This window comes from Lathyrus oleraceus, chromosome 2, assembly GCF_024323335.1.
Source record: "Lathyrus oleraceus cultivar Zhongwan6 chromosome 2, CAAS_Psat_ZW6_1.0, whole genome shotgun sequence".
Taxonomy (NCBI): Eukaryota; Viridiplantae; Streptophyta; class Magnoliopsida; order Fabales; family Fabaceae; genus Lathyrus; species Lathyrus oleraceus.
Window position 1 is genome coordinate 370,730,325 of NC_066580.1, and position 72,089 is coordinate 370,802,413.

The window sequence follows — 72,089 nt, forward strand, 5'->3', positions numbered from 1 at the left end:
AGATCCAAATGGGTCGTACGTTAGACCGTATTGGAGTTGTAGAATGAGCCGTACGTTAGGTTGTATCTGAGAAAAGGGTCAGAATGGATCGTACGTTAGATCGTATCTGAGTTGCAGAATGAGCCGTACGTCAGGCTGTATCTGAAGAAAGTAGTCGTACGCTAGACTTCACCTCGGAATGTACCGTACGCTAGGCAGTATCTGAGGAATGAAGATCCAAATGGGTCGTACGTTAGACCGTATTGGAGTTGCAGAATGAGCCGTACGTTAGGCTGTATCTGAGAAAAGGGTCAGAATGGATCGTACGTTAGATCGTATCTGAGTTGCAGAATGAGCCATACGTTAGGCTGTATCTGAAGAAAGTAGTCGTACGCTAGACTACACCTCGGAATGTACCATACGCTAGGTAGTATCTGAGGAATGAAGATCCAACTGGGTCGTACGTTAGACCGTATTGGAGTTGCAGAATGAGCCGTACGTTAGGCTGTATCTGACGAAATAAGGATCAGAATGGATCGTACGTTAGATCGTATCTGAGTTGCAGAATGAGCCGTACGTTAGGTTGTATCTGAAGAAACTAGTCGTACGCTAGACTACACCTCGGAATGTACCGTACGCTAGGTAGTATCTGAGGAATGTATTTGAATCTTGAACGTAATCGATAAAGATATCCATCTGAATTGGGTCTTTATTTTGACTGTATCAGGAGGATAATTAACCTGAAAAATAAAGTTAGCTTCATGCCATGTCATGATGCATGAGATGTTTTATGCTTTCGAAAATAAACGCGAACATTGTATGCATGCGTATGCTGTGAAATGATGTAATGAATGAATTATGCGTCTGAGAAGTTCTGCCAGGGGAAAATAAATCCCGAGATTCCGGTCGGAGACATTTGTGTTGATGACCCTTTCTCAGCTGGGGGTATTTGATTTCTGTCTGATGGTAGAAATATTCACCAGAAGCCTGGCTGGGGATAGAAGAGATGACCAGTCTGTCTAGTAATGCCGATTTTTTCTGGGGAATAACTGGCTTTGCTGGGGAGTAGAATTGGCAACGGATTCATTGGAAAGCATGGTTAGACCTTTCCTCGATCCTGAAGTCTTGTAGTAATCGCTATTTTTATTTTATGCATGCATTTTGGTAAACATCGATCATATTCAAATACATATATTAATTCAAATTAAATCAATGGACGTTTATGCAAACAAAACAGAAAAAGTAAAACAAAAGCATCTTTTTGGAAATAACATTGTATTGATTTTGAAAGAGGGCCTATAAACAGGCAATTTGAGCACAAGGAGACAGAAATCCTAGTAAGAGGAAATCGTCGAGACAACAAAGAAAAGCTATGAAGAAAAAGTCCTATTGATTTTAATTCTGCCACTGTCATTATATCTTCAAGCATCTCATCTCCTGCTGTCGGATAGAAGTGATTGGCTTGTTCAGTCCCTTTGACATAGGTGAAGGCTGACTGAGAACGGGACATAGTCATACGCGTTAATCCCTAATTTTTGCCTGGACCGCCCTTTCAGGTTTTCAGTCCACCAGGATACCCTTTTTTGCCCAAGCCGCCTTTTCAGGTTTTCGACTTGTCGGGTGTACATTTTTTTATGTTTATCCCTAATTTTTGCCCGAACCCTTTTGGTTCGCCGGGATGCCCTTACTTTTGCCTAGATACATCGACCTAGCGGGTCTCTTTTATGCGTAGTATTTTTTGACTATGTCTGCGTTCACGGGATGTGGGAAGTCTTCGCCATCCATTGTAGCGAGTATCATGGCTCCACCAGAGAATACTTTCTTAACTACAAATGGCCCTTCGTATGTGGGAGTCCATTTGCTCTGGGGTCACCTTGTGGTAGAATGATACGCTTGATCACCAAGTCGCCAATTTGATACACTTGTCTCTTGACCCTTTTGTTAAATGCCTGGGTCATGCGCTTCTGATATATCTGCCCATGACAAACAGCCGCGAGTCTCTTCTCATCAATCAAATTTATCTGATCGAGTCGAGTCTGAATCCATTCATCCTCATCTAAGTCTGCCTCTTTCATGATTCTTAGAGAGGGAATCTGAACTTCCACTGGTAAAACGGCTTCCATTCCGTAGACTAAAGAGAAAGGAGTTGCCCCGGTCGAAGTGCGTACTGAAGTGCGATAACCATGAAGAGCAAACGGTAACATCTCATGCCAGTCTTTTTATGTTACTGTCATCTTTTGTATAATCTTTTTAATATTCTTATTAGCAGCTTCTACGACGCCATTCATCTTTGGCCGGTACGGATAAGAGTTATGGTGTTTTATTTTGAACCGCGTGCAGAGTTCAGTAATCATCTTGTTGTTCAAATTGGTACCATTATCAGTGGTAACTCTTGCTATTCTTCCGGAGAGAGCAGGTTTCTCCAATATATATTTGATAGGATCCATCTTAGAAATCAATGAAGTGGTATGATTCAACATATACTGTCTTAGTCGGCGAGCAATCCAAGCCAAAGCACAGTAAGTCTTCTCAAGCAGTGAATATTTTGTTTCACAGTCGGTACACTTTTTGCTAAGGTGGTATATTGCATGCTCTTTTCGACCAGACTCGTCATGTTGCCCCAACACACACCCCATTGAACTTTCTAACACGGTCAAATACATGATTAGAGGTCTTCCTTCAACTGGGGGCATCAAAATCGGAGGTTCTTGGAGATACTTCTTGATTTTGTCAAAAGCTTCTTGACATTCATCATTCCATATCATCTCTTGATTCTTTCTCAGTAATTTGAAGAGGGGTTTGCAGGTAGCAGTCAAATGGGAGATAAATCGGGCAATGTAATTCAAACGTCCCAAGAAACCTCTGACTTCTTTATCTGTACGAGGAACTGGCATTTCTCGAATAGCTCTCACCTTGGCCGGGACAACCTCTATTTCTTTACCACTGACAATAAAGCCCAAGAGTTTACCGGATCTTACTCCAAAGGTGCATTTGTTCGGGTTCAGTCTCAACTTGTATTTCTTCAACCTCTCAAACAGTTTATATAAATGATCGAGATGTTCTTCTTCAGTATGAGATCTGGCTATCATGTCATCCACATATACTTCTATTTCATGATGGATCATGTCATGGAACAAAACCACCATAGCACGCTGGTATGTTGCCCCTGCATTCTTTAAACCGAATGGCATTACTTTATAACAGAAAGTGCCCCATTGCGTCACAAACGTAGTTTTCTCCATGTCCTCAGGTGTCATCTTGATCTGGTTATAACCCGAGAATCCATCCATGAAGGAGAATACCTTATGTTGAACGGTGTTATCTACCAGAACATCAATGTGCGGAAGTGGAAAGTCGTCTTTGGGACTCGCTTTATTCAAATCTCTGTAATCTACACACATTCGCACCTTACCATCCTTCTTCGGCACCGGCACCACATTAGCAACCCATTGAGGATAAGAAGTAACAGCTAGAAAACCGGCATTGAACTGCTTCATAACTTCGGATTTGATTTTCTCAGACATTTCAGGACGCATGTGACGAACCTTTTGCTTAACAGGGTGACAATCTTCCTTCATCGGCAAATGATGTACTACTATATCAGTATCTAGTCCTGGAATGTCTTCATAAGACCAAGCAAAAATCTCAATATAGTCATGTAACATCTGAATCAATCTTTCCTTGATACTGTCTCCCAAGCCTGCTCCTATTTTGACTTCTTTCTTGTCTACTTCAGTACCCAGATTTACAATTTCGATTGATTCCTCATGCGGCTGCATAGTCTTTTCTTCCTGCAGTACCAGTCTAGCAAGCTCTTCAGGTACTTCACAATCTTCCTCACTTCCATCCTCGGCTTGGTAGATCGGATTTTCAAAGTCATAATTAACAGTAGCAGAACTATTATCAACAGGATCCAGAGTGGATATGGATCTGCAATTCGTTACGTGAGTGTGTGTAAGAAAACATAGCTTGTTTGAAAGATGACAGGAAAGATAAAGAGCACAATATTTGAATGAAAAACGTCCATTGATTTATTGAATGTGAATATGCTTATGAAAATGACAAAACCCTTAACAAATTAGCTATTGTGCCCCGGGCATAGACACAATGCTTTAAGAAGTTCAATCGTAAAAATTAAAAATTTGCAACACTAAAATAGACAATAACAATTACTCCTGACTAAAGGAAATCGAGATAGTGTCTTCAGCCTTCCAATTATTGAGTCCGTCACCAATTGTTGGGAAAATCCAGCTATCCAAGTCACCGTCACTATCAGCATCTTCTACAGCATTAATCTGATCTTTGACCATCCTTTCAGAGTTAAACCCCAGGCCAGACTTATCAGACTTGTATGGTACATCAATCAGTTGACCCCAACCAGTACGACCACCATTTTCAATCATGGCTTGAGCATCTTTCAGAGAAATCATGGCAGGAGGAGCACGAATAACCTTGGGCACAAGGGGAGTTGGCTTAAGGACAGGACTAGTCGGAGGAACTACTTCAAATGACTGAGAAGGAGTCTCAAAGAATTCACCATCCATCTCGACGTATCTGAAGGCCTGCACACTACTGACAATATACTCTTCTTCCCCACACACAGTGACGATCTTACCCTCTATTGGATACCTCAGCTTTTGATGGAGAGACGAAGCTACAGCACTTGCCCCATGAATCCAAGGGCGTCCCAGCAAGCAGGAATAGGCAGGACGAATGTTCATTACGTGAAAGATAGTGTTGAAAAACTGAGGTCCTATCTTGATAGGGAGAACCACTTCACCATGGACGGCACTCTTCGCACCATCGTAAGCACGCACCACAACGTCACTAGGCTTCAGTTCAATGCTTTTACAGTCAAGCTTATCGAGTACAGCTTTCGGTAGCACATTCAAAGAAGAGCCATTATCGATCAACACATGAGCCAAGGTGATCCCCTTACACTCAATGGAGATATGCAGAGCTTTATTGTGATTCTTTCCTGCCGGTGTCAGGTCAGCATCGGAAAAGCCTAGGCCATTGTCAACAGCCAAGTGAGCGACATAATTTTCGAACTGATCGACGGATGTCTCCTGAGGTACATGAGCGGTCTTCAAGAATTTTATCAATGCATTGGCATGAGATGCAGAAGATAACAACAAGGATAACATCGAAATTTTAGACGGAGTATGCCCCAGTTGTTCTACCACATCAAAATCACTCTTGCGGATGATTTTCAGCATTTCTTCCATTTCCTGTTTGGCAACATCTTCGATAATAACTTCGACCGGTGTCCTTGACTGAGAAGGATTGATTACTGGTTCCTTTCCTCGAGTTTCAGGGGCGGGAGGTGAGATTTCTGGCGAGAAGATCCTTCCACTTCGAGTAATTTTGCTAGTCCCAATAATGTCAACGTCCTTAGGATTAGCAGAATTATCATCTTGCTTTATGTCGTGGATGTAAACGTCACCTCCATAATTCCATGGAATGGCTTTGCTTGAGGAATACAGTATTGGGCCAGGTGCAGTAATAATTAGGGGAGCTACCTTGGGCTCAACAGTAATCTTCACAGGCACTCTAGTAGCGGTAATCTTCACCGGAACTTTGGACCTAGCAATCACAGATATTTCTTCAATAGGGTTTTCCACCTTAGGAATCTTTTCAAAGAGGATTGTACGATCATCCATCAGTCGTTGAATATCATTCCTCAATTACAGGCAATCATTGGGTAGGAGCATACAGAGATCGTAGTTTTCAGCACAACCTGGAAATAAACCAGCTTGCAATAAATTCTTCTTGATGATCAGGAGAGGAGATGCTAAGTCGGCCACATTAGTAATGTGAGAATTGTCATCCACAACATTAACAGTCTTGTCATGATTAGGCAGAGGAGCAGTGATGACATTAGGAGTCTCTGGAGGATCAAATTCAATTGCCCCGGCGTCGATCATATCCTGAATCTTATTCTTCAACAACCAGCAATCGTTTGTATCATGCCCGGGGCTATCGGAGTGATATGCACACCTGGCATTGGGATTATAACGAGGAGAAGTAGTGTTGAGATTTGCAGGAGGGCCTCTGAGGGTAATTAAATTTGCCTTTAGCATACCCTGCAGTGCTTGTTCTAAAGTCATATTGATCTTGGTAAACTGCCTTCTTGGCCTGTCTTGTCTGTGCTGGAAGTTTTGAGATGGCGGAGCTGCAATCGTAACTGCTCCAACGGTATGGTCACGGTTTTTCTTGTTATGACCCCTTTCACTGTACACAGCATTTGATTCATTCTTTCCCTGATGGGATTTTTTGGTGCTTGCAGAGGTAGCCGCCTGTATCTTTCCACTTCGAATGTCGCTTTCAACACGTTCACCTGTCAATATAAGTTCAGTGAAACCCGATGAAGAACTTCCCAGTAGATGGCTGTAGAATGGGCCAGTCAGTGTACTCATGAACATGTCCACCAATTCTCGACCAGTCATAGGGGGTTTGACTCTGCCAGCCAAATCTCTCCATTTTTGAGCATATTCTTTGAAGCTTTCTTTATATCCCATAGTCATATTCTGCAACTGTAGCCGAGTAGGCGCCAATTCAGAATTATACTGGTAGTGCTTGTAGAAAGCTGTCGCTAAATCAGTCCATGTGCGGATGTTAGAGCTCTCTAGCTGATAATACCACTCCAACTGTGTGCCCGACAGACTCTCTTGGAAGAAATGGATCCATAGCTTCCTATCAGTGGTATACGGCTGAATCTTTCTCACATAAGCTCTCAGATGCATCTGAGGACAAGACGCACCATCATACTTAGTGAAAGCGGGGACCTTGAATTTGCGAGGAATGACCACATCAGAGACCAGACCCAAGCTTTCGAAATCCAGACCGGGTGCCTCTTGACCCTCCATAGCTAGCATACGTTCTTCCAGCAACTTGTACTTATCATCCTTCGGCGAGTACTGTTCATCTTCATAACCTTCATCGCCGTCCTCGTGGTTGAAAGGATCAGCATCCTCATCTTCCGAATCATTTTCTGTCTCCTCTTCTTGATCCTTCAGAAGTCTAATCTTGACTCCTGCAGCCTGTCCTTTAAGCCTTCTTCCCGGGTTAATGTAACTCACAGGTTTCTTGTCTTTCTTCTTCTCGAGCAAGAGAGCCTTCAGTTCCTCCTGCCCCTTGGATAAGTTTAGGATCAACTCCTGGAATTGAGCATTTTGAGCCTGGAGATCTTTGACAGTTTGTTCGAGGGCCATTTTTCTGTTTAATAGGAAGACCATGAGAATATTGATCCTTTAGAATACCTGTTATGCGATGTTATGTTATGCAATGCAATGTATGAAATGTTTTCAAGGACTTTTGGAATTTAACTTTGCGTAAACCGCCAAAAGAAGGAAACTTTTATTAATAATTTTTAATCAATATTCATTACAATAAATAATAAAAATACAATAAAAGCTTAAGTCTCCCAGGGGCGGCTTCTTTTTGGGAGAAGATATGCGTTAAGTCTCCGTTCCTCATTAAGTTGGCTGGTGAGCTCTAACACTTTCTTCCTTTCAGCACAGAACTGAGCTCCAAAAGTATCCCTTTCCTCTCTCAACTGGATCCAGGATTTCTTTAACTCTTCAACATCGGTAGGCATATCTGGATAAGGAATGATCTGAGGAGTACCTCCTTCAACTTCTGGTTCAACAATCAGCGGTCCGACTGCAAGATATGGCATGACAAGTTCGCGAGCTCTGGTGCGTACCCATCTGAGATAAGGTTCCATAGGAATAGAGTTTTTCTGTCCAAAAGTGCTTCTTTTCACCATGCCCCAAGCTCGTACAAACCTTTGATGGAAACCTTGGGAATCGTTGTCATAGTCAAACACCGTGCCTTGGATAATTATTTCATGTGGACCATCTCTTCGGGCACAACCAAACTGACGTAGGGCTAAAGCAGGATTATAAGTAATACCTCCTCTTATCCCCATGAGTGGTACATTAGAGAATTCTCCACAACGGTCGATGAGGATAACATTTTCTTCGAGATGAGGACACCAACGGATGTCTGGATGGGAAAGCGACATTATCCTTTGAGACCACTTCAAATTTTGCTCATTCTTCAAGACTGATTGAGGAAGGTGCGAAATAAACCACCTAGATAATAAAGGTACGCAGCACATGAGAGTCCCTTGCCTTTTCATAGTACGAGTGTGAAGGGAATGCAAAATGTCTCCAAGCAAGGTGGGCACCAGGTTATGAGTGAGAAATATCTTAATGGCATTCATGTCTATGAATTGGTCTGGATTAGGAAATAGCACCAAACCATAGATTAGTAATGCTAGAACATCTTCGAAAGCATGGACATTCATAACTTTTAGGAATTCTCGGGCCTTATTTACCAGAAATTTGGCAAGTAAACCCTTAATTCCACTTCTTGTTACCCAATTGGTTTCAATGTCTGACTTTGTCATGTGTAAAGTTGCGGCAACTTCTTCAGACTTCGGAATCTTTTCTAAACCACTGAAAGGTGTTTGATCAAGAATAGGTATCCCAAGCAGCCTGGAAAATTCTTCTAATGTGGGTACCAACTGATAATCTGGGAATGTGAAGCAATGATGTTTAGGATCGAAGAACTGGAATAGAACTCTCATCATATCTTCTTTGAAACCAGTGGTAACCAAATTGAGGAGAGAACCATGTTTCTTGATGAACTGAGCCTGATCGGGAAGTTCTGACACTAAATCCTTGAGTTGAGGAGAGATGGCTACAAAATTGATCTGGATGGTCTTCCTGGGAGCCATAGCCTTACAAAACAGAGCAACGTTAAATCCCTAAGTCCTTGAAATGGTTAGTACAATGCCATGATGTTATGATGTTATGATGTCATGATGTCATGATGTTATGATGTTAAATAAGTAACAAGCATAAACAAGTCACCCAACAATCATTCCTATGTTTTAAGGCCTGCATGAGTTCCATAGGTAAGTACCCTCCCCACTGAAGTTTGGTTGGTTCAACCTATCCTAGAATAGTAACCGGGTTCTAGAAGGATCTCAAATCATTGACCTTTCCTTAAGTCCACTTCAGTGCAACACCAAGTGGTTGACCAAAGCTTCCCTAAAGTCCAATCTCAAAGAGTGTAGTATCGAGTCTCAACCAACCCCAGTCGGAACCGAAGTCAGTTATCTCACTACTTTCTAATGGCTAGGATGAGTCAATTAGGGTTCTAAAGGTCTGGTTAACGCTTTGATGACACCACGCGGACGCCAAATTTTTCCTCAAGTAAACAAGAGGAACATCAGGACATCCAAAGTGTCACGTTAACCGTAGCCATCATTTTAACCATTCCAGTATACGCCGGATAGTCGCGATGATCTTTTGCTACTTACCTAAGGTACACTAGATCCGGGTGTAGGATCTTTCACTCAAGCATAAAATACCCAAGCAATCCCTTAAAAGTAAATCAAACAATTCAAATAAGTGATCTTGTTTTTTAAGGTAACCTCTCTTTTTAAGGTCCCCAGCAGAGTCGCCAGTTCTGTCATACGGTGAACTGACTTCGGTGTGTTTTTGCTTTGGAAAGCAAATGTCGCGGATAGCAAGAGTCGCCACCGACTTTTCTTTTATCCCATAAGGAAAGGTGGAAAAGAACAGGAAAGACCTTGATTAGATTTTGGGTTCGGGAGGTACATTATACAAAGGGAAGGTGTTAGCACCCTTTGTATCCATGGTTATCCATGGGCTCTTAATTGCTTAATCACTTATGCTTTTCTTGTTTGAAAAAGTGTTTGAGAAATGTTTCGAAAATGTCTTGAAAAGAGAGTTTAACTTTGTAATGATTCTTGTAGGAATGTATACAAAGTGTTTATCTCGTTTAACTTTGAAAGTTGTTTAGAAAAATATAACTCGGCAATGATTCTAGTACGAATGTATACCAAGTGGTGATTTTCTAAAAGATGTTTTGAAAGGTGTGAGGTGTGAAAAGTATTTTAAGTTGTGAGTAAGCATTTAAGAGTTATACCTACCCAAGGTCTTTATGGGCATTTCCTATCCTTATGAGGGTAAAATTGTCCTTACTATTGAGAAGTAAGTAGTCTTATCCCTTTGGATGTAAAGGGACATCGTAGGGTCACCGATCAGTCATTGAAGGTAACATTTGTAAGGATACCTTAGCATTCGAATGGGCGATCATCATTTAACCGTAGGCTACAACGACGGGACATCGAGGGACAAAATCATATATTCGAAGGCAACATCTGAGGGACTATGATTTATCTTATAGGGACATGATGATTTAACCGAAGGGTCTTTGCTAAGTGTATCCCCACATTCGCGGGACATGACCGTAATACCGTAATACCGTAAGGCAACAAAGAGAGGTCCGAGATCACATATTCAAAGGCAATATTTTATAATCAATTAGGTAATTAGGATGAATCTCCACGTTATAATCAATTAGGTAATTAGGATGAATCTCCACATGATAATCAATTAGGTAATTAGGATGAATCTCCACAAGGGTATCCCACAAATAAAGTGGAATACCTAGCAAGCTACCTTTTCGGGAGTACATGAGCCCTTACAAAATTCAGCAAACAGGTCAGAATACCAAATCAGGGTGCAATTGAGAGTTGCACCCAACCAAAAGGAATCACAACAGTAATAATGTCAGGTAAACAATGCATGGTGATAATAAAACATGTCAGATGGGCAAAGATCAGAACAGAAAAATCAGCGACTGTCATGTTCGTTGCTGCCTCGCCTAGCGAGGGCCTGGCGAACACTCGCTATATGTTCGCTTAGCGATGAGCTAGCGAACGACTGCGGATTTTGAATATCAGAACAGTACGATTTCAGCAAGCTTCACACCCTATGGCATCCATTACAGAGATTACATGGTTAAACATTCAAGATATCCATGCATACTTAAATCCACATGCAAAACTTAAGATATTTTCATGAATTCAATCATAATGCCACATGTAAATTAAGAGTATAAAGCAGTAATGATGGTGCAAACCTATTTGCAATTGACTTGCAACGTTGAATTGGCAGATCACTCTTGAGGTTGGTGCCGGATTGAGTTGGGCGGAGGTAACCTTTGTGCAGATGAGTTTCCCTCAGGGTTTCCTTTAGGGTTGCTCTGAATTCTCTGGGTTAGCCTCCAGGGTTTGCTGTCTGTGAGTGTTTTCCTTTCTCCTCCGTTTTCGTTCTCCCTTTTTCTGAATAAGGTCTTGGTATTTATAGTGATTTTTGTGACCTAATGGGCTCAAAATGAAGCCCAAAATTTCTGGTATTCGCAAGCTTCGCTAGGCGAGTGGTGTAGCGAAGGGTTCGCTAGGCGAAGGATTTGCTCGCCTAGCGAGCATGCCAGTTTGCGCCATTTTCTGGATTTGGCCATCTGTGAGCTGGGTCTTTGTTCTTTTAAGGTCAATGTCTTGAACAATGAGTTGGAGTGCCTTGAAGAATGTCTTGAAAGATTAACGAGCAATTTTTGGGGTATGACAGATGGACATTCGATTCCACAAGGAATACGAATCTTACTCAACTGAAGTAAGGCAAAACTTCGACTGAAGAGTGCATGAGATATATTATCTATTACCGTCATAACGTAGATAATATACTCGCATGGAAGATTATCCACAACCGGGTTGTAAGTTGTTAAAGGATAAATCAACCGAAATCGTGAATTGGTGTGTGTTCCAAAACACTCATCATCCTGGAAGAGAGCAAAACGCAAACTTGTTAAAGGATGGACATTCGATTCCACAAGGAATACGAATCTTACTCAACTGAAGAAAGACAAAACTTCGACTGAACAGTGCATGAGATATATTATCTATTGCCGTCATAACTTAGATAATATACTCGCATGGAAGATTATCCACAACCGGGTTATAAGTTGTTAAAGGATAAATCGACCGAGGCGTGAATTGGTGTGTGCTCCAAAACACTCATCATCCTGGAAGAGAGCAAAACGCAAACTTGTTAAAGGATGGACATTCGATTCCACAAGGAATACGAATCTTACTCAACTAAAGAAAGACAAAACTTCGACTGAAGAGTGCATGAGATATATTATCTATTGCCGTCATAACGTAGATAACATACTCGCATGGAAGATTATCCACAACCGGGTTGTAAGTTGTTAAAGGATAAATCGACCGAGGCGTGAATTGGTGTGTGTTCCAAAACACTCATCATCCTGGAAGAGAGCAAAACGCAAACTTATTAAAGGATTGACATTCGATTCCATAAGGAATATGAATCTTACTCAACTGAAGAAAGACAAAACTTCGACTGAAGAGTGCATGAGATATATTATCTATTGCCGTCATAACGTAGATAATATACTCGCATGGAAGATTATCCACAACCGGGTTGTAGGTTAATAAAGGATAAATCGACCGAGGCGTGAATTGGTGTGTGTTCCAAAACACTCATCATCCTGGAAGAGAGCAAAACACAAACTTGTTAAAGGATGGACATTCGATTCCACAAGGCATACGAATCTTACTCAACTGAAGAAAGACAAAACTTCGACTGAAGAGTGCATGAGATATATTATCTATTGCCATTATAACGTAGATAATATACTCGCATGGAAGATTATCCACAACTGGGTTGTAAGTTGTTAAAGGATAAATCAACCGAAATCGTGAATTGGTGTGTGTTCCAAAACCCTCATCATCCTGGAAGAGAGTAAAACGCAAACTTGTTAAAGGATGGACATTCGATTCCGCAAGCAATACGAATCTTACTCAACTGAAGAAAGACAAAACTTCGACTGAAGAGTGCATGAGATATATTATCTATTGCCGTCATAACGTAGATAATATACTCGCATGGAAGATTATCCACAACCGGGTTATAAGTTGTTAAAGGATAAATCCCGAGGCGTGAATTGGTGTGTGTTCCAAAACACTCATCATCCTGGAAGAGAGCAAAACGCAAACTTGTTAAAGGATGGACATTCGATTCCACAAGGAATACGAATCTTACTCAACTGAAGAAAGACAAAACTTCGACTGAAGAGTGCATGAGATATATTATCTATTGCCGTCATAACGTAGATAACATACTCGCATGGAAGATTATCCACAACCGGGTTGTAAGTTGTTAAAGGATAAATCGACCGAGGCGTGAATTGGTGTGTGCTCCAAAACACTCATCATCCTGGAAGAGAGCAAAACGCAAACTTATTAAAGGATGGACATTCGATTCCGCAAGCAATACGAATCTTACTCAACTGAAGAAAGACAAAACGTCGACTGAAGAGTGCATGAGATATATTATCTATTGCCGTCATAACGTAGATAATATACTCGCATGGAAGATTATTCTCAACCGGGTTATAAGTTGTTAAAGGATAAATCCCGAGGCGTGAATTGGTGTGTGTTCCAAAACACTCATCATCCTGGAAGAGAGCAAAACGCAAACTTGTTAAAGGATGGACATTCGATTCCACAAGGAATACGAATCTTACTCAACTGAAGAAAGACAAAACTTCGACTGAAGAGTGCATGAGATATATTATCTATTGCCGTCATAACGTAGATAACATACTCGCATGGAAGATTATCCACAACCGGGTTGTAAGTTGTTAAAGGATAAATCGACCGAGGCGTGAATTGGTGTGTGCTCCAAAACACTCATCATCCTGGAAGAGAGCAAAACGCAAACTTATTAAAGGATGGACATTCGATTCCACAAGGAATATGAATCTTACTCAACTGAAGAAAGACAAAACTTCGACTGAAGAGTGCATGAGATATATTATCTATTGCCGTCATAACATAGATAATATACTCGCATGGAAGATTATCCACAATCGGGTTGTAGGTTAATAAAGGATAAATCGACCGAGGCGTGAATTGGTGTGTGTTCCAAAACACTCATCATCCTGGAAGAGAGCAAAACACAAACTTGTTAAAGGATGGACATTCGATTCCACAAGGAATACGAATCTTACTCAACTGAAGAAAGACAAAACTTCGACTGAAGAATGCATGAGATATATTATCTATTGCCGTCATAATGTAGATAATATACTCGCTTGGAAGATTATCCACAACCGGGTTGTAAGTTGTTAAAGGATAAATCAACCGAAATCGTGAATTGGTGTGTGTTCCAAAACACTCATCATCCTCGAAGAGAGCAAAACGCAAACTTGTTAAAGGATGGACATTCGATTCCACAAGGAATACGAATCTTACTCAACTGAAGAATGACAAAACTTCGACTGAAGAGTGCATGAGATATATTATCTATTGCCGTCATAACGTAGATAATATACTCGCATGGAAGATTATCCACAACCGGGTTGTAAGTTGTTAAAGGATAAATCAACCGAAATCGTGAATTGGTATGTGTTCCAAAACACTCATCATCCTAGAAGAGAGTAAAACACAAACTTGTTAAAGGATGGACATTCGATTCCACAAGGAATATGAATCTTACTCAACTGAAGAAAGACAAAACTTCGACTGAAGAGTGCATGAGATATATTATCTATTGCCGTCATAACATAGATAATATACTCGCATGGAAGATTATCCACAACCGGGTTGTAAGTTGTTAAAGGATAAATCAACCGAAATCTTGAATTGGTGTGTGTTCCAAAACACTCATCATCCTGGAAGAGAGCAAAACACAAACTTGTTAAAGGATGGACACTCGATTCCACAAGGAATACGAATCTTACTCAACTGAAGAAAGACAAAACTTCGACTGAAGAGTGCATGAGATATATTATCTATTGCCGTCATAACATAGATAATATACTCGCATGGAAGATTATCCACAACCGGGTTGTAAGTTGTTAAAGGATAAATCGACCGAAAAGAACGGCATCGGGATACCAAAACCGGTATACAATGATGACCAATCGAGGGAGCAAAAAACATTACCGGTAAATGGTGAATGAAAGAGGACCCGCTGGGGATAAAATTGCTTATTTCAGAGCAATCATCCACAAAAAGGAGCGAATATCAAGACCGAGTATTGGATAATGATAACCGTCAAAGAAGGGATTACATCTACCGGTTACTGGGTAGAAAACCACGAAAAAGTAACCGTCATCAACTAGGATGAACACAAGGGTTAACTCTGCACAGGGGAGGAAATAGGATTTACATCTACCGGTTACTGGGTAGAATACCAACAGACTCAGCTGAGGATAAAAAGAGTAGGATTTACAACTACCAGTTTGTGAGTAGAAGGCCACAAATTCCGTTGAGGATAAGATGGATGAGTGCCGGTTAGTGAGCAACTATTCATTTATACCACCGGGAAGCACAAGAAACTGTCACAAGGAGCCAATCTAGGATCAAACCAAAAAGGCAAACTGAATCAAGACTCATCCTAATGAGGAAATAACTCAATAGGGAAACCCATCCCAATATATGTGTTGGGGGGAACGGAAACAACCGTCATCCACGAGGATATAACTCAGTGGGGAGTGCAGAAGGAAAGGTAAACACTTTCTGCTTAAGGGACTGACTCTATATGGATAGATCAGACACACCCACATCTGCTTGGGGAGATCTACTGGGGAGATCTATATCACCAATCAGCAGGAGACAACAATCAAAAGATATATGGCAAAGAATGCGACATGAATATCTGAATGTTATGATTATGCATATATGCATGATTTATGTATGATTAATGCTGACAAAACAGACATGTCTAACACACATAGGTCCAGGAATCAACCACCCGGTACTACCCTTCAAGAGGGAAGCCAAAATCACCAGAGAGCAAAGAGCAATCTGTCGGAGACTGGATACCAGGGAACAACAACATCTCTGCAGGGGAGGAAAACATAAGAGGCTCCGGAGGGATCATCAGTCACAACCGGAGAAAAGAGTTCATTGCACAGGCAGAAACGGCCACAAAAACTACTCTGCTGGCGACTTCACTGCAGAAGAGATGAGAGGAAACTGGTGATCAAACACCGAGTACCAAACCCACCAAGGAGATCACATCCTGCTGAGGAGAGAGGATCTCTGCTCTGCTGCTGAAAGGGAGAGGGGTGAACATCTCAACAAACATACCCCTCAGGGATGAACCAACACAGATAAAGTTCACCACACCAACCACTCTGGTGGGGATATATCCGAAGGAAATCTGGGGATCTACCACCAAATACCGAATCTTCCAGAGAGTATCACACCTGCTGGTGAGGAAAGATTGCTACTCTGCTAGAGAGATGAAGGTTTAAATCTTCAACAAGCGCTCTGCTTGGGAACTGCCCCACAATAGTGTTCAAACGACACTCTACTGGGGATGAACCACGAAAGTGTTCAAACAGCACTCTACTGGGGATGAACCACAATAGGGGCCCGGAGGAGGAAGATACAGCGATGCAAGGGATATGAACAAATGCCTTACCCTGTTGGGAATCATACCACCCTTGGGAGAGCACTGAGGATCTCTTAAGTATCTTTGTGTCATTGTGAACATTCACTTTGTTTAAAAACAATTTATGAAAAATTTAGTTTTCAAAACAATGACGTTTTATCAATTAAAACATGCAAAACATTTGTTGAATAGGAACAAATAAGAGTGCAAATAATCGGATAAAAGCTCAAATTTATTTGATGGAATGGTAGCCTGCAAATGGCAAGACTCCACAGATCTGTACAAGTTTGAAATTGGTGATATATATTGGAAAAGGGCTACATTGAACATAATGACCATTTCTCAAATAATTCCGAATTCGATGTATTCGAAGCTTCAGTTGACGACGAATCAAGAACTTTTGGCGGATGACAGATGTAGAACACAGTCTTGTCAGGATGCAGTTACTTGCCAAATCCCTAATTTTTGCCTAGATTGCCCCAGGATGAGGTACTCAATCTAGCGGAATGCAAATACTCGTTTTTTCATGTCTCTAATTTTTTCCTGGATCGCCCTTTCGGGTTTTCAATCCACCGAGACGCTCATTTTTGCCTAAGCCGCCCTTTCGGGTTTTCAACTTAGCGAGCCATTCTGTTTTTATTTTTAGGCAAAGTATTTCTTGACTGCATCTGAATTCACAGACCGAGTGAAATCCTCCCCATCCATAGTTGTAAGTATCAAAACACCGCCTGAAAAGGCTCTCTTGACAACATATGGACCTTCATAGTTTGGAGTCCACTTGCCCCTGGAATCGGGCGCGAAAGACAAGACTTTCTTGAGCACAAGATCACCTTCTCGGAACACACGAGGCTTGACCTTCTTATCGAATGCTTTCTTCATTCTCTGCTGATATAACTGACCATGACACATGGCAGTCAATTGCTTTTCTTCAATCAAATTCAGCTGGTCGTAACGACTCTGAACCCATTCTGCATCAGTCAACTTGGCTTCCATCAAGACTCTCATTGATGGGATCTCCACCTCTACTGGGAGTACAATCTCCATGTCGTAAACAAGAGAGAAAGGGGTTGCCCCTGTTGAAGTACGGACAGATGTACGATATCCATGCAAAGCGAATGGCAGCATCTCATGCCAATCTTTGTACGTGACAACCATCTTCTGGATAATCTTCTTGATATTCTTGTTAGCAACTTCAACAGCCCTATTCATCTTGGGTCTGTAAGGAGAAGAATTATGGTGTGCAATCTTGAACTCACTGCACAGCTCTTCCATCATTTTGTTGTTCAAGTTAGATCCATTATCAGTAATGATCTTATCAGGCACACCATAACGGCATATAAGTTGATTCCTGACAAACTTCACGACCACCTTCCTGGTCACATTAGCATATGATGTCGCTTCAACCCATTTGGTGAAGTAATCAATTGCTACGAGAATAAACCTGTGTCCGTTGGACGCTTTCGGTTCAATCATGCCAATCATGTCAATTCCCCACATGGGAAAGGGCCATGGTGATGAAATCACATTCAGAAGTGTCGGAGGAATATGAATCTTGTCCGCATAAATCTGACACTTATGGCATCTCTTTACGTATTTGTAGCAGTCAGACTCCATTGTCAACCAATAGTAGCCTGTTCTCAACATCTTTCTAGCCATGGCATGTCCATTGGAATGAGTACCAAATTAACCCTCATGGACCTCAGTCATCAACAGGTCTGCTTCGTGTCTATCCACGCATCTGAGCAGAACCATGTCAAAATTTCTCTTGTAAAGCACTTTGCCATTGAGGTAGAAATTACCTGACAATCTTCTCAAAGTCTTCCTATCTTTCACAGATGCCCCAGGCGGGTAGACCTGGTTCTGGAGGAAACACTTGATGTCGTAATACCATGGCTTATCATCATTCGTTCCTTCAACTGTAAATACATGAGCTGGTTTGTCCAAGCGCATCACCGTGATATTGGGAACTTCATTCCAATATTTGACCATAATCATCGAGGCGAGCGTGGCAAGAGCATCTTCCATCCGATTATCATCTCGAGGAATATGATGGAAGTTGACCTGAGTAAAGAAACTGGAAATCCTCCTCGCATAATCTCTGTAGGGAATAAGACTAGGCTGATTCGTCTCCAATTCACCCTTGATCTAATTGACAACGAGGGCCGAATCACCATAAACATCAAGATGTTTGATCCTTAGATCAATGCACTCCTCCAATCCCATAATGTAGGCTTCGTACTCAGCCATATTATTCGTGCATTTGAAAGTTAGCCTTGCTGTAAAAGGAATATGTGTGCCCTGAGGAGTAATAATCACTGCCCCAATACCATTTCCATACTGATTTACAGCGCCATCAAACACCATACTCCATCTGGAACCAGGTTCTGGCCCTTCATCGAGTGTAGGCTCATCACAATCTTTCATCTTCAAATACAGAATTTCCTCGTCTGGGAAGTCGTACTGAACGGATTGATGATCTTCAATAGGCTGGTGTGCTAAGTGGTCAGCCAAGATACTACCTTTGATAGCTTTCTGAGCTCGATACTCGATATCATACTCAGATAACAACATCTGCCAACGGGAAATCCTCCCGGTTAAAGCAGGCTTCTCGAAGATATACTTGATTGGATCCATTCTGGATATCAACCAAGTTGTATGATTTATCATATACTGGCGTAAGCGCTTAGCAGGCCAAGCCAAAGCACAGCAGGTCTTCTCAAGCATTGAGTATTGAGACTCATAATCAGTGAACTTCTTACTCAGGTAGTAGATAGCATACTCTTTCTTTCCGAATTCATCTTGCTGACCAAGGACACAACCCATTGAGTCTTCAAGAACTGTCAAATACATGATCAAAGGTTTTCCTTCTACAGGCGGAGACAGGATTGGAGGTTCAGACAAATACTTTTTGATACTGTCGAAAGCTTTCTGGTAATCCTCGGTCCAATCATGGGACTGATCTTCCCGGAGGAGCTTGAATATAGGCGCACATGTGTCAGTCATGTGGGATATGAATCTGGAAATATAATTCAAGCGGCCAAGAAAACCTCGGACTTGCTTTTCAGTTTTGGGCGCAGGCATCTCTTGTATTTCTTTGACCTTGGCAGGATCAACCTCGATACCTCTTTCGTTGACAATAAAGCCCAATAACTTGCCAGAACGAACTCCAAATGTACACTTGTTGGGATTCAGACGAAGTCTGAACTTCCTCAAACGCTGAAAAAGCTTCACCAAGTGCTCTACATGTTCAACTTCCGTTTTCGACTTAGCAATCATATCATCAACATATACCTCGATCTCCCTGTGCATCATATCGTGAAACAAGGTAGTCATAGCTCGTTGATACGTGGCTCCGGCGTTCTTCAAACCGAAGGGCATCACTCGATAACAGAATGTTCCTCAAGGTGTGATGAATGTTGTCTTCTCCATATCCTCGGGTGCCATCTTGATTTGGTTATATCCGGAAAATCCGTCCATAAACGAAAAGACTTTGAATTTAGCTGCATTGTCTACCAACATATCAATGTGTGGTAGAGGAAAATCATCTTTTGGACTAGCTTTATTCAAATCTCGATAGTCCACACACATTCGGACTTTTCCGTCTTTCTTGGGCACAGGCACAATATTGGCCACCCATTAAGGATATGTAGAAGTCACCAGAAACCCCGCATCAATTTGCTTCTGAACTTCTTCTTTGATCTTCACTGCCATATCAGGATGAGTTCTTCTGAGCTTCTGCTTCACAGGCACACACTCAGGCTTCAAAGGCAGGAAATGTTGCACGATATTTGTATCTAGACCTGGCATGTCTTCATACGACCAAGCAAAGATGTCGACGTATTCTCGTAGCAATTTGATCAACCCCTTCTTGACAGATTCTTCCAGGAGTGCCCCAATCTTCACTTCTCGAACACAATCTTCAGACCCCAAGTTGACTGTTTCCAGATTCTCAAGATGCGGCTGAATGATCTTCTTTTCATGCTCAAGTAGACGGGTAATCTCGTCGGGAATCTCTTCAACATCATCTTCCTCTGCCTCGAATACAGGGAATTCAAAATTGGGAGATGGCGTTGGATCATTATGTTCAATGGGTTTAGAAATCAACCTGCATAATGATTTTTAGATATAAAAGCTTTTTAGAAATCAAACAAGGCAATCATCATGCAGATGAAAAGATTGATTTTATTCTTTTTTAGGGTTTTTTGTGATCACCAATTTCATGCAAAAAGCGAAAAGGGAAAACAATTGGAAAAACAAACATTTAACATGAATTTATTGAATGAAAATATCATTGTATAAAGGTTGCCAACAATGTCATCACTTCTCCTTTTGGCATGGGAGAAGGGTTTTTAAACAAAGTGATCATTACGCAGACTTATGGATAACTGTAGGAATATCCACAGCGACCCAATTGTTGCAGATCCCACCAGGGATGACAAAATTGTCAGAGTCCTCTGCATCCTCTTCCAAGACAGCAGTAGCTTCCTCGTCCTGACCGGCGTGGATGAAACCTCCACTCTTGAACAGCCCTTTCTCATTGAAGACCCCAGAAGAAAAGCCAATGCCAGCCCGAGACTTATTGTCTTCAAGCTCAATCATTTTTCCTAGACCAACAATTGCACCACATTCAATGGCCAATTTCGCATCTCTATAGGAAGCAAATGAAGGAGTTCTCTTCTCAACAGGCTCAGCTATAGATAAAGCTTGGAAAGGAATTCCAACTACATCCTCAGCATCTATGTATGAGAAGGAAGACAAGTGGCTAACCAGGAGAGCCTTTTCTCCCCCTACCACAACCAGTTTCTTATTCTTCACGAATTTCAGCTTCTGGTGTAGGGTGGATGTCACGGCGCCTGCCTCGTGAATCCATGGTCTGCCTAGGAGACAGTTATATGATGGGTGAATATCCATAACCTGAAAGGTAATCTGGAAATCACTTGGTCCAATCTTGATTGGGAGATCAACTTCCCCAATCACAGTCTTACGCGGCCCATCAAAAGCTTTCACAACAACTCCACTCTGCCTCATGGGAGGCCCTTGATAAGACAACTTCGAGAGAGTGGATTTCGGCAATACATTCAAGGATGACCCAGTGTCCACCAGCACGTTGGACATGGCGTCATTTTTGCAATTCATGGATATATGTAAAGCCATGTTGTGGTCTCTTCCCTCCTCAGAGAGATCAGAGTCACAGAAACTTAAATTGTTACAAGCAGTAATGTTTGCAACAATGTTATCAAACTGTTATATAGTGACATCATGATCAACATATGCCACATCCAAAACTTTCTGCAGAGCCTCCCTATGGGGTTCTGAATCAGAAGCAAAGATAATACGGAGATTTTGGATGGCGTTTGTAGAAGTTGGTCTACAACGTTGTACTCACTCTTCTTGATGAGCTTCAGCATCTCATCACAGTCTTCTTTCGAATTGCCACTAGGGCCAACAGAAGTAGGAGTTTGTACAGAGGAGAGTTTAACAATAGGTGCCGGATTCGGAGCATTCACTGCATTCCCAACCGGACGCTCAACAAAGTCAGCCTTAGCCTGAGGCTTCGGGGGTGCTGAAAACACACGACCGCTACGGGTCAAACCGCTCACATCAGCAATATTCACTACAGCAGAGGATGGCAACGTCACCTCTTTCCCATTTTCCACAGCCACAGTATTGTAACGAAATGGGATTGCCTTTTCGGAAGAATACGGTACAGGACCGGCAGGCTTGATAATCAGGGAAGGAGAAACCTTCTGCTTGCTACCATCATACTTAATGATAATAGGTTCGGGCACTCGAAACACTGGGGAAATGACGTTGACTTCTGGTTCATCTTCGTCAACATTCCTATTCTGAAGGATCTCGATGGTTCCTTCGTCCAGCAATTCCTGAAGATCTTTACGCACTTGGCGAAAACCCAATCTATTAACAGAGCAGATTCGGCATTTATCATGATCGTGCTCCAAAGGACTGTACTCACACAACAACCGGTGCAACTCAACCAACGACTGTCGAATACGACTAACATATTTGACCTTGTATTTGCCAGGGCAACCCTGGACCATGTTAACTGACTTCCCATGCTCGTGCAATGGGTTCTTTTTAACATTAGGACCTACGTCCTCAAAGCTCAGAATACCACACCTCACAAGGTCTTGAACCTTGATCTTCAGCTGAAGGCAATTATCCACGTCGTGGCCGGGAGCACCCGAATGATACACACAATGCAACTCAGGCTTATACCACCACTGAGGGTTAACAGGTATAGCCGGTGGGTCTCTTGGAGTAATCAATTTTCGCTCTATCAAAGAGGGATACAGTTCTGCGTATGACATCGGAATCGGATCGAAAGTGATCTTCTTCCTCTCATAACTCGTGCTGGCTTGATTACTGTTGCGAGGCTGATAGGCCTGCTGTTGAGGACGATACTGTTGTTGCTGATATTGCTGAGGTGATTATTGATTATTATGCTGATATTATGAATTATCTCTGAAGACAGGTGCTATATGAGCCACCTGATGCTGGTTACCGGCTCGTCGCGTGGTCTTCCTCTTTGCAGAGGTTCCTCTGGATTTAACATGGGAAGTCACAGCATGTTCCTCTCCATTTTTCTTCTTTGTAAACACCCCATAACGTTTAGCAGAAGAGCCTTCTCCTTTGGTTAGCCGTCCTTCTCTAACCCCTTCCTCTAGACGCATACCCATGTTCACCATCTCGGTGAAGTCAGAAGGAGCGCTAGCAATCATCCGCTCATAATAGAATGAACTCAAGGTCTTCAGAAAGATCTGGGTCACTTCTTTCTCTTCTAGCGGAGGAGTAATCTGTGCCGCCAACTCTCGCCACCTCTGGGCGTACTCTTTGAACGTTTCTTTGTCCTTCTGGGACATGGCCCTTAGCTGATCCTGATCGGGAGCCATATCCATATTATATTTGTACTGCTTGACGAAGGCTTCGCCAAGATCATTGAAGGAACGGATGTTCGTACTGTCTAGTCCCATATACCAACGCAGTGCAGCACCGGACAGACTGTCCTGAAAGTAATGGATAAGCAGTTGATCATTATCCGTTTGAGTTTCACAGGAATTTTGACATTGGGAACTAAGCACAGTTCGGCAGTAGACTTGCCAAACAAATCCTTTCCTCGAAGGGTCTTCAATTCCTTGCAGAGTTCAAGAAATTGGTCATTCATAGCATCCATCTTCTCATTGACATCTGGGCCCTCAGACGGCTCAGAATGATAGATGGTGTCGTCTACCCTAGGCATGGTATGCACGACAGGAGGAGGAACAGCAAGGACCGGGCTAGATGCCGACATGGAAGCAAAAGTCGGAGCAGGAATCTCATGCATAAAGTTGGGAGGCATCCCCCACGGAAACCCGGCTGGCATGGCTGTTGGTACAAAGTGCACACTGGCTGCTGGCACAGTTGAGGAAACAATCTCAGAAATGACTGTCCTATGGGGAGGAGTTGAAGGCGTCGAAGAAGACTGGTTTTGGGCTGCCAGGAAAGATTCCATCAAAGCACTCAGTCTGGCAACTTCCTCTTTGAGTTCACAGTTCTCTTGCTCTAGGTGATCCATCAATCTCGAAGAATTGGCTCTGGTGTAGTACCGGTGAGCCAGCTTGTCTTCAAAATAAATGGAGAGCAAACAGAGTCAGATCACAGGACAGGAGACCGGAACAAAACCTGCTTATGCATATGATGCATGAAATGCTTGTGCATATGATTTGTTTTTATTTCAAAGGAACTCTAGGGTTATATTTGCAAACTTTGAAATATTAATCATTTTATCACATATGGAAATTATCTCGTCAAATATATCAGAGAAAAAGAAGTACAGCATTGTCAATCATTACAAGAGAGAAGGAAAATAATCATCCTATGAATCCCTATAAACAGATCATCTGATACTCAGGGAACAGGACGATAAGATGCTCGAAGCTTCTTCACCTCTCTCTCATAGGCTGCTTCCATATCTGCTTTATCTTTGGCGAGTCGATCATACCTCCTTTTCCAAAACTTGGAAGACTGGGGAAGTAGAGAAGTCCATGCATAATTAGGGTCATCAATAACCTGATGTTCGAGGAATTCAATCATAACATCTTTCTCCTTAATCTGCTGAAGCAACTCTTCCCTTTCACGGATCCAAGCACGTGATAGGTCTTCGTCTCTCAACTCCTCTACTCCTTGATTAGGCAGGGTTGAAGGCCCAGCCACTATCAAAGGTGTAGGTCTCGGATAATCGTAAGGCATGAGATACTCAGATGCTCTCTTCCTTACCCAAGTAGTGTACGGCTCCAAAGCTATGCAATTCTTAGGACCCAACTCCTTCCTGCCTTTCTTGTGAACCTTGCGCCAAGCGCGAACCATTCTGCCCTTCAAGCCTTGGGGATCTTTACCCTCCTGAAAGAACACACCCTCTAACAGAATGTTATCAGGTTTATCCTTTAGGGGGAACCCAAGCTGACGTCGTGCTAAAATAGGGTTGTAGTTAATCCCACCATATGTGCCAAGAAGAGGCACATTGGAGAATTCACCACAAGAGTCAATGATCTGCACTCCATCATATACACGGTTATACCAAGAGATATCATCATTAGTGAGGGACATAAGCCTCGTGGACCACCGTAGACATCCCTTGTTCTCCTTGAAGGCGACCGTCTGAGGTAAGTGAGAAATAAACCACTTATACAACAGAGGAAAACAGCACACAATAGCGCCACCACCCTTTGCATTCCTCAGATGCAAAGAGATATAGGTATCACCCAACAGAGTCGGAACGGGATTAAGAGCAGAGAAGATCCTAATAGCGTTCACATCCACAAACTTGTCGATGCTGGGGAACAATACCAATCCATAGATGAGAAGTACAAATATGGCTTCAAAGGCATCCTCACTCATGGCCTTCCCATAAACAGTAGCTTGAGCAATGAGGAACTCAGAAGGGAGACCTTGAATTCCGCCTTTGGTAATCATATGAGCACGAACCAGAGATTCATCTATGTGCAACATGTCAGCTATCTCTTGAGAAGTAGGAATACTTTCCAAGCCACTGAACGGCAACTGATCTAGAATAGGTATACCCACCAGATAAGCATACTCCTCAAGGGTGGGCAACAGCTGAAAGTCCAGAAAAGTGAAGCAGCGATACAGAGGATCATAAAACTGTGCCAATGTACTCATCAACCCTTCATCCACCTGAGTAGTCAGAAGAGGAAGAAGCTTCCCGAAACGAGCTTTGAAACCCAAGGGATTTAATACATAGGATGTCAGATTCCTTAACTCTTTCAGATCGGGTTGTCGGAAGCTGTACTTCTTTGTATGCCTTTTTTGTCTTTCCATGTCTGAAAATTTTGCAAATAAACCCCTTAAGTTCCTTGAAAATTTTCTTTTTATCTAATGATATGGGTGCAGATGAATGCATGAATGCAACAATCACACTCAAGGATCAAGCAAAGCACACCAAACAAAGGTCATGGGATGGCTCATATTATCCTTAATATCAATCATCCATTTTAGTGGATTATGGTTTTCACCTTATCGACACCCAAGTTCCATTGATATTAACGATATATGAACGGCTCAACCATCCTTAATATCAATCATCCATTTTGGTGGATTATGGTTTTCACCTTATCAACACCCAAGTTCCATTGATATTAAGGATGTATGAACGGATCAACCATGAATCACGGGTTTGTTGCGAGTCACGAGCATGGAGTCTCGGTTAAGAACCACCCAAAGGCAGTGTACTATGGTTTAAACCTGCCGAACATGTTCTACAAGAGGTTCCCATAGTTATCATCCCATCTTTCGAATATTATCGGAGAAACGAATACTCGTATTCCAAAAATATTCTCAAGAGAGACTCTTATGAGTGTAGTATCGCGTAACAATCGCATCAAATCTTACATTTGAACGACCTCCGCACTACGTCCTAAAAATAGGCCAAGATGGGCTTGGTAAACTAAGGTCCTTGGCTTCTAAGGTCTATATTGGAAAGAGTAATGTCGAACCACAACTTACTTGTGTGACATTATTGATCCCAACATGACCTCCACCAAGTGAATGGACTCGCAAGTCAACTTGCTAAGGAATAACTCCACACAAGTCAACGAGACTATGCCATTCTCCTATCATAGGGTGCACTCGAGTTCGGGTATAGAACTCATCTCACAAAGATCACCAAAGCATGCAAGCAATTGATATATCAAGCAACTCAATCATTACAAACAATACAGTAATCCCAAATTGAACAAAAATATGTCATAACAATATAGTACAACAAGTGTGAAAAGTTGGCAAAACCCGCAGTGTCAGTCCTATTCCCCAGCAGAGTCGCCACTTTTCTGTAGCGATGTATTCGTTACCATTGGAAATATTAACTAAATCCAAGGTAAATCATACAAAGTCGAGTCGCCACCGCACTTCTATTTATCCAAAGGAATGGTTAGAAAGCGAACAAAAACCTAAAAAGTTTTACAAACAAAACTAGTAAAAGAGGGTCAGAGATCTGGGTAAGGGGGTTGGTTATGCAAAGGGAAGGTGTTAGGCACCCAATGCATCCTAGGTACTCCTAGGGAGCCCTTTTCACGCTTGTTGCAAAGGTTATTGTTTATGAAATTTATTTGTGCAAACATGATTGAAGAGATGAGAAAAGAATATACAAGTTTATTTACATTTTGTGTTTGGATGGATGAATTCATTGCCTACGTACCCTCTTATAAAAGAATAGGATCAAAACCTCGTAGTTCGGCTAAAAGATTTCGAAAACAAATGAGTGGATTGATTGGTCCAAAAGCCTTAAGGTCTTTTGTTATCAAAGGAAGAAAACTCGACCTAAACCACAAATCCACCATGTGAGGATAGCTTCGACATGCTAGTGAGGGGTTAACCCTATAATAAGCATGGAATGCTTACGATCCAACCACTAAGGATGCGGTGAGATTTACATCAACCACTGAGATAACTCAAACCTATGGCTAATGCATAAAAAATTTGATTAAGAAGTGGACATACGGACCACAAAAGACATTTGAGTGAGTTGAATTAACCAATTAGAAGTATTCACAAACATGGTCAAAGTTGACTTAAAGATTTAATTCAAAATGAGTATTATGAAAAGAAAGTTTGAAAATCAAAGGCATAAGGCCTAGGTTTCTAATGCTGAAAACAAGTGAAAATGTTTGCACAAAATTTTTCTGGTTTGGGTTAAGGATGAAAAAGGATCAAGGTTAAGCATGCAAGAGGTGGGGGATGAGGAACAAAAGCCACATACAAGGGTTGCTTTCTTGAGATCATATGGATGATCCAAGTAAGTACCTTCCTTTGGAATAAGGCAACGCAAGGTAAAAGCAAATAAGCAAGTCTCATAAGAGAACAACAATAAATGGAAACAGAATGTCAATCAATGGACTTACATCCAACTCCAAACAACAAATAGGAAACAGAAAGCCAATATATGGTCTTACATTTAACTCCTAAAACAAACAAGCAACAAATGCAAACACACAAAATGCAATCATCACACTCTATATACAAACAAGAGGCTCAGACAAATGGTTGGGCTTTAGTCAAGAGGGGTCATATCAACCTCGACAAACAAGCCAAAACTGTAGGGGTGTTCTGAAGCTCTTAACCACTAACATTGAGAGTTAGGGTGAAGCTGATGAAATGTGGTAATGAGGATGAGACCTCATGCTCTTAACCCTGGCCTGGGTGAGCTTGAATCAAAGAAAGCGTGGGGATCCAAAAAGAGGGACCCTATTCCACTTTACTGACTCTATACAAAGATCTTGGGTACATTGTTCAAGAGCATCAGCACGTAGTGCGAGCATAATGAACGACTCACTGAATAACAGGGGATTGATTGCTAATCCCTTCTATCTGTCAATTGCCTCTTCACTTAGGAGGACTTATCAAGTAACATGCCTCACTCGGAGGTCTTTGGCACAAATGTAAACATACACAATCAGAGCCTCTTAAGGAGGACTTCAACCAAATGCCTGCCAAAAAGGTGGCAGGACTTCCAGACTACATGGAGTAAAAGAGTGGTTACCTAAGTGGTGTATCAACCACACTCCAAAGCAAAGCTCAAGCAAGAGCTAGCAACTAATGTACCTGTACAAAAGCCAAACAGTTAATATTATATTCAGAAAACCAACAGACAACAGTGGATCATTCAACAGTTTTACACAATGCAAGTCACAAGTGCAAGCACTCGAATGAGTTCATCACATCAAAGGACCTACAACACAACAAGAGTTAGTAATCAAAGTAACTTGCATCTCATAAAGTGAGATCAAACCAACCATCAAAGCTAAATGCTCAAACCTGAAACACAAAGCACAATTAGTATGTATACAAATCACTAGTACAAAGACTAGGTTCAAAAGCAAGTCAAATGACCAAAACAGAACTCAATATTTTGCACAAAGCATATTCAAACAATCAAGAACATGTCCTCAAAAGGACCAGAACCAATTCCTAAGGCAAAGGCATCAAATGATCAATGTAAAACAAAGACCAACAAATGAGCACAAAATGGACAATCAAATTAGAAAATCCAAATCAAAACAGAAAAGCATCTAATGGCTATGAAATTTTTTATGTAAGTCTATCATGTTATGAACAAACATTATGCAAAAAATTAAAACCAGAAGAGCTCAAATGGTACATGAATGAAAATGCACAAATGCGAGGCAACAAATGTGACACAAATTGTCACACTATATGTTCATGTGTCCAAAACACTGATGGCATATGGTAAAAATTCCAAACCAAAGCTCAAAAATCATATCACATGTGAAGATTAAGCACACCAAATTTTAGATCAATTGGATTAACACATAGCATTACACAAGGCATTTATCATGACATATCAAATTGACATAAGGTTCAATAAAAAATTCCAAACTAAAAATCCAGAATTAAACAAATCATGAAATAAATTCTATAAAAAACTAGAGACCAAAACAAGAATGTGAAAAAAAATTGGGATCAATTTGAAGCATTTTACTATTTTTAATGATTTTTTAAATTTGAAGAAATAAAATGAAATATCAAATGAAATATGGAGGGAAAATATTATTTGAAAACAAATCAGAAGATGCATGAGCAAGGGATCGAACACGCGCGCTCAGGAAACGAGAATTCAAATTAAATTCACAAAACTGCATGAGCCAAGTATCAAACTCTTGCAAGCAAGGTTCAAAGCGCTCCAATGAAACGCAGCGTTTCATTAAAGGAGCTGGCAGCCACGTAGCGAGTCAAAGACACGCAGGCACGGTCAAGTGATTCCTGGCCAAACAATTGCACACGCAAGCAACACAGTCATACGCCACGCCAGCCAAGCCCTAGCGCACGCAGAGACGCCGGAACAGTGGTTCTGGTCGTCTTCCCCGGTGGAAATCCGGCGGAGGCTCATAAATTTTTTCCAGAAATCAAAGAAATGCACATCAATCGAAAGATCTTTCACCATACATTCCAAATCTATGATCAAAACAGTCTGATTCTACCTAACACGCACGGATCGAGCAAGAACATTTTGGATCTCAAAACTTTAAATCAACATATCATGCACAATTTTCATCCATTTTCAAAACAGAACATATCAGCATGCTCAGGGGAACTAGATCTACACATTCATGGCAAGAAATTGGAAAAATAAGAGGATCGAATTTCACCTACCTGAAATTGCAGTGATCCAAACTCGTGTGTTCAACTGCTCTAGATCTCCAGATCTTCTCCAATAATCCTCCTATGAAGCTTTAAGCACAACGAAACAGTTGAAAACTCCTAGATCTACTTCAATTTCAAGCTTCCATCTCCATGTGAATGTACTTGTGTAGCTCGAATTCTTGCTCAATTCTTCAAACCAGTGGTTGGATCTTGCTTAGAATTACACCAGGAGTATGAATCTACAAGAATCTTGAAGAGTTGTGTGAAGAAAAATGAAAATCGAAGTGAGAGAAAAATGGAGGGAAAATGGAAATTTTGATCTGAAATTCTATTCCTTTCCCTGCAAAACAGTTATGATTTAGCTTATATACTCCTTATTAATGATGCTGCTAATCACAATTTGCATTGGCTAATTAGGATTAGGAAGATGTGAGGTGAATTGCAAAATTGCATAACTGTGCTTAGCATGACCAATCCACACGTGAACAGTGTCATGTTGAGCTTCAATTCCACTTAAAATCAGCCAATAGTCATGATGGAAGTGATATTTTGATTGTAGCTTAAGCCAAATTTGAATTATCAATTTTCCCTCCAAAATGCACATGTATGGACAAGTGATCATATGAGCTTCTTTCATGCAAGGCAATGATTCACTTGGAAAGTATTGGTCACAAGGAGCATTTTGCAAAAAGAGTGGACCAATTTGGAGTTTTGAATCAAAAGTTACGCCATGTTGAACTTCCATGTATACTTTGTGATCATTTGGCCATAACTTCTCAACCATTCATCAGATGGACATGATATAGGACTTTTTGAAAAGAGGAGAGAAAGATCTTCAACTTTCATGTTCACCAAAAATCCATTTGAAGCTTCTTTGATGTTGATAAGTCAAGTTGAATGTGGACCAGAAACTTGCCATTTTTGGAAACTTGAAATTACAGGTCACTTTCCATTTTTGGAAACTTTTGCCATGACTTCAAAATATTCAAGATGGATGTTTGACATGATGAATAGGCCTTGTTTGAACATGATTAGGATGTTTCAAATAATTTCCCCCACCTCAAAGCCCTCAATTGACTGCACAGTTGACTTTCATGGTCCTCAGATGACCTGAAAATGCCTTGATGAACTTGGGCCTCTACCACTTGGGGGATTGTTTCAAAATGAAACCCTAGCTCATATAAGCTCTTTAGAATGATCAAATGGTCTTCATCTTAAGAAAATACCTCATCCCTTGCACAAAGGATTCACTTGGTGTGCTTGACCTGTTGACTGCTTAAGCTGCAAGTAACAAAGGTTAATGACATATTTTTGTGCTTTTTGGTTAGCAAACAAAAATGAGGAAAGCAATGATATACAATGCAAACATGCTTGGTGATCTAAAACCACTCACAAAGAGACCCCACCCACAGAGAAAGGAAGCAAGATGCTCAATGACCCTTGAGGCTATGCAATGTAATGTTATGAAGCCATGAGGGATCTTAAGGTCAAAAATTGGGGTCTTACACGGATGGTCATAGCAGGCCACTATCTCTTGTGGAATTTGGGCTTCTGTGTCAGACCTTCCACTACGTCCCGTAGCAGGTGCTACGGGTGGCCATAGTAAGCCCCTGTTTGGATGGGTTTTGTCATTTGCTTCAGGACTTCTTGCTACAACTCGTAGTAGGTGCTACGGATGGCCGTAGCAGGCCTACTGGAACATGGAAATATCTTTCTGAATGTTTGCGCTTCTCTTTGGTTTCTACATCCGATCATACTTGACTACCTGCTTAAATCTGAAACGCATAAAAGATACACAACCAAAGCGTAAAATGCAAAAAATAGAAATGACACTAAAAAATGACGAAACAATAAAATTAACTATCGATGAAATAAATTAACTCAACATACCACTAATTAAGAACAAAGTAATACAATTTACCTGGATTTTTTCCGAATAAGTGACAGAATATATATCATAAATGGTGTCTGATCATGGCACAAGTGCCTAGGTCATATATCTAAAAATAGAGTTGAGCGACTAGTGTCCTATGGAAGTTTGGATTCCACTGATATAAGGAAATTTGATGTTTGTGTTGAGTGTGTTAAAGGTAAACAGACCAAAACAAAGATTAAGTTACATATAGAGCTGCTAATATCTTAAAATTAATACATACGGACATTTGTGGACAATTTCCCACACCTTCTTGGAATGATCAATAATATTTTATATCATTCATAGACGATTATTCTAGATATGTGTACATATTTATTATACATAAAAGGTCTCAATCATTGGATGTGTTCAAATCGTTTAAGGATGAAGTTGAGAATCAACTCAACAAAAGAATTAAGAAAGTCAAGTCCGATTGTGGCGGTGAGTATCACGACAGATATGACGGTTCAGGTGTAAAATGTCCAATTTTCCAAATATCTGGAGGAATGTGGAATTGTTCCGCATACACCATGCCAGGATCGCCTAGTATGAACGATGTTGCTGAAAGACAAAATCGGACTCATAAGGATATGGTAAGGAGTATGATTTTTCATTCTACCTTGCCAAAGTCACTATGGGGAGAGACATTAAAGACCACAACTTACATCATAAATAGAGAACCAACAAAGGCAGCTGTCAAAACACCTTACCAGCTTATAAAAAAAATTCATGTGTGGGGATGTCCAACTTAGGTAAGGCCTTACATGCCAAATGAAAAGAAATTGGACTCCCGAATAGTGAACAACTACTTTATTGGCTATTCTGAAAGATCTAGAGGCTACGAACTTTACGATTCCAAATTAAATTCATATGTTATACATGATACAACAATAAATTAAAATATAATTAACTATCGGTCGATAAGTAAAAAAAATATTGGGTGTACGTGGTTGTAACTATTACATTATATTCTTTACATAAATTGGAAGATAAAAAATATCCTAATTTTTTTTCTGAAATCCTAATTTTAAAAAAAATACTAAAACTCAAATTGAGTCAGATATGAGAGACTCTGATACCACTTGTTAGATCTATTTATAATCTTATGATTTCGATTGGTATAGAAATCAAGAACATAACTCTTTACTAATCCCTATAAGTCGATAACCCATGAACTTGTATTCCTTAAACCCATATCATAATTCAATCAGAGAATAAAAACGGAAGCGTACTTGGATTTTTCATTGGGAATCACTGAAGGCTTGTTGGTATTTGATATTTCAATTTATAGAGTTTACTTATGGCTCCTTGAATGTCCTCTGATGGGGATGAAGACAAAATTTTACTAATGAGTCGTTTTCACGTTGTCTACAAATGAGGGCCATAACCCCTATAAATAACCTTAGGGTCATTGCTCAATTTTCAATATTTTAATTTGACCCCTCATTAAATTAGATATTGACTTATGGTATCTACACAATAATCTCATATTTCATGACATTTATGCTTTTAGCCACATATTTAATATTAATTAGAACACTGTAGTTTTGGCTAATTAAATAATGGTCTTTAACACATGTAATATTACATTTGTGATCCAAAAATTCAAACAGTCTCATCTCTTTGTCACTTGTGAGTTAGTTTCGTATGTGTAGTATAATCTTTCAGTGATTGGGTTGACAAGTGACTTTTCCTAGTGACCATAAGCTTTTTTCAGCCTTTCTTTTCTTTAGGTTGTAGGGACAAAACTATGGGTGATTTTATTATGATATGGTATGTTGTACTCTAGACTTTCTATAGAGTTTGTAATTATGTTATCTTTAATGGTGTTTCAAAAATTGGAAAAAGGGTGAAGGAAAGAATATCTTTTGACTTGTAAACAGTTTTAGGTAAATTACGGGTGAACTCATAAACGTACTCTGACTGACTACAAAACATTATCCTCAATCTTAACCAATAATTGATTGAGTGTTTGTTTTGGTTTTAAGATAGATGCTGGAATGTGGTTTTATTTTTCTCTTGGTGCAATTTGATTTATAAATAATGGTTCTAGCGGGATGAACTCTAACGTGAATCCTAAGTGACCGGTCTCTAGTTTCTTAGGTATTTTTTACTTCCTTTTATTTAATTTAATTTTGTTGTTTAATCAGGTGTGATGTTTATTTATAGATTTTTATTTGTATCATTTGGTAGTCCTATATGCACTTCATGTGCTTAGAGATTCTTGTGTTGGGGTGGTTTCCACCTTTCTTATTAATATATTATTTTTGAATCCGTTTCTTATAACTTAAAAAACTTTTTTTTATATATTTTAAAAATAATTTTTATAAAAATACTTTTCAAAATATTAAATATTTTAAAATTTATGTTTTATAAATGAAAAGACTAATTATGAAATCTTATAACATTATCGAAGATTAAAATATTATAAAAATTATAGTATTTTAAAAATATATATCTCAAAAATAATTTTTATAAAAAAATTATTTAAAATAGTTTTAAACTTAAATAATTTTTTTAAAATCTTAATATCTAATTAAAGTTATAGAAAAAAAAATACCTAAAACAACTACTAAGTATTTTAACATTTGAAACGTTTTTAAAAAAATTGTAAATTATTTATAAATAAAAAAAGCTAAAATAGCAAAAGGAAAAATGTTTATGAAAATGACTAGAAGTGGAAAAAATATCGTAATGTTCACTTTATAGAGCAATCTAATCTGTTTGAACAACTCTACATGAAACGAGACCACACACTAAATGAAGCAAAGAACCCTTCTTGTCGAACATCATGACCAGGTTCATAGCAAAAAGAGTATCTTCATTTTGCTGTTTTTTCCATATATGTCAACATTACAAATCACCTTTAAATTATTCTAAGAACATAAAATTCTCCACAATAAATAGCACATTTTGGTGTGAATTTGTGTATCCAAAATAGTTGAAGCATAATATAATATGTTAATTTATCTGTTGGATGTCCCTTGGAGTTCCTCTGAACTCTTCATCTAAAGGGCTAACATGAAAGGATGGAAATCTTTCTCCGATGAAGTGTTTGGGGGAACTCTTGGGTTCAATCAATATTGCATGGAAAAAGTGAACCTAATTTAGTTCATAAATTCTGAGTCAATTACAGGTTTTGTTTTATTTCATAACCACGATAGGTTAGTACCTTCAATTAATTCATTCTACTAAACAAGACTTTTTTTCTCCAATCTAGACCATTTAATTGTTAAGAATCGAACCATTATATTTTTTTTATAAAAAATTTAAACTTATTTTTAATACTTTTCATTTTTAGTTTAAATTTCAATTCTACAATTATTTGTGTAAGATTGTTCAATTCACTAATTAATTATAACGACTTCATTTCAGTTCGGTTTGACACAAATATTTTCTTAAACAGTCCAAATCCTTATTTATATAATTAATTTTTATATGATAAAATAAGTCAAAATTTACTAAAATAGAAAATATTTTTGATAATATACTTTCACTCGGATACTAATCATCCTCATTTTAGAGGGTGAATTTTAAGAAACTATTTTTGATTTTTTTTTACATGACAAATGTATTTTTTCAAGTTTTTTTTATCTCAAACGTCAACTATAAAAGGCTTCAAATGGGTCAAACAAACAGATGGATCATCTAGCAAAGGAATATGACCAATCCATGTTCTAGAGCCTAAGGATTTCCCAACTCTCACCATGTGATGGACATATAAATGACTAAGTCTACTCACATACATAAGGATTACAACTTTGAAATCTCCTTAGTTCTACAATCATTCACAATTGGGTCCAAAGTAGCAGAAAAATCAGAGTCATTGATACAATCAATAATAATTAAAGCATCACACTGCATAATAAAGTTATCAATCTTCAGATCCTTAGCCAGTTGAAGACACTATCTAATGGCCGGGACTTTAGTCGTGCTGACATCAACGTGACTAGAGAAACGATTAGAAGCAACAAGGAAGATGTTATCATTTGGATCTTTGATGACACATCCCAACGACACCATATTTTCACTAAAATAACCAACATCAGTTTGCATTGTCCAGGATTTGGTAGCAGGCAAAACATTCAAAGTAACAGGCTCCTTTTGCAAACCACTCATGGTGACCTTATTGAATTCCTCTATAGTGTCCCATATCTCATGGGAAACTGCTCGAGGGTCTGGACACTCCTTCTTGAAAACTACTTTATTCCTGGCTTGCCAGATTTTCCACATCCATGTACACACCAATTTGCCTAGGTAGCTTTATCTACTCTTGAGTGAACTAGAAATCCAATCAAATACCCCAGTGCCATTAGGCAACCACACTCCCAGCGGAGGGAAAATAAAAATCTATTGCAAAAGTCAAAGTTTGAAAATAGATGAAAAGAGTTTTCTGGATAGGGTTGACAGAAGGGGAAAGAAACATCTAACCTGATACCTTTTTTGCTAAGGTTGTACTTTGTCGGGAGAATGACTTTGGATAACCTCCATATGAAATTTTTAACACGCTCATTGATAAGAGTTTTCCAGAAACTCTTCCACACCGCAGGATCCAACCTTGTTGATGGATCAGGTTTGCTTCTACTATTAATATCCCTTAACAGATGGTATGACATTTTAATAGAATATTCTCCATCCTTTTCGAAATGCCAAATCAACTTATCATCTAGAAGTCTATCAAAGAGAGGGAAGCTGGCAATATGAATTGCTTCGCTATCATCAAAATTGGCTTGGAGTGCTTCCAAGTTCCATCTTCCAAGGTCAGAGTCTATCAGAATACAGACTTTGTTCGCAAAATCCAAACCCCTATTAGGACCAATAGTTTTAAATCCCAGAACTGTTGGAATCCAGTTATCCTCCCAAATTTTAACCCTTTCCCCATTTCCTATCCTCCATCTAATTCCTATTGTGACTATATTTAGCACTGAGAATACTACGCCAGGAATAACTAGGCTTGAAGCCCAAGGGGGGCTTTGTAATTTAACTCATAGGGTAATACCTACCTTTGAAAAAGGGAACCATCACTTGCATAAGTCTCCAAAGTTGTTTCCCCAGTAGACTTGTGTTGAAGTCCTTAATACCTCTTAAACTCAAACCATCCTTCCCTTTAGCCTGTGACATTCTTTCCCAACTCATCCATTAAATCTTCCTCACCCCATTTTTGGATCCCTACAAAAACATAGCCAGCATCGATTCAATATCTTTACAACATTGGTCAGGAATCTTATAGCAACTCATGATATATGTAGGGATTAATTGAGCAACTGCTTTGATGAATACTTATTTTCCCGCTCTAGAGAGGAATCCTTATTTCCACCCTTTGAATTTCTTCCAAAATCGATCAATGACTAATTTGAAAACTTCTTTCTTAGATCTACCAAAATCCACAAGGAGACCAAGATACTTGGAGTGTCTGATAACCACTTTAAAATCTAGTCTATTTCGAATCATTTCTTTTAAGTCCTCATCGACATTTTCCACTGAAAGAGACTTCAGACTCATTGATATTCACCACATTCCCATAATCTTTTTGGTATCTTGAGAGAACTTGCATAATTCGGCCAACTTCTTCAACATAGCTCTAGCAAAAAGCAAATTTTCATATGCGAAAAAAGGTGTGAGATGATAAGGGCTTTCCTCGCAACCTGCACACCATGAATGACATTGAAGAGTTCCTCGTCCTTGAGCATATCTGAAAGAACGTCACCACATATGATAAAAAAATTAAGGGGACAAGGGGTCCCCTCGGAGGAGTCCCCTTTCAGGGTAAAAATAACTATTGGGTCGGACATTTGTAAGTAACCAATAAGAAACTGGAAGAGATGCAAAATTTTATCAATTGTATCATAGGGTTAGAGAACTCAAAAGTTTCAAAAACACCTAAGACAAAATCCCATTTGATTCTGTCGTAGCCTTTAGACATGTCCAACTTCAGAGACATGGTACTTTTCTTCCCCTTCTTCTTATTCTTCATCCAATGGAAACAATCCATGGAGATTAGGGCATTATCCGTGATTAGTCTTCCTTTGACAAACACACTTTGCTCCTCACTAATAATATCTGGCAGAATTCCCTTCAGTCTATTCGCAATCGACTTCGTGACATCTTTCATAACAATATTACACAGGCTTATGGGTCAAAATTCTTTTGGGGATCTTGGGTTATTATGTTTGGGGATGAAGGCTATGAAAGTAGAGTTTATGTCAGCAGGGTTTATGTGGTGGTTAAGGATATCGAGAGATAAATTGGTTACATATCTTCCAACAATGGTCCAATATTTTTGGAAAACCAAAGCAGGTAAGCCATCAGGCCCAGAAGCTTTAAAGGAGTGCATCTGGAAAATAGCTTCTTTAAATTCATCTTCATAGAAAGGTATGCTATAGCTTAACTTGTTTTTCTGATAGCCTACCCCTAATGTTGCTGCAAAATTGGTGTATATCATAGGGGTTAACGGAAGAGAAGTGACCTGAGAAATAATTGATGAGAATTGTTTTGCAGCTAGCCGAGCCTCTCCACCATCTACCTTCATTGTCCCTAATCTTTTTTGATTGCATTAGTCTTCCTTCTCTTATCTACTTCTCTATGGAGAAACCTCGTGTTATGGTCTCCATCTTTAAGCCAAGTTGCTCTACTTCTTTGTCTCCACATTGTCTCTTTAATCCTTAGTAGTTTATCTCTTTGTTTCCCCAAGGCTTTGAATTTATTAATCTCTTCAAACTCATTTGACCACCGTGTATCCTCCTTAAGAAGAGTTGCGACTCTTTTGAGCTCCTTTCCTACCTTCCTTGTCTTTATATCCTTGAAAGTGTGTTGAAGGGCTTGTATCAACTTAGTCATTTTATTAAACAACGATGAAGACTCATTCCAAAGTTGTCTGACCAATTTTTCACATCTTGGATACTTCGACCAAACTTCTTCAAACCTAAAAAATGCACTCCTTTTTCTCTAAAACACTCCTTCTGAATCACGATACAAATGGTGGCATGATCCGATCTATGACGATCTAGATGGACCGCTATAGTGATAGGAAATGCATCTTTAAAGGCCAGAGAAGAAAAACATTTATCCCATCTCCCTTGAATAGTATCTGAGCCCTGTCTTCCATTAGTCTAGGTGTAGGGATGCCCTTCAAACCCCATATCCTGAAGGCCAAAAGTCTCTAAAGTTTGCCTATTCCATGAGAATTGGTTTGGTGATCTACTATTTCCCCCCTGTTTTATCATTATCTTGGATTAGATCGTTAAAATATCCAAAACACAACAAACTATCCCTAAACTCTTGGTGAATATTCTGAACCAACTGCCAGGTTTTCCTTTTATTTTGTTCCTCAGTAAATCCATAAACCCCAGCGAAGAACCAAGGATGTTCCTCATCTTCTATTTGACAAACAACTCCAATGTGGTTTTGGGAGAACGATGCAATTTGTATCTCAAAAGGATCCTTCCACATCAAGCATAAACCTCCAGCTCTTTCTCTACCCGTCCATATGCAATCCACTACCAAGCCAGATTTAAAGTCGTCTTCATTTTGATTCTTTGTACTCCGTCTTCCTTAAGGTTGATCTCCATGAGGAACACCATCGCGGGATTTTCAAGTTGTATGATCCTCACAAGGGCTCGAACAGCACGACGGCTCGAACTGCACAAACATTTCCTTGAAAGTTTGTCGTATGTTGAAATTGATTTTTTTATTTTTTTTATTTTCTGTTTATTTTGTATTTAAAATATAGATTGATTTATTATTATAGATGATAAAAAATATTAAATTTAAAGTATATTAAACAAAATGAAGACATTACATAGAAATATGACAACAATAAAATTTTACAATTAATATGAGAGAAATAACATTTTACAATCAATAGTTACTTTGTAATTCTTTTTGCTTTCTTTGTATTTCTTGTGAAATATTTGTTAGTTATTTTGCTTCTGAAACATACATTGTTTCTTTTCTCCATAAATTTTGATATGCTGAAATAAACTCATTACTACAATGAAGTGTTTTTCTTATGGGAATCATCTTAAGAAGACGATAAATTGTGAACCGATGGTTGAAAGTTTTTTATTTCATTTTTTATTGTTTTTGAAAATTGGATATTTTTCTTCCGCGTCATTGTAGTTTAATTGTCCATCTTATAATGTTCATCGTTATCCTCTTTATTGTCTTGTGTAAATTATAATAGTCGTGGTGAATACAAAAAGTAAATGAACATGGAAATTGTAATTTTATAAAAGTTTTTTTAATATAAATAAATAAATATATTACGAATCTAAAAATAGCACACTTATTTTATTAGTTTTTCGATATTATGATGATAATATTGTTTGGTATAAATGTAGATATGACTTTGTATTTGTTAGAATTCTCTTTTAATTTATTATTAGAGATTTATTTCAAAAGATAAACTTGCCATGTGAACTTTGAACCTATATAAGAATATAAATAATTTTTTTATTTATTTTAAAGCATAAATTATTACAATAAGAAATGAATATGTCATCAGCCGATCACTCTAAAAGAGCTGCAATCCTTCCAGAATCTTCTCAGCATATGAGAACTATCCTACTACTGAATACAAATGATCCAAACTTCAAGGACATCCAACAACTCTCCATGATCCACGCCTAACAAAATAGTTATTGGCAACGTCACATATACAAGTATTGAACTCAAGAATAGTTTCTTCCTCAAATATCTTCAGGTTCTTAAATTTTGTGATGAGTTGAAGACTTGACATCCAAACCTGGAAGTTCCTTCACGAGGCACTTCGAGAGTTTCTCATGCATATTTCGCACTTATGCAAGTGTTAATGATCCTGAAACTATTATTGTCAACTCCATTTTGAATAACATTAATGGCCTAAAAATTTTCAAGAACAACCTCATATTCAACAGATTCTCGATCCTTTTCCACTTTCATATATTTAGGGTCATCGTCATCTTTAATTGTGTGAGGTGTCAATCCATTGATGACACTTTCCAAGTCTTACTTTTTCATGGACTTGAGAAAAGCAATCATGTGAGCCTTCTAGGAGCCATAATTAATCCCTTCAAGAACTCCCCCTTCCTTGATATTTTCTATCTAAAATCTCATTTTATCATAGAAAATATCTCACACATAATGTTGATTCAATATGTAAGACAACATGGTTTGAATTAATATATTAACAATTAAACATAGTAATAAATAAAAGGCAGAAGAAATTTTTAACTCAGTTCAGATCAATAGTATGTGTTGGTCTTATCTGAATGATCCCCAATTCAAAGTCTTTTTCTTGTTACTATCAATGAATTTTAATGCAGACTCTCCCTAAATCTAAGACTCATTCACTTCCACTCTAACACTTATCCTAATATTTGCAAGTCTCGATAATAAGAACGTGATGACCTTCACGAATACAAACTAAAACTCTATCGCCCAATGAATCATGGAAAATAACATAAGACAAGGTTTAAACACAAACAATACATATCACACCACTATGGAAACTATATCTTTATATAGTAGTTAATACATCTATAAATACACTGGGGTTTCCATAAGATCACACTGATTTTAGAACAAAACTATATAGTTTGTTAACAATAAGGTCACGAAGAATCTGGACCAAAAGAAATATTTTCAAAATTATCACAACCATTAGGATTCATAATAATTGAAGCAAGATGTCTCAACAATTTATCTGATAAGACAAGAGACATCTTGCGTAATATTTTTTGATAAAAAAATCCAATCCATATATAATAACAAGTGTCAATCTTAAAAAAAAAAAAAAGGAAAAAGGCTTAATTATAGAATGTAGTTTATTAATAGATATGTATTGAATATTAGTGAGTCTTTGAAATTATTCCCACTCTTTGGTACACACAATAATTTTTTGGCCTTGGTTAGCAAAAGCACATAATGTCTTTTAAAAACCCAGTTCATCTTATTACCTACTTTATGTGTTCCATAAGATATTTTTTGTACATATTCTAACTCTACATATGTGTATTCTTCTCCTAAACATCTAGCTAAATTACCATCACATAATTGTTTATATAGCTCGTCAACAAGTATTGTGTAAAACAAGGATTTATATTTTAATTTTTTATCACTTCTCGAGCTTGGAATCTTTAAATTCTATACAATCTCTAGTCTCCAATCTATAATTTCAAGTTTATTGATATTCATAATTTCAAAGTTCAATTAATATATGGCTCTAAAAATTGAAATAATTTTGTTGGACTAATTCCTTTAAATTTTATAGCCAAACTCGATTGTTTGAAAATACTTAGTCGAGAATCCTTGTGAAGATATGATAGGCATCAAATTCTCATGCCTTTACCATGACATGAATAGTCAAAATATGACTTCCTAGGATTCAAACCCATTGTAATTTTGTTCAAAAAATTCATTCATAGATTATAAGAGAATTTAGTTAAAGCTAAAACATGTATTTTTACATCATTTTGATGTTTCTTGTAATGTTATACTTTGTTTGATGGAACATTGAACATGAGTGATTTCTATAGAATTAAGGGTGTTCAAAATTGAACCAATTCAATAGAAAATTGTAAATCGAAACAATAAAAAATTGCATTTGATTTGGATATGTTTGAGTCATTTTTTAACAAAACCACACAGTTCGGTTTGGTTTGAGGTTTGTATTTTACGAACCGAATTAAACCAAACCAAACTGTATTATATTACAACCCAAACTTCACTTATCTCACATCCAACCCAAAATTCAAACCTATTATTCTTTAACCTTACAATTACGAACGATTTTCTATTATTTATATTTAGGATTTTCGTTTCAACATTCTCAAATTTTTACTAGTAGTACCGCATATTCTTCTCATCTTCTTTGTCATGTACGTCTTGCCTCTTCTACTTTAATTTCTCATCTCTTATGTTCTTTCTTTTTCATCTTCTAATTTTTATGTTACTGTTTTCCCTTCCAATTACATTTTTATCGCACTTTTCTTCTTTAATCTCGCATATCTTCTGTTCTTTCGTTTTCTTCTTCACTAGTCTCTGATCTCGTTTGTTTTTTATGTTTTATAATAATGTCTTTGGTATTATTTTATGCTATTATTTTACTTTTGTTTAGTTTGATTTTTGTATATTGAATTAGATGAATTTGTCTAACTATTTTGAATTTTGATGTTATTTTCTAATATATGAATGATCAAACACAAAGTTAGGTTGTTTTCTATAGATGAATGTATGATTCAATAATTTTTTTGTAAAAACTCGAGCCAACTCAAACTATATTGATTTGGTTTGGTTTGATTCGATTTTATTTCTAAAAGTCAACCAAATAAAATCAAACCACGTGTTTTTTCTCTTGCGATTCAGATGATTTTTATCATCCAAATCTTCCAAACTGCACCGCAAACAACTTTATATAAAACTAGTGTGTACGTGTGTCTTATATTGTTTAATTTTAATCACATTAGACATACATCATTTCCAAAGTTACTTCAAATATAATAAACATAAAACAATAAGAAAACTACGAGTATTTTATTTCAAAGTTACCATATCATAGTGTAGTGTATATAGTATATAATATAAATTATAAAAAACTAACCTTTTAATTTGAGCTTCATGTATATCATTATGATATATAGTTTATTGGCAAAAATACATGAATCAGCAAGATCGATCAACTTTGATAACAATCACTCACCTGTGATTCCTGGAGTTCCCCCAAACGCTTCAACAAGGTTTGGAGATAAATTGAATCCTTAATGAAATGTTTAAGGAAACTCTAGAAAACACCCGATGAATATATCTCTGTTTTTTTTTATTTGCCAAATTGGTAATATGACGAAAATTGCCTATAAACATATAAAATATACAAGTGACTGACATCATATAATTAGTTTTTTATTTCATGGTTGCACTTAATTATTTTATTTAGTTATTTACGTATAATGAACCTGGACTAAAAGGTAGGAAATAAATTAGGATGATGGAGAAGATAACGCAAGAAGCCAAAGTCAACACCTTTTTTAATTTATCTTCTTTTCCTATCCATCATCATTTTAAGCTTTGTTTTCAGAATATATAATTTCCTTTATAATCTGTTCAAAAGGTGGAAAAAAAACACTCTTTATAAATTTAAGGGGCTGCTATATGTTAAAAACGATGTTGGTAATTCAAGTGGTACAATTGATTAATAAGGAAGTGTAATCGGTTACAGCAAAGACATATTGATGGTGGTAATTCAAGTGGTACAATTGATTAATAAGGAAGTGTAATCGGTTACAGCAAAGACATATTCACTTCTGAATTGCAGAAAAGGGTATGTTTTGTTTGGTTATTAAGATGTTCTTAAAGTGATTAAAAACGGGGTGAATCCTCTTGTTGATGGTGCAACGGATGCACAACAAGCAACATATAAGGAAGAGATGAAGAAAGATTCCAAACGTTGTTTTATATCAATCATTTAGTTGCTCTTGCAATTCTACTTTCTCAAGGTGTGAGGTGTGAAATTTTCTTTCCCAATCATCCCTCTCTTACTCCATCCTATCCAAAGCTTCTTGCAACTCCTATATGTTTTTAATAGTGGGAGATTTGACCATTATTAAGGACATAGGTCTTTCATAAGCGTACAACATCTTGAATTCCTTTGCTCTTTTCTTCATCCAACTAGTGTAAAGCTCCAAAGCTACACAAATCCTCAATCCAATGTAACCTTTTCTCTTCCTATGAACATTGTGCAAAGCATGCACTATCCTAGATTCCAACCCTTGAGTGTCCTTCCCTTCTTGGAAAAATAAACCTTTTAACAAGGTGCTATTAGGTTTGTCCTTCATAGCAAACCCAAGTTGTGGTCCTGCCAAAGCCGGATTATAATTGATGCCTCCTTGTGTGCCAGGAAGAGGCACATTAGAGAACTCTGCACAACTATCAATAATCGCAATGTCGTCATAAACATAAGAATACCAAGTAATATCGTCATTTGTGAGAGACATAAGTCTTTGAGACCATCTCAAACAACCCTTGTTTTCTTGGAAGACAGAAGACTGCGGCAAGTGCGAAATAAACCACTTGTACAGTAAAGGCGCACAACAAACTATAGTTCCACCTCCTTTAGAAGTCCTATGATGAATGGAGAAATAAGTATCGTCGAGTAAAGTTTGAACCGGATTCCTGATCAAGAACATCCTCATAGCATTAACATTAACAAAATTGTCAATGTTAGGAAACAAGACCAACCCATAGATGAGTAAGGCAAGAACAGTCTCGAATGATACCATGCTATTAGCATTAGCAAATGAAAAGGCTTTTTGCAATAGAAACTTCGAAGTAAACCCTCTGATACCTCCTTTGACGGTGAGATTGGCATCTATGTCAGACTTCCTCAAATGAATAACTTCGGCAATAACCAGAGATTCAAGAATTCCTTCCACTCCACTAAAAGGAACTCTATCAGAAACTGGTACACCCAAAAGATAAGCATACTCCTCCATGGTAGGCAATAGCTGATAATCAGGGAAAGTGAAACACCAGTGGACAGGATCATAGAACTGAACCAAAGTACAAAGAAAACCATCCTCAATATCAGTGGATAGCACAGACAAAAGTCTTCCAAAACGGTCTCTGAAACCCTTAAGATCATTCACAAAAGATGCTAGCTTCTTTAATTCTATGAGATCGGGACATCTGAAACTGTATTTCAAAGTATTCCTTCTTCCAATATCCATGATCAAAATATATGCGATGTTTGCAACAAGAGTCTCTAAGTTCCTTGAAAATTGAGTAAAATTCTTATGAATTCCATGAGTGCATGATGCAACAATCACAAACAAGGTCACACAAAGCACACAAACAAGTTCCAAAGGTTCGGAGTCACGAACATGGAGCCAAGGGTAAGAACCAACCCATAATATATGTACTAAGGATATAATCACTTGTAGAACAAGGTTCTAAAAAATGTCCTAGAGTCGTAGTTCCGTCTTTTGGATATTATCGGTTTATACGACTACTCGTCCACCAATAATATTCTCAATAGAAACTTGTCCGAGTGTAGTATCATGTAACAACTAATACAAGTCTACACCTAAATAGCCACTGCACTATGTCCTAAAAGGCTAAGATGGGTTAAGGATTCTAATGTCCTCAAAGGCTAAGATGGGTATAGGACTTATCTCAATAGCCCTCCTATCAATAGAAACTTTTGATTAAGGATTAACTTCACTTTTCTGTAGCGGTAAAAATTTTGAGAGTAAGCTATTAATTAACTTAACTTGCAAAGCAAGAGTCGCCACCGCGCTTTTATTGTTTCCAAAGGAAAAGGAAAAAAGTACGAACAATACCCAAAAAAGTTTTAAAACAAAACTAATAAAAATAGAACAAGGGCCTAGGGGTTAGTTATGCAAAGGGAGGGTATTAGCACCCTAAACATCCATGGTACTCCATGGGAACCTCTTTGAAGATATACACATTTTGGTTTGCAAAAAGGGTGTTGTTTCTTAAAAGATTGGAGAGATGAGAAAAGAAACATTTTTATTATGATTTGGTGTTTGCAAAGACTTTTAAAGTCTCATGCCTACGTACCAACAAAGTGAAATGGAGGATCAAAACATCGTAGATCGTGATAAAAATAACAAAAGTGTATTTTCAAGCTTCTCCAAAATTGCTTAAAGACTTTGTTTTGATGAAGACAACATATTTCAAGAATATCAAAAAGGATGAGCCAAGACAAATTGCATAAGGATCAAAGCTTGCTTACAAATTTCATGAAGATTAAAGACTCAAAGTTATTGATCTTCAACTTATATGGGTACAAGCTAAAACTCTTTGCATTGATATTTGTTAGTGCTCAAAACATTTAGTCAAATGCATTACCAAAACATCAAATACATACCATAAACACTTACCCTTTTACAAAACACTATTTTTGGTCTTTTAAGGTCATGTAACCCGTTACCAATATCATGTAACCGGTTACATCCCTGGCAGTAGCAAAAAACCTTTATATTTGATCATTTTCAATATGATGTAACCGGTTACATCATTTAAGTAACCGGTTACATGATCGAGTTTTTGAATTCCTGGGCCATAACGTAACCATGTAACCGGTTACATCCTTCAGGTAACCGGTTACACCTGAACCAGTGGCACTTCTTCATTGTTATTCAGTGCCATACGAATTCATATCTCTTGCCCTTGACCATTGCATTGTTCCACTTATATGCAGCCTTTCTAAAGGGTATAGAGTCTCCTATATATACTATATCTTTCAGATTTTATCACTCACCTCTTTCATATAAATTACAAACTTCAAATATACCAACTTTTAACCAAAGTGTTCATATATACATCAACTTTCATTGAGATATTTTTCCAACATTATTACATACATATTTCAGAAAAATACTCTCATACACATTGAGCACTAATATTATCCTTGTGATTTGTTTTACTTGAAAGAGAAGATCAATCAAGTGATTGATATATTTCATCTATTCAAACTCTTATACAAAAATTATACTTGTTGTATCATTGCTTTCTAGGATTGTTAGGAAGCAATATTAGTCACATTGAGAGGATTGTTCTTGTAGCGGTGTATTCGTTACCATTGGAGATATTGACTAAATCCAAGGTAAATCATACAAAGTCGAGTCGCCACCGCACTTCTATTTATCCAAAGGAATGGTTAGAAAGCGAACAAAAACCTAAAAGTTTTACAAACAAAACTAGTAAAAGAAACAGAGATCTGGGTAAGGGGGTTGGTTATGCAATGGGAAGGTGTTAGGCACCCAAAACATCCTAGGTACTCATAGGGAGCCCTTTTCATACTTGTTACAAAGGTTATTGTTTGTGAAAAAGTTTATTTGTGCAAACATGATTGAAGAGATGAGAAAAGAATATACAAGTTTATTTACATTTTTGTGTTTGGATGGATAAACCCATTGCCTACGTACCATCTTATGAAAAGATTAGGATCAAAACCTCGTAGTTCGGGTAAAAAAATTCAAAACAAATGAGTGGATTGATTGGTCCAAAAGCCTTAAGGTCTTTTGTTATCAAAGGGAGAAAACTCAACCTGAAAAACCACAAGTCCACCATGTGAGGATAGCTTCAACATGCTAGTGAGGGGTTAACCCTATAATAAGCATGGAAGGCTCATTGTCCATCACTAAGGACAAAGGTGAGTATTACATCTACCACAAAGATAACTCAAACCTAATAGCTAAAGGTTATGAAAAATTTGATTAAGAAAGTGGACATGGAACCACAAAAGAAATTTGAATGGGTTATACTTACCAATTAGAAGTATGTACAAAAATGGTCAAAGTTGACTTAAAGATTCAATTCACAATGAGTGTTATGAAAAGAAAGTTTGAAAATCAAAAGCATAAGGCTTAGGTTTCTAATGTTGAAAACAAAGTCAAATGTTTGCACAAAAAGGTTTTGGTTTGGGTTAGGATGGAGAAAATGAGGAAAACAAAAAGGTGAGGGATATGGAATAAAACCACACTAGGAGTTCCTCTCTTGAGATCATATAGATGATCCAAGTAGATCCCATCCTTTGGAATAAGCAAGCACAAAGCATAAGCAATCACACAAGTCTCAAAAGATATCCTCAATGTATCTTGTAACTTCCACATGGATGAACATGATAATGATCCTCAAATTAAGCTCAAAAGGAAACTCCTAAGTCAAGAGCACACACATCAAAAGTTCACAAGCAAACAAACATCACACACTATATACATACAAGAGGCTTCAAACAAATGGGTGGGCTTTAGTCCAAAGGGGTCATGTCAACCTCGACAAACAAGCCAAACTGTACAAGGGTAATCTGTAGCTCTTAACCACTAACATTGAGAGTTAGGGTGAAGCTGTTCAAAATGGAAATGAGGATGAGACCTCATGCTCTTAACCCTGACCGGGGTGAGCTCATGACAAAGAAAGCGTGGGGATCCAGAAAGTGGGATCCTATTCCACTTGACAGACACTGGACAAAGATCTTGGGTACATGTTCAAAAGCATCAGCACGTAGTGCGAGCATAAAGAACGACTCACTGAATAACGGGGGATTGGCTACTAATCCCTTTTATCCATCAATTGCCTCAATTCTTGGAGGTCTTATCAAGTAACACATGCCTCATCTTGGAGGTCTTTGGCACAATTGTAAACAAACACAAACAGAGCCTCTGAAGGAGGACTTGCCAGCAAAATGCCTGCCAAAAAGGTGAAAGGACTTCCAGACTACATGGAGTAAGAAGATAACTACCTAAGTGGTGTATCAACCACAATCCAAAGCTCAAGCAAGAGCTAAAAGCAAGCAACTAAGGTACCTGTACAAAAGCTAAACAGTTAATACTTCAGTCAAAAACCAACAGACAAACAGTGGAACCATTCACAGTTACACAACTCAATGAATAATGCTCAAGCACTCAAATGAACTCATGAGCTCAAGCAGATCACTTAAAATCCTACAAAACAAACAAAAGTTAGAACTCAAATCATCTGCATCTCACAAAGTGATAACAAATCAACCATCAATGCTAAATGTCCAAACCTGAAACACAAAGCACAGTTAGTTTATGCACAAAACACTAGTACAAAGACTAAGTTCAAAACCAAACCAAATGATCAATACAGAACTCAATCTTCCACATAATGCACATTCAAACATGTCACAAAATGTCCTCAAAAGGACCAACATCAATTCAATAAGCAAATGCCTCAAATGGCTCATGTAATGCAATGATCACAAAATGTGCACAAAGTGAACTTCCAATTTAGAAAATTTAAATCAAAACAGAAATGCATGCAAATGACTTCGAAATTTTTTATGCAAGCTCCTCATGTCATGAACAATCATTATGCAAAAGATCAAATCCATAAAGGTTCAAATGCTATGTAATCAAAAATGCAACAAACCAATGTCAAAAATGTGACACAAATTGTCACATTATATCTTAATGTCTCTAAAACAATGATAGCATATGAGAAAAAATCCAAACCAGTGATCAAAAATTCACATCATGTATGATCATTATGCATACCAAAAATTGGATCAAGAAGCTCAACACATAGAATTTCACAAGGCATTGAACACAACATATCAAATTAACACCACATGAATTCAAAAATTCACAAATAAAAAACCAGACATCAACAAATCACAAAATTAATACCATAAAAATCTAGACATTCATAAAAAACTAGGAAAAAAAATTGGAGTTCATTTGGATCATTTTTCTATTTTTTATGAATTTTCTAAGATGAACAAAATAAATGAAATAATGCATGGAAAATTGGAGGGAAACAAATATATTTGAATAAGCTCAGAATAAACATGATCCACACGATCTGGCGCGCAATCTACATCAACGGTCCAGGTTCAAATGCTCAAAGCGCACCGTTTCATTAAATGCGTCATCAGCACACTCAGCAGTCAAATGCACGCGTGGATGCAGTCAACACAATCGTCACCAATGGTTCTCACACGCAAGCGCCACATGGAACACACATGGACAACACGTAGGCAAAACCCTAAGAAATTACAGACGCCGGAGCTACAGTCTCCGGTCGTCTTCTTCGACCACATACACGGTGGCTCCGCCGTGCAAAATTCCAGAAATCAACAAACCATACATCAATCGAATCCTCTTTCCATGTACAGTCCAAATATCATATCCAATTCATCTAATTCATCTTATATTTTCCAGATCAAAGCAAAACATTTTGTAAATCCAAACTTAAAGTTCATCATACATGCTCAAAATCTAAACACATGCACATACTCCACAAAGCAAGATCTATACATCTATGTACATAAAACAGCAAAAAGAGAGGACGGAAATTTGGTCACCTTGAAATGCAGTTCTCTGTTCACGCGTGCTCAAGCTCTCAAAAGCTCCAGATCTACTCCACTGACCTTGCCTTGAAGCTTTGTGCAAAGAGAATCAGCTGAAACCACTTGAATCTTCTTCAATTTCAAACTTCCATCAACATGTTCATGCTCTTGCACTGCTCGATTTATGGCTGAATTGCTCCAATCAATGGTTGATTCTTGTTCAATGAAGCATGATAATCAAGAATCTACAAGAATTTTTGGTGTTTGTGTGAAGATATTGGAAATTCGAAGAGAGAGAAAAATGAGAGAATTCTTGAATTTTTTATCTGAAATTTTTTGTTATGGTTGTTAGGATTAGGGTTTGGCTTATATACTCCATGCTAATCACAATGATAATCACATTAGCCTTTGTTTAATCATGATTAGTGAGATTTCAAGCAAAATGCAAAAATGCAAATGATGCTATCATGTCCAAAACACACGTGTACATTCCCATGTTAAGCTTGGAATTCACTTAAAATCAACCAAGGATCATCATGGAATTATTGTTTTGCTTGTATCATAAGCCAAATTTGAATTGTGGAAATTCCCTCCAAAATGATCACATGAGAAACGATGAGCATACACACTTTTCCCATGCATGGCAAAGGCTATTTTGAGATGTCTTGATCAAGAGAAACATTTTGCAAAAAGAATGGACCAATTTGGAGCTTTGTATCAAAAGTTATGCCATTTTGAATTTCCATGCACACCTTGTGATCAAATGACCATAACTTCTCAACCATTCATCATATGGACATGAATTAGGACTTTTTGGAAAGGGGAGACAAATATATACAACTTTCATGTTCACCAAAAGTCCATTTGAAACTTCTTTGACATTCATAAGTCAAGTTTAATGTGCATTAAAAACTTGTCAAATTTCGAAACTTTGAATTACAGGTCATTTTCCATTTTTAGTAACTTTTGCCTTGACCTTTGAATCTTCAAGATGGATGTTTAAAATGATGAATAGGCCTCATTTGAACATGATTGAGGTGTCTCAACTCATTTCCCCCACCTCATAGCCCTCAGTTGACTGCACAGTTGACTTTTTTGGTCCTCAGATGACCTTGAAATGTCTGGATGAACTTGAGCCTTTATCACTTGATGAAATGCTCATCTCTTGCACAAAGTGAACTTCTTGAAGCTCTTGACCTGGTGCTTGCTTGAGTTACAAACAAAAATGTAAATGACATATTTTTGTGCTTTTGGTTAGTAAACAAAAATGAGAAAAGCAATGATATACAATTCAAGCATGCTTGGTGATCTCAAACCACTCACAAGAGATCCCTACCCAAAGGGAAAGGGAGTCAAGATGCTCAAAGATCCTTGAGGCTATGCAATGCAATGCTATGATGCCATGAGGGATCTTAGGGGCAAAATTGGGGTCTTACAGTTCTCATAGGGTGACTTAGTGAAAATCCAAGAGGATTGTTCTTGGTCCAAGAGGATTGTTCTTGGTTTTTGGTTATTTCTTGTGCAAGTTACCAAACATAGTGAAAATCTCTTATTGCGTAAGGGGACTGGAGTACTCTCGGATTGTTAGGGGAACCAGGATATATCCTTGTGTCATTTATCTTTCCGCCTTTACATCTTTCATATATTTCCAAACAAGAAATATTATTAACTTTATATCATAAAACCGGATAAAATTTTAAAGAACCTAATTCATCCCCCCCCCCCCCCCCCTCTTAGGCGCACTTCGTTCTTACAATTGGTATCAGAGCAGGTTATAGGTAACCTGTTCCTAGACGATCCAAAATGGCTTCCGCAAATAATAATCTAGTCTTCAGAGATGGTGGTAGTAATAACAAGCCTCCACTATTTTGTGGTGAATACTTTGACTTCTGGAAAATTTGGATGAAGGCTCATTTAGAAGCACAAGGAGAAGAAATATGGGATGCTGTCCAAAATGGTCCTTTTGTTCCTACAACGGTTGTTAACAGCGTCGGTTCATCAAAGCCTAAAACTTCATGGGATGATGATGATAAGAAGAAGGTCCTCTATGATAAAAAGGCAATAAATCTTCTTCAAAGTGCACTCAGCATGGATGAATCCATCCTTGACTTGCAGAAAAGATTTGTGCACTTGACAAATCATCTAAAAGCTCTAGGTAAGACCTTAAGTAATGATGAATTGAATCTTAAAGTGCTTAGATCTTTAACCAAGGAATGACAACCAAAACTGACGGCAATATCAGAAAAGAAAAGTCTATCCACAATGACTTCCGCTACATTGTTTGGAAAACTTCAAGAATATGAGACGGAACTTGGAAGACTTGAAAAACATGAGAATCAAGATGAGAAGTCCAAAAGCATCGATCTGAAAGTTGACTCCAAAGATGTTGAGAAAGAATACAATCCGGAGGAGGATGACAACTTCTTGTTACTTGTTAAAAGGCTAGGCAAATTTTTCGGTAAGAATGACAAACCTTCCTTTTATGCGAAAAGAAAGAAACACTTCAAGAAAAGAGAAGCTTCCACTTCAACGCAAGAGGTAGCATGTTATGAATGTGGTAAGCAAGGCCATATAAAACCAGATTGTCCTCAACTACCTAAGAAAAGTGGATTCAAAAGCAAGAAGGAGAACAAGTACAAAAAGGCTTATGTGGCATGGGAAGATAACGAAATAAGCTCGTCATCCGACTCGGATAATGATGAAAGTGAAAACCTAGCATTAATGGCCTCACACCATTCCGATTGTGAAGTAAATGAGGTTAGTAATGATTTTTCGCTTTTTGATAATGATGTGCAAGGTGCCATAGATGAATTATTAAATGAATGCAAAATTTTGTATAAAACTATATCATCTCAAAAGAAACAAATCTCAGTTTTGGAAGAGAAAATTGAGAAAATGGAAAAAGATTTTGAAGTTGAAAAAGAAAAGATGATTAGTGATCAAAAACAAAATTTTGTATGCAATAAATGTGACTCACTTTCTTTTCAAATTGTCCAACTAAAAAGAGTTCTTGAAAGATACGAAAAAGGACAAATTGGATTGGAGGGTGTGTAACAATCCAATTTTAGTAATTATTTTTTATATTATTATTATTATATTTTATTTTATTTATTTGGAGTGTTAATTAATTAATTGGTTGTTAGGTAATATAACAATTGATTATATTAATTGATTTGGTGTGTTAATTAATTATTTAGTTGATATGAGGTATAATGAATAATTGAATTAATTAACTTGGTGTGCATATTGTGTTAGTTTAATTTAATTGAACTAATTAGAGATATTTAAATATTAGGTCTTATTGGGCCTATTAATTAAATTAGAAGTATCATGCTTTAAGCCCAAATATAATACTAGTATATAAGAGGTAAGAGAGTGAGAATTAGGATTCATTTGATCAATTGAGGCAATAGAGAAAAAGAAGAGGAAAAGTAAGGAGAAGAGGGGAAGAACAAGAGAGGAGCTAGGGTTTCCAGAAAATTGAAGAGGTAAGGGGGAATCCTTGTTATTATGGGTTAGTATTATTGGGTCAATGGATAGATGTATGTTTAGGTTAAAATCCCTAATTTTGTATGGTTGTTTGGAATTGTTCGGTTTTGATGAGTATGCTTGGTTGTGGTGATTGATTGTGTTAAAACTGCAAATTAACATTATATATTTAGAGTATTGTATGCGTTATAATTTTCTGAACGTTTGTCTTTTTACGGAATCGAAATCGGAGGTCCGAAAGTCCTCCAACGATGAAAAATGCAGAAAATTATGCATTCTGTTTTGTGTTAGCGCAGGAATAGCATTCTGTTTTTGCGTTAACCGGTTAACCAAAATCGTTAACCGGTTAACACTGTTGAAAATCTGTTAGAAATTTGTATTCTGTCTTGCGTTAACAGGTTAACCAAATGCGTTAACAGGTTAACACTGTTGAAAACCTGTTACATTAGTGGTATCAGAGCATGGTCGACCAGTTGGTCAATAGTCGTTAATGTCTTCCAACCCTGTTGTATCTGACACCATTAGTGGTATCAGAGCAGGTCGGTCCGTCCGGCCAGGTTGTTTATTTATGTTTGTTCCCTAGTATGCGACAAGTGTGTGAGAACACTGTCGATGCTTGTTTTATTTTCCGTTGGCAGGTTGGGAATGAAATAAGTGGGGGAGAAGCGTCTGCTTATCTTGGATGTTCGAATTGTATCGAGCTTGGACATTACGTGGTTGCATGCAAGAGTGCAGTGTTGGCTAGTTAACCTGTTTTGAGGATGTTGTGCTTTTCCTGAACCCGAAGAGAAGTCAGATTCGAGGATGGTGTTGGTTAGAAGTTAATCGGGTGTATATCAACTGTTTTGAGAAGACGGTTATTTTCCTGAGGTTGGTGCGAAGGAAGATTGGTTTGTGTCTGCTAAGCAAGTTGAGGAATCGGTGCAAGGTGGTGTCGAGTTGTTTATGTTGTTGGCAACTTTGGATATTCGTGAGAAGAGGATGATTGAAGAATTGCCAATAGTTTGTGATTTTGCGGAGGTATTTCCGGAATATATAAGTGATTTACCGCCGGAACGTGAGGTTGAGTTTTCGATTGATTTAGTTCCTGGAACTAGTCCTGTATCGATGGCTCCCTATAGAATGTCTGCTTCGGAGTTGAAAGAGTTGAAGAGTCAACTTGAAGACTTGCTCGAGAAGAAGTTTATTCGTCCTAGTGTGTCGCCGTGGGGTGCACCTGTTCTATTGGTCAAGAAGAAAGAAGGTTCTATGAGATTATGTGTTGATTATAGACAACTGAACAAAGTGACGATTAAGAACAAGTATCCACTTTCGAGGATTGACGATCTGATGGATCAGCTGGTTGGAGCTTGTGTGTTTAGTAAGATTGATTTGAGGTCTGGGTATCATCAGATTCGTGTAAAGGTTGAGGATATTCAAAAGACTACTTTTCGGACGAGGTGCGGTCACTACGAGTACTCCGTGATGCCTTTTGGAGTGACTAATGCACCTGGTGTATTTATGGAGTATATGAATAGAATTTTCCATGATTATCTGGATAAGTTTGTTGTTGTGTTCATCGATGATATACTGATTTATTCCAAGAGCGAAGAGGATCATGTCGAGCATTTGAAGGTTGTGTTATCGGTGTTGAAAGAGAGGAAGTTGTTTGCTAAACTCTCCAAATGTGAGTTTTGGTTAAGTGAAGTAAGTTTTCTTGGACATGTGATTTCGAGTGGTGGTATTTTTGTGGATCCTACGAAGATTGAAGATGTATCTCAATGGGAAGCTCCTAAGTCTGTTGCTGAGATTCGAAGTTTCCTTGGTTTGGCTGGTTATTATAGGAAGTTCATTGAAGGATTTTCTAAGTTGTCGTTACCATTGATGCAGTTGACTAGGAAAGGTAAAGCTTTCATTTGGACTTCGTAGTGTGAAGCGAATTTTCAAGAGCTTAAGAGAAGATTGACTACGACTCCTATTTTGATTTTACCGGATCCGTTAGAAACTTTCGTTGTGTATTATGATGCTTCTTTGTTGGGTTTGGGAGGTGTTCTGATGCAAAAAGGGCAAGTGGTAGCTTATTCTTCAAGGCAACTTAAAGTTCATGAGAGGAATTATCCGACGCATGATTTAGAGTTGGAAGCCGTTGTGTTTGTGTTGAAGCTTTGGAGACATTACTTGTTTGGATCGCGATTTGATGTGTTTAGTGATCACAAGAGTTTGAAGTACTTGTTCGATCAGAAAGAATTGAATATGAGGCAAAGGAGATGGTTGGAATTCTTGAAAGATTATGATTTTGGTTTGAATTATCATCCTGGAAAGGCGAATGTTGTAGCCGATGCATTGAGTAGGAAGTCATTGCACGTGTCTATGTTGATGATGTGAGAGTTTGAATTGTTGGAGCAATTTAGAGATTTGAGTTTGGTTTGTGAAGCGACGCCTTCGTGTGTTAAACTTGGTATGTTGAAGCTTACGTGTGGCATCCTTGACGAGATTAGAGAAGGTCAGAAGTCAGATTTGAAATTAGTCGATGTTACGACATTGATTAATCAAGGCAAAGTTGGTGACTTTCGAATTGATGAGAATGGTATCATGAGGTGTCATGATCGAGTTTCTGTTCCGGATGTTGCGGATTTGAGAAAGAGGATTCTTGAGGAAGGGCATAGAAGTGGTTTGAGTATTCACCCTGGTGCTACTAAGATGTATCAAGACTTGAGAAATATGTTTTGGTGGCAAGGTATGTGTAGCGGGGTATTCGTTACCATTAGAGATATTGACTAAATCCAAGGTAAATCATATAAGTCGAGTCGCCACCGCACTTCTATTTATCCAAAGGAATGGTTAGAAAGCGAACAAAAACCTAAAAGTTTTATCGAATCAAAAACTAGTAAAATGTCAGAGATCTGGGTAAGGGGGTTGGTTATGCAATGGGAAGGTATTAGGCACCCAAGGCATCCTAGGTACTCCTAGGGAGCCCTTTTCACATTTGTTGTAAAGGTTGTTGTTTTGTTTTTTTAAAATTTATTTGTGCAAACATGATTGAAGGGATGAGAAAAACGTGTATGTTTATCTAATGTACTACTTACTAAAAGAAGGGTCAAAAGAAAATGACTCGCACGGACGTCGCATCCACTGCATACGTATCTCATCTGAATCTGAGAATCAGAGTCTTCGTAGCTCGGCTACCTATGGGTTAAAGAGGAGTGTGCTCGCTAAGACATCGCGTCTTATGCCTACGTATCTCATCTGGGATGAAAATCAGAGCAAAACGTAGTTCGACCACCTATGGGGTAAGGGTTGTGTTTTGGGGTGAACGACGTTACTACGCAATCTACCGGATGCTCGACCTTTGGAGACTTACTCGCCTGTAGTAGAAGGAGATAATGTGTTCTTAGGAGAAGAAAAATCAATGAGTTTGGGGTGTTTAGGGATGCTCATGCAAAAAGGCAGTTCTAGATGAAGGAATTGCGCTACCTTAAATGACATGCCACGAGAGGCTATATGAAACCTAAGAAATCGGTAACATGTGGGATAAGTAAAGGGATCGAGAGATCTACCGTACGGATAAAGATCCGAAGTAACAACAATTAGATAAATAAGAAACCCAAAGACTCTTCCAAGCTAAACACCATCAAAGAAAGCGAGTCAGTACAGGTAATCGGAATAGACCTCCAGGTGGTACCCCACAAATAAAGTGGAACACCAAGCAAGCTATCCCTGCAAGAGTCATGTGAGCCCTCATAAAAAAACTCAACAAACAGGTTAGAGAAACAAGATAGGGTAATCAAGAGTTGCCCCCAAATCAAAATGTAACCACATGAATCATGCCATTAAAATTCACAAAAAGCTCACAAAAAGCAACCAAGGGTAGGAGGCCTAAACCTCTTGTCAAACACATGCATCAAAAGGGTATCAAATTCACCCATAATACCTCATACATTCAGAGCATTCAAATTAAAAGCATAAAGTAATGGGAATAAGGCAAACCTGACTGGAGATATCGAATGAAATTGAATTGCCCGGTTGGGTTTGCAAAGCAATCTGAGGGTTTATATGAGATGGAATTAGCTCTTTGCAGATGAGTTCCCTTCGGTCTCTGGAGGTTGCCCTAAACTCTGTTAGCTCTTCTCTCACTATCTTTTTCCCTGCCAGGATAATAGGAATAGAATGGCCTTTTGTTTCACTGAAACTCTGAATTTATAACCTGATTTTTGTGGACCTGTGGGCTCAAATGAGAGAGGCCCACGTCCAAAAAATTTCTGTTATATTTTATTTATTTATTTATTTATTTATTTATTTATTTATTTATTTATTTATTTATTTTTATTTTATTCTTTTAAACACGTGGGCTTCGCCTAGCGAGCATGACAGTTCAAGAAATTCCTCTGAGCGTAGGTGATTCTGGTGGCTTTTCTTGGGACTCGCTAGGCGACCCATTCTGCTCGCCTAGCGAGCATGACAGCTCATGAACAAACTTTTGCTCCTTCAAGATTAACGTTTTGACTGACGAATAGACCCCATTTGAACCTGTTGGAAGTATCTCAAGCCATTCCCTTGTGTTAACTGATCATCTAAATAGAATCCACAAAGTGTCTTGGATGATACTTAAGCTTCAAACAAAAGATGTTAGTGACACATTTTTGTGCTTTTGGTTAGTAAACAAAAGTAAGAGAAACAATGATGTATAATTCAAGCATGCTTGGTGATCTCAAACCAATCACAAAGAGTCCCACCCAAAGGCAAAGGGAACCAAGATGCTAAAGATCCTTGAGGCAATGCAAATGCAATGTTATGATGCCATGAGGGATCTTAGGGTCAAAATTGGGGTCTTACAGATGCCCCTATTTAAGGTCATTCTAGCCGGAGAAGTGAAGGTTAAAATCTTCGTCTCGACGGGGTAGAATGGGCTTAAATAATAACAAAGAGACGAATTTTGGTCCCTAAGAGACCTCATGATGCAAATGTAGGTATGAAAAAATGGTAGCACTCTGTGGAGATATGTGTCCACAAAAGCAAAGAAATCAGAAGCCACTGATAATCCATATGAGCAATTCCCTCCATGGGACCAAGACCCTGGGGACTCTCCTGGGGATAGAAAAGGGATAAAAATGCGCGAGTAGGTCATGACTCAAAACGTGGGGAACAGAATTCCAAAGGGAAAAGATCCAATGGAAAGACTCGAGCTGACTCGAAGATGCATGTATTGGGGAATATGCCAATACAGCAAAAAACTATCCACAGCGGATACTTCGGATAAAATCTGGATGAAAACAATCCACTAAGGGACTTCGCTGGGGATGTCCACAAGGACACTCCCAGGGAAGCAGCGGGACGAGGTATTACCGGTTACTGGGTAATAAGCTCAAGGAGACATGTGATCTGAACGCCAGGTATGAGGGTGAGAGATACAACATGCTCAGGAAGAGATGAATATCCAAGACCGATATAAGGGTAAGAGATATCAAAACTTCAAAACGTCTGAGGAAAACCTAAAAGGTATACTTCAACTCAGGGATTCTGACTCCACAGGGGACAAAAAGTCATAATAGGGAGCAGAGAGGAAGGAACACCAGGGATACCAGTTACTGGGCATATAATAGGTGACCAACCAAGGCGTGAATTGGGGAATATTCCCAAAACACTCATCATCCAAAAGAGGGCTAAAAGCAAACTCGCTTACAGGATGGATATTCGACTCCACAAAAGGGATACGAATCTTACTCAACCGTGGAAGAACAAAAGGCTTCAGACCCGAGAGTGCATGAGATATACTATCTATTACCGTCAGAACATAGATAATATACTTGCATGGACGATTATCCACAACCGGTTACTGGGTTAATAAAGGATAAATCGACCAAAAAGAAAAGGCATCGGGATACCGAAACTAGGTATATAATGATGACCAATTCAGGTAGACGAGAGATGACCCGCTGGGGATAAATTGCATAATCAGGGCAATTATCCAAGCAGATGAGGGGATATCATCACCGAATATTGGATGAAGATAACTGTCACCAATTAAAGATGAGCAAAAATAGTTACTCTGCAAAAGGGAAGAAATAGGGTTTACAACTACCGGTATGAGGGTAGAGAAACACAGACTCCGCCGGGGATAATAATTACTAATTATTGAGCAATTATTCATTTACCACGGGGAAACAGGAAAAGAGTCTCAAGAGACCGATCTAGGATCAAACTAGATAGGCACACCAAATCAAGACTTGTCCCGGTGAGGATATAACTCAATGGGGAAAACCATCCCAGTATATGTGTTGGGAAGGATAAAAAATAATCAACATCCACGAGGATATAACCCGGTGGGGAATATGGAAGAAAGGATAGACTCTTTCTGCCTATGGAGCTGACTCTATATGGAGAGATCAGACACACACATCTGCTTGGGGAAGTATATCACCAAATAGCAGGAGACAGCAAACAACGATATATGGCAAAGAATGCAACATGAATATCTGAATGTTATAATTATGCATGAATATGCATGGTTTATGTATGATGTATGCTAACAGACAGACATATCTAACACAACCAGGTCCAGGAATCAACCACCCGGTACTACATCTCAAGAGAGAAAGCCAAGTTCACCGGGGAGTATCCAATCTGGTGGGGATCAGAGATACCAGGAAGCAAAGAACTCTACAAGGGATGAATCATCAATCATTCCAGCTGGGGACGAGAGTTATCACAGACAAGGTCCACCATACCAACAACTCTACTGGGGAATCTATCCGAGGAGATAAAGGATTTATCGGGATCAACCACCAAATACCGCTCTTGCCCAAAGAGATCCAAGCTGTTGAGGAAGAAAGATTGCTACTCTGCTGAAGGGGAGAGAGGTGACTCTCAACAAGCAATCCACTTGGTAGGATAAACCACAAGGGGTTCCGGAGGGAGGAGATACAGTCATGCCAGGAATATGGACAAAAATCTTACCCTGTTGGGGATCGTACCACCCTTGGGAGAGCACTGAGGATCTCCTAAGTATCCTTTCGTTATTGTGAATGTTCACTTTGTTTAAAAACAAATTATAAAAAATTTGATCGTTTAAAACAATGATATTTTCTTAATCAAAAAATGCAAAACATTTATTGAATAGAAACAGATAAGAGTGTCAATAATTGGATAAAAGGCTCAAATTTATTTGATAGAATGGTAGTCTGCGAATGGCAAGACTCCATAGATCTTTACAAATTTGAAATTGGTGATATATATTGGAAAAGGGATGCATTGAACATAATGACCATTTCTCCATCAATTCTGAATCCGATGTATTTGAAGCTTTGGCTGATAATGAGCAAGGATCTCTGACGGACGACAGTTGTAGAACAAAGTCTTGTCAGGATGCAGTTACTTGCCAAATCCCTAATTTTTGCCTAGATTGCCCCAGGATGAGGTACTCAATCTAGCGGGATACCTATATTCATTTTTCATGTCTCTAACGTTTGCCTGGATCGCCCTTTCGGGTTTTCAACCCACCGAGACGCTCATTTTTGCCTAAGCCGCCCTTTCGGGTTTTCAACTTAGCGAGCTATTCAGTTTTTATTTTTTTAGGCGAAGTATTTCTTGACTGCATCTGAATTCACAGGACGAGTGAAATCCTCCCCATCCATAGTTGTAAGTATCAAAGCACCGCCTGAAAAGGCTCTCTTAACAACATATGGACCTTCATAGTTTGGAGTCCACTTGCCCCTGGAATCGGGCGCGAAAGAAAAAACTTTCTTGAGCACAAGGTCACCTTCTCGAAACACACGAGGCTTGACCTTCTTATCAAAAGCTTTCTTCATCCTTTGCTGATATAACTGACCGTGGCACATGGCAGTCAATCTCTTATCTTCAATCAAATTCAGCTGGTCATAACGACTCTGAGCCCATTCAGCATCAGTCAACTTGGCTTCCATCAAGACTCTCATTGATGGGATCTCCACCTCTACTGGGAGTACAGCTTCCATGCCATAAACAAGAGAGAAAGGGGTTGCCCCTGTTGAAGTGCGGACAGATGTACGATAGCCATGCAAAGCGAATGGTAGCATCTCATGCCAATCTTTGTACGTAACAACCATCTTCTGGATAATTTTCTTGATATTCTTGTTAGCAGCTTCAACAGCCCCATTCATCTTGGGTCTGTACGGAGAAGAATTATGATGTGCAATCTTGAATTCACTACACAGCTCTTTCATCATCTTGTTATTCAAGTTAGATCCGTTCTGTCATACGGTGAACTGGACTTTTGTGTTTTTAATCGCAATGTCGCGGTTAGCAAGAGTCGCCACCGACTTTTCTTTTATCCCATAAGGAAAGGTGGAAAAGAACAGGAAAGACCTTAATTTAGATTCTTAGGTTCGGGAGGTACATTATACAAAGGGAAGGTGTTAGCACCCTTTGTATCCATGGTTATCCATGGGCTCTTAATTGCTCAATCATTTATGTTTTCCTTGTTTGAAAAAAAGTGTTGAAAAATGGGTAGAAAATGTTTTGAAAAGGAGAATTTAACTTTGTAATGCTTCTCGTATGAATGTATACAAAGTGGTTATCTCGTTCAGTTTGAAAGTCGTTTAGAAAAATATAACTCGGCAATGATCCTAGTGGGGATGTATGCCAAGTGGTGATTTTCTAAAAAATGCTTGGAAATGTGTGAGGTGTGAAAAGTATTTTAGATTATGAATGAGCAATTAAGGGTTATACTTGTCCGAGGTCTTTCCGGGTATTTCCTATCCTTATAAGGGTAAAACTGTCCTTACTATTGAGAAGTAAGTAGTTTTATCCTTTGGATGTAAAAGGGTCATCGTAGGGTCATTGATCGGTCATCGAAGGCAACAGTTGTGAGGATACCTTAGCATTCGAAGGGACTATCATCATTTAACCATGGGCTACACCGAAGGGTCATCGAGGGACAAAGGCAACATTCGAGGGACTATGATGATTTAACCGGATGGTCTTTGCTAAGTGCATCCCCATATTCGCGGGACATGACCGTAATACCATAATCGTAGGGTAACAAAGAGAGGTCCTAGATCACTTATTAAAAGGCAAAGTTTTACAATTAATTATATAGCCGTAATTAATTAGGTGATTAGGTCCACATTAAAATCGATGCAATCAATACATTAAAATTAATTAGGCAATTAGGATGGATCTCCACATTAAAATTGACACTTCAAAATCAGTTAAGTGATGTAAGGTGAATCTCCATAAGGGTAGCCCACACATAAAGTGGGATACCTAGTCGGCCTTTTCCTCAGGAATATGTAAACCTTTACACAATTCAGCACACGGGTTAGAGCATCGAGGTAAAGTACAATTGAAAATTGCACTACAACACAACAGTCATAAAGTCAGACCAAATAATGCAGAATTATAATAAATTATTATTAGATAAACATAAGGTAGAACAGCAAAGAAACAAAACAGCCACTGCCTCGTTCGCTTCTGCTTCGCTTAGCGAAGGCTTAGCGAGTGCTCGCTACGTGCTCGCTTAGCGATGTGCTAGCGAGCGGCCACGGGTTTGGAGTTTGACAGCAGCGTGACCTCCGAAAACCTGAACTTTTATGGCATTTGATTACAGGCATAGCATGGACAAACATTCATGATATTCAAGCATATTTAAATTCGCATGTGGAATCAAATTACATATTCGAAACTTCAATCATGATGCTTTATGTATATAGAGATTACCGATTAAAAGCATAAAACAATAGTGATGCGCAAACCTGTTTGCAACTAATCTGCTATGTTGGAGAGACTGATCACTTTTGGTATCGGATGGAGTTGGGCGGCGGTAGCTTCGGGGCGGATGAGCGGCCTTCAGGGTTTCTTTATTCGGAATACTCTAAGTTGAGCTCCAGGGTTTCTGTGCCAGGGTTTCCGTCCGTCCTCCTTCATCCCTTTTCGTGACTGAAGCTTGGCTATTTATAGTGCTCATGTTGTGACCTAATGGGCTCAGAATGAAGCCCAGAAATTCTGATATTCGCAAGCTTCGCTAGGCAAAAGAGTTGCTCGCCTAGCGAGCGAGCTAGTTTGGGCTTTTACTGGATCTGGTGCTTCGCTGGGGCGAGTGTCATAACGAAGGGTTCACTAGGCGAAGGAATTGCTCGCCTAGCGAGCGAGCTAGTTTGGGCCATTTTCTGGATTGGGCCTGTTGTGGGCTGGGCTTTTGTTCCTTAAATGTCAGGGCCTTGCAAAATAAGTTGGGGTGCCTCGAGAATGTTTGGCAAGATTAATGGGCAAATTTTGGGGTATGACACATTATCAGCAATGATCTTATCTGGCACACCATATCGGCATATGAGTTGATTCTTGATAAACTTCACGACCACCTGCCTGGTCATATTTCATACGACGCCGCTTCAACCCACTTGGTGAAGTAATCAATTGCTACGAGAATAAATCTGTGTCCATTGGACGCTTTCGGCTCTATCATGCCAATCATGTCAATTCCCCACATGGAGAAAGGCCATGGTGATGAGATCACATTCAAAAGTGTCGGGGGAATATGAATCTTATCAGCATAAATCTGACACTTGTGGCATTTCTTCACAAATTTGCAGCAGTCAGACTCCATTGTCAGTCAATAGTAGCCTGCTCTCAACATCTTTCTAGCCATGGCATGTCCATTGGAATGAGTACCAAATGAACCCTCATGGACCTCAGTCATCAACAGTTCTGCTTCGTGTCTATCCACACATCTGAGCAGAACCATGTCAAAATTTCTTTTGTAAAGCACTTCGCCATTGAGGTAGAAACTTCCTGACAATCTCCTCAAAGTCTTCCTATCTTTTATAGATGCCCCAGGCGGGTAAATCTGGCTCTGAAGGAAACACTTGATATCATAACACCACGGCTTATCATCTTTTACTTCTTCTACTGCAAATACATGAGTTGGTCTGTCCAAGCGCATCACGGTGATATTGGGGACTTCATTCCACAATTTAACCACAATCATTGAAGCAAGCGTAGCAAGAGCATCTGCCACCCGATTCTCATCTCGAGAAATATGATGGAAGTCAACCTCAGTAAAGAACGTTGAAATCCTCCTCGTATAATCTCTATATGGAATGAGACCAGGCTGATTCTTTTCCCACTCACTCTTAATCTGATTAACAACGAGGGCCGAATCACCATATACATCAAGATGCTTGATTCTAAGATCAATGCATTCCTCCAATCCCATAATACAGGCCTCATACTCAGCCATATTATTCGTGCACTTGAAAGTTAGCCTTGCTGTAAAAGGAATATGTGTGCCCTGAGGCGTAATGATTACCGCCCCAATACCATTTCCATATTGATTTACAGCGCCATCAAATACCATACTCCATCTGGAACCAGGCTCTGGCCCTTTATCAAGTGTAGGCTCATCGCAATCTTTTACTTTCAAATACAGAATTTCCTCATCCGGAAAGTCATACTGAACTGACTGATAATCTTTAATAGGCTGATGTGCCAAATGGTCAGCCAAGATACTACCTTTAATAGCCTTCTGAGCTCGATACTCAATGTCATACTCAGATAACAACTCTGCCAACGGGAAATTCTCCCTGTTAAAGCAGGCTTCTCAAAGATGTACTTGATTGGATCCATTCTGGATATCAACCAAGTCGTATGATTTATCATATACTGGCGTAAGCGCTTAGCAGCCCAAGCCAAAGCACAGCATGTCTTTTCAAGCATTGAGTATCGAGACTCACAATCAGTGAACTTCTTACTCAGGTAGTAAATAGCATATTCCTTCTTCCTTGATTCGTCTTGCTGACCAAGGACACAACCCATCGAGTCTTCAAGAACAGTCAGATACATGATCAAAGGTCTTCCCTCTACAGGCGGAGACAGAATCGGAGGCTCAGACAGATATTCTTTAATATTGTCGAAAGCTTTCTGGCAATCCTCGGTCCAATCATGGGACTGATCTTTCCGGGGGAGCTTGAATATAGGCGCACATGTGGCAGTCATGTGGGATAGGAATCTGGAGATATAATTCAAGCGGACAAGAAAACCTTGGACTTGCTTCTCAGTTTTGGGCGCATGCATCTCTTGTATTGCTTTGACCTTTGTAGGATCAACCTCAATACCTCTTTCACTAACAATGAAGCCCAATAACTTGCCAGAACGGACTCCAAATGTACACTTGTTGGGATTCAGACGAAGCTTATATTTCCTCAAACGCTGGAAAAGCTTCAACAAATGCTCTACATGTTCAACTTCCGTTCTTGACTTAGCAATCATATCGTCAACATATACCTCAATCTCCTTGTGCATCATGTCATGGAACAAGGTAGTCATAGCTCGTTGATACGTGGCTCCGGCGTTCTTCAAACCGAAGGGCATCACTCGATAACAGAATGTTCCCCAAGGTGTAATGAATGTTGTCTTCTCCATATCCTCGGGTGCCATTTTAATCTGATTATATCCGGAAAATCCATCCATAAACGAGAAGACATTGAATTTAGATGTATTATCTACCAACATATCAATGTGTGGTAGAGGGAAATCATCTTTCAGACTAGCTTTATTCAAGTCTCTATAGTCCACACACATCCGGACTTTTCCATCTTTCTTAGGCACGGGCACAATATTGGCCATCCATTGAGGATATATAGAAGTCACCAGGAACCCCGCATCAATTTGCTTCTGAACTTCCTCTTTGATCTTCACTGCCATGTCAGGATGAGTTCTTCTGAGCTTCTGCTTTACAGGCATGCACTCAGGCTTTAGAGGTAGGAAATGTTGCACAATATCAGTATCTAGACCAGGCATGTCTTCATATGACCAGGCAAAGACGTCAACATATTCTCGTAGCAACTTAATCAACCCCTTCTTAACAGATTCTTCCAGGAGTGCCCCAATCTTTACCTCTCGCACACAATCTTCAGACCCCAAGTTGACTGTTTCCAGATTCTCAAGATGCGGCTGAATGATCTTCTCTTCATGCTCAAGTAGCCGGGTGATCTCATCAGGAATCTCTTCAACATCATCTTCCTCTGCCTCAAATACAGGGAATTCAAAATTGGGAGATGGTGTTTGGTCATTATGTTCAATGGGTTTAGAAATCAACCTGCATAATGATTTTGGATATGAAAAAATTTAGAATTCAAACAAGGCAGATCATTATGCAGATGAAAAGATTGATTTTATTCCATTTTGAGGTTTTATGTGATCACCAATTTCATGCAAAAGCGAAAAGGGAAATTAAATGGAAAAACAAACATTTAACATGAATTTTGAATGAAAATATCATTGTATTTATGCGCCATCAATGTCATCACTCCTCCTTTTGGCATGGGAGAAGGGTTTTTAAACAAAGTGATCATTACGTTGACTTATGGACAACTGTTGGAATATATACAGCGACCCAATTGTTGCAGACCCCACCAGGGATGATGAAGTTGCCAGAATCCTTTGTATCTTCTTCTAAAACGGCAGCAGCCTCCTCATCTAGACCAGTGTGGATGAAACCTCCACTCTTGAATAACCCTTTCTCGTTGAAAGTACCAGAAGAAAAACCTATGCCAGCCCGGGACTCGTTGTCTTCTAACTCAATCATTTTTCCTAAACCAGTGGTTGCACCACGCTCAATGGCCAACTTTGCATCTTTGTAGGAAGCAAATGAAGGAGTTCTCTTCTCAATAGGCTCAGCTATAGATAAAGCTTAGAAAGGAGTTCCAATTTCATCCTCAGCATCTATATAAGAGAAGGAAGACAAATGGCTAACCAGGAGAGCCCTTTCTCCCCCTACCACCACCAGCTTCTTGTTTTTCACGAATTTCAATTTCTGGTGTAGGGTGGATGTCACGACGCCTGCCTCGTGAATCCATGGTCTGCCCAAAAGACAACTATACGATGGGTGAATGTCCATAACCTGGAAGGTAATCTAGAAATCACTTGGTCCGATCTTGATTGGGAGATCAACTTCCCCAATCACATTTTTGCGAGACCCATCGAAAGCCTTCACAACTACTCCACTTTGCCTCATGGGAGGCCCTTGATATGATAGTTTTGAGAGAGTGGACTTTGGCAATACGTTCAATGATGACCCAGTGTCCACCAGTACATTGGACATGGCGTTGTCTCTACAACCCATAGATATATGTAATGCCAAGTTGTGGTCTCTTCCCTCCTTAGGGAGATCAGAGTCACAAAAGCTCAGGTTGTTGCAAGCAGTAATGTTTGCAACAATGCTATCGAATTGCTCCAAAGTGACATCATGATCTACATATGCCGGCAGAGAAGCAAAGGTAGGAACAAGACCCTCAGGCATGAAATTGGAAGGCATCCCCCACGGGAACCCGGTTGGCATGGTTGTTGGAACAAAGTGTGCACTGGCAGCGGGCACAGTAGAGGAGACAATCTCGGAGATAACTGTCCTCTGGGGAGGAGTTGAAGGTGTCGGAGAAGATTGGCTCTGGGCAGCCATGAGTGACTTCATTAGGGCAGTCAATCTGGCCACTTCCTCTTTCAGCTCGCGGTTCTCTTGCTCTAGGTGATCCATCAGTCTTGAAATGTTGGCTCTAGTGTAGTACCGGTGAGTCAGCTTGTCTTCAAAATAAATGAAGGACACAGAGTTAGACCACAGGGCAAGGGACCAGAAACAAAACCTGCTTATGCATATGATGCATGCAATGTTTGTGCATATGATTTGTTTTTTATTTCAAAGGAACTTTAGAGTTTTATTTGCAAATTCTGGAAATATTAAGCATTTTATCACATATGGAAATATCTCATTAAATAATATCAGGGAAAAGAAGTGCAGCATCGCCAATCATATACAAGAGAAAAGGAAAATAATCGTCTTATGGATCCCTAGAAACAATCATCTAAAGCTCGGGACACAGGAAGATAAGATGCGCGAAGCCTCTTCACCTCCCTCTCGTAGGCTGCCTCCATATCGGCCTTCTCTTTGGCGAGTCGATCATACCTCCTCTTCCAGAACTTAGAAGACTGAGGAAGTAGAGAAGTCCATACATCATCAGGGTCATCAATAACCTGATGCTCAAGAAACTCAATCAACGCATCCTTCTCCTTAATCTGCTGAAGCAACTCTTCACGTTCACGGGTCCAAGCACGTGAACGGTCTTCGTCTCTCAACTCCTCTACTCCTTGATTAGGGAGGGTTGAAGGCCCAGCCATAATCATAGGTGTAGGTCTCGGATACTCGTAAGGCATGAGATACTCAGACGCCCTCTTCCTAACCCAAACAGTGTAAGGCTCCAAAGCGATGCAATTCTTAGGACCCAACTCTTTCCTTCCTTTCCTATGAATCTTGCGCCAAGCGCGGACCATCCTAGCTTTCAAGCCTTGGGGATCTTTACCATCCTGAAAGAATACACCCTCTAACAGAATGTTATTGGGTTTATCCTTTAAGGGGAACCCAAGCTGACGACGTGCCAAAACAGGATTGTAGTTAATCCCACCACATGTACTAAGAAGAGGTACATTGGAGAATTCGCCACAAGAGTCAATAATCCGCACACCATCATACACATGGTTATACCAAGAGATATCATCATTAGTGAGAGACATAAGTCTCGTGGACCACCATAGACATTCCTTGTTCTCCTTGAAAGCGACCGTCTGAGGTAAGTGAGAAATAAACCACTTATACAACAGAGGCAAACAACACACAATGGCACCACCACCCTTTGCATTCCTCATATGCAAAGAGAAGTAGGTATCGCCCAACAGAGTCGGAACGGGATTAAGAGTAGAGAAGATCCTAATAGCGTTCACATCCACAAACTTGTCGATGTTGGGGAACAATACCAATCCATAGATGAGAAGTACAAATATGGCTTCAAAGGCATCCTCACTCATGGCCTTCCCATATATAGTAGCTTGAGCAATGAGGAACTCAGAAGGGAGACCTTGAATTCCACCTTTGGTAGTCATATGAGCACCAACCAGAGATTCATCTATGTGTAACATGTCAGCTATCTCTTGAGAAGTAGGAATACTCTCCAAGCCACTGAACGGCAACTGGTCTAGAATAGGTATACCCACAAGGTAAGCATACTCCTCAAGTGTAGGCAAAAGCTGAAAATCCGGAAACGTGAAGCAACGGTACAAGGGATCATAAAACTGCACCAATACACTCACCAATCCTTCATCCACCTGAGTAGTCAGAAGAGGAAGAAGCTTCCCAAAACGAGCCTTGAAACCCAAAGGATCTAATACATAGGATGTCAGATTCCTTAACTCTTTCAAATCTGGTTGCCTGAAGCTGTACTTCTTTGTATTCCTTCTTTGTCTTTCCATGTCTGAAAAATTTGCAAATAAACCCCTTAAGTTCCTTGAAAATTTTCTTATTATTTTGATGATATGAATGCAAATGGGTGCATGAATGCATGAATGCAACAATCACACTCAAGGATCAAGCAAAGCACACCAAACAAAGGTCATGAGATGGATCATGTTATCCTTAATATCAACCATCCATTCTGGTGGATTATGGTTTGAACCTTATCAACACCCAAGTTCCATTGATATTAAGGATACCTGAACGGATCAACCATGAATCGAGGGTTTGTTGCAAGTCACGAGCATGGAGTTAGGTTAAGAACCACCCAAAAGGGAGTGTACTAGGGTTTAAACCTGCCAAACATGTTCTACAAGAGGTTCCCAGAGTCATCATCCCATCTTTCGGATATTATTGGAGAAACGACTACTCGTATTCCAAAAATATTCTCAAGAGAGACTCTTATGAGTGTAGTATCGCGTAACAATCGTATCAAATCTTACACTTGAACGACTTTTGCACTACATCCTAAGAATAGGCCAAGATGGGCTTGGTAAACTAAGGTCCTTGGCTTCTAAGGTCTATATTGGAAAGAGTGATGTCTAACCACAACTTACTTGTGTGACATTATTGATCCCAACATAACCTCCACCAAGTGAATGGACTTGCAAGTCAACTTGCTAAGGAATAACTCCACACAAGTCAACAAGATTATGCCATTCTCCTATCCTAAGTGCACTCGAGTTCGGGTATAGAACTCATCTCACAAAGATCACCAAGCATACAAGGAATTAATATTCAAACAATTCAATCATTACATACAATACAGTAATCCCAAATTGCACAAAAATATGTCACACAAAAAAATATACAATACAATACAACAAATATGAAAAGTAGGCAAAACCCACTTGGATAGCCTCCCCAGCAGAGTCGCCACTTTTCTGTAGCAGGGTATTCGTTACCATTAGAGATATTGACTAAATCCAAGGTAAATCATACAAGTCGAGTCACCATCGCACTTCTATTTATCCAAAGGAATGGTTAGAAAGCGAACAAAAACCTAAAAGTTTTATCGAATCAAAAACTAGTAATATGTCAGAGATCTGGGTAAGGGGGTTGGTTATGCAATGGGAAGGTATTAGGCACCCAAAGCATCCTTGGTACTCCTAGGGAGCCCTTTTCACATTTGTTGCAAAGGTTGTTGTTTTGTTTTTTGAAAATTTATTTGTGCAAACATGATTGAAGGGATGAGAAAAGCGTGTATGTTTATCTAATGTACTACTTACTAAAAGAAGGGTCAAAAGAAAATGACTCGCACGGACGTCGCATCCACTGCATACGTATCTCATCTGAATCTGAGAATCAGAGTCTTCGTAGCTCGGCTACCTATGGGTTAAAGAGGAGTGTGCTCGCTAAGACATCACGTCTTATGCCTACGTATCTCATCTGGGATGAATATCAGAGCAAAACATAGTTCGACCACCTATGGGGTAAGGGTTGTGTTTTGGGGTGAACGACGTTACTACGCAATCTACCGGATGCTCGACCTTTGGAGACTTACTCGCCTGTAGTAGAAGGAGATAATGTGTTCTTAGGAGAAGAAAAATCAATGAGTTTGGGGTGTTTAGGGATGCTCATGCAAAAAGGCAGTCCTAGATGAAGGAACCGTGCTACCTTAAATGA